The sequence below is a fragment of the Nymphaea colorata genome, chromosome 11 (assembly GCF_008831285.2).
Source record: "Nymphaea colorata isolate Beijing-Zhang1983 chromosome 11, ASM883128v2, whole genome shotgun sequence".
Classification (NCBI taxonomy): Eukaryota; Viridiplantae; Streptophyta; class Magnoliopsida; order Nymphaeales; family Nymphaeaceae; genus Nymphaea; species Nymphaea colorata.
This window is the reverse complement of record NC_045148.1, coordinates 4530513-4602601: the sequence shown is the minus strand read 5'-3', so window position 1 is coordinate 4602601 and position 72089 is coordinate 4530513. Positions and strand designations below refer to the sequence as shown.

General features: G+C 36.5%; 2 protein-coding genes across 2 annotated transcripts; both read left to right on the top strand.

The window, feature by feature from the left end:
• The first annotated feature begins 22873 nt into the window (after positions 1–22873).
• Positions 22874–28640, top strand: LOC116264821 (coproporphyrinogen-III oxidase 1, chloroplastic). Its single transcript, XM_031645230.2, has 8 exons — positions 22874–23753; positions 23858–23933; positions 24343–24437; positions 24590–24673; positions 25641–25728; positions 28014–28138; positions 28251–28349; positions 28451–28640. The coding sequence occupies exons 1-8, from the start codon at positions 23202–23204 to the stop codon at positions 28517–28519; spliced, it is 1188 nt and encodes a 395-aa protein (XP_031501090.1). The 5' UTR covers positions 22874–23201; the 3' UTR covers positions 28520–28640.
• Positions 28641–39323: 10683 nt separating this feature from the next.
• LOC116264045 (AP-1 complex subunit gamma-2-like) lies at positions 39324–71339 on the top strand. The gene is made up of 18 exons (XM_031643961.2): positions 39324–39762; positions 41948–42250; positions 42407–42548; positions 43198–43371; positions 43505–43681; positions 44396–44550; positions 49048–49138; positions 50588–50751; positions 50887–50941; positions 52255–52377; positions 52460–52555; positions 53038–53165; positions 55723–55827; positions 55929–56206; positions 61255–61518; positions 61617–61792; positions 70389–70487; positions 70729–71339. Exons 1-18 carry the CDS (start codon positions 39731–39733, stop codon positions 70822–70824), a joined length of 2658 nt encoding a protein of 885 aa, XP_031499821.1. The 5' UTR covers positions 39324–39730; the 3' UTR covers positions 70825–71339.
• The last annotated feature ends 750 nt before the right edge of the window (positions 71340–72089 follow it).

Below are 72089 nucleotides of genomic sequence, written 5' to 3'. Positions count from 1 at the left end.
GCAGGCATTACATCTCTAAACCCTCTAAGAAATTTCATGTCCAAAATTTCCTCATGATGATCAATTAATTGTGGATTTATGTGTATTCAATACTCTAGTTTTATTTATTCATATATTGTATTAGTTTTTTTTATACTTTTCATTTTCAAAAAGATAATATTTATTAAATAAGTAACCATTAACCAATTTTAAGAATTTAAGATTGTTAGGTTATCTTACCAATTGTTATGCTTACGTATGTATAACACAACCCTGAGTTCTTAATCTTATTCTTATAATGACACAAAGAACATCGTATGTAAACCTTAGTCCTACTAATTTATATCATTTTTTCTACCATTTGTTATTTATCATGTTAAGAATTTGTGTCTATTTGAAATGGGTTCCTGGCTTGCTACTATGAGTTTAAGTGTCTTTATAATGCATGTTTCTAGTTGGTTCCTATTTATTTCAAGTTAAGAAATTCTCTCCCTGCAGGTTCTTATTTCCTGCCATAGCATCTAAATTCTTCAAATGAGGTTATTTTAAATATGTGCATGAACATCCAAAGGGGCTTATTTTTAGTGGTTTTAAATTTATCACCCATATTAATTTTAATGATACCTATACATAATTAATTGTTGCATGATGTATGCTTTATCTAAGGAGAATTGTAAACTTTATTTACAGCAAAAAATAAGCCATGTTCTAGTCAGTCATTTAAGAACTTATTATGAAAATTAAGGGACACTAGTGGTTGAAGGCTATGACTAGGACATGTGCCTATAAAGTACAAATGATCCTAGAATAAGATACAATAAGTCAAGTATTAAGGTGGTGATACATGAACTCTCTTAAAGAGCTCAATATGATAATATGATTTTTGCTTTTCTAGTTCATACTTTATGCACATTTCTCATTCCTAATTTTAACAATGGTTTCTTATGTCTTTAAGATTGCATTGTTATTCCTCCATATCACTTCTCTGTATCTATGCACTATGGTTAATCTTCTTGGAGCATTAATATTTTATCTACCAAAGTAGGTTAAATCTCAACATAATTTGATTACAATAATCTACCACTCTTATTACCTATTAACTTACATTCTAAACTGAGGTTTACACAATGTCTATCCATGTTCAAGGCAGCCTAAATAGGACTAACACCATCTAATTAGCTTGCCACATACAATCCTCCATATGTCTTATTCAAATAAACCTCTCTACTAGTCCTTGAAGGTGTTCATTCATTCATGTTGCAATAGTTTATATATGTACAATTTCCTACCACAAAGTTGGACATTATATTATACATTTATAATTTTGCATTGCTATTGCTATCAAACAAACTTTTTCAATTTAAATAGACATGTTACTAATTAAATGCCTAAATTCAATATATATGTACTCATTTAATAGGAATGCTCTAATACCAGCTAATGTGGTGACACCACAAATATATATTCACCACATTAGTTGGTATTCGAGTGCCCCATAAAAGATTACTTTTAGACTTGGAATCGATGACATGATAATCATAGTAAACACTCTTATTTAATGTTTTCATGTGTCATTTATAAAGATCTCAATTCAAATCCCTAATTTGAATACCAGCTAACTTATGTCTCACTTGACATGAGTCAAACCCCAAAGCGTCACTCATAATAGTTAAACTCGTGATTGACTTAATCATGTCTTATATACAACATTCAAATTAAGGGAATACAATCAAAACTAGAGAACATTTTGATATGATGTCCCACTCAGAAAATTTTTTCTCCTATCTAAAAAATAATAATTGTAATTAGCCAAGAAGAACAAACATACTGGACTTAGGGGCCTTCAACCCTTACATGTAGCCTTGTTTATCCTCCTTTGTTCTTACTCCACTTCTTCTCTTCTCATCTCCTCTCCTTTTCCTTTCCTTCTCTCCGTCTTTCTCTCTCTCTCTCTCTCTCTCTTTTCTCTCTCTCCTCCTCCAACCCTCAGGAGAGGGGGATGAATTTGGCTTGTGCCCCTTCATTGACTATTTTCCCTAATAATTTGAGTACATAGGTGTAGGGTGGGTCCCACACCCAAGGTGTCTCCTTCTGTTGACATACAAATAACATGAAAATATAATTAGTTAACTAAATTGTTGTCTAGCCAGTTGTGTAATTACCTTAATCAATGATAAATTAAGTGATTAAGTATCCTAATCCTATGATCAACTTTAATCATGTTAATTAACAATAATCTACCTTTAACTTTTGTCACAGTTCTCTTTCATGTCCCAGTCTAAAGATACTTTTCCCCTACCTTTCCAAGTATTTTCTTCTATGTCCCTTAGACACAATTGGACTCTCTGTGCTTCTAAACCCAACTAATGGTTAGTTGAAATCTGACTCACTTTGTGGGCTCTAGCCACACATATTACTGTATAAAGGAAAATTACTGTGTTTAAGTCAGATAGAAAAAAGTCAACTTGTAAGGGTGCAGTTAAGGTCTGAATTGGATGACACAGTGAAGGTTGGGCATTACATTCTCCTTTACTCACACTTTCATTCAAAATAATCAAGATTGTTAAAAAAGTTGGTAGTTAGTTAATCATGTGTCACATTGATTGTAACTGAATAGCAAAGATCATCTATCGGTGGGGATGTACTCTCATTTTCATTATGACTTGTTATCATTTAACTTTTAGCAGCTTGACATTTATAAAGCAAAGTACCTATTTCATGATCCATATACTAAAGACTTGCATTGTTTAGGGTCGGTTTGGTAGGGTGTTATTACCAACACGTGCTAGGTTGGGTAAGAGACATTCGCCCAAACATCACTAATACTATTTATCGATGCAATTTCAAGCTTTGGTGAAATTTGTTAATTTTTTTCCTAATCCACGAATGACATAATTAGTTTCAAAAATCAGAAATATATGTACTTCTTATAGTTGCATGCATCAAACTAAGCAATTACATGTTCATAAACAAAACAAATACATATAATAAATGTTCAAAGTTGTATCACACCACAATTGAATAACTAAAGCTCAAAGTTACAAAAACATGAACAAAAATTGTTTCCATAGTAATGTCATCGTTGAGATGGAAATCATGCATTTAGCGATGCCGGCATGCCTATAATGAACATCAAGAGAACACATTAGGACAATCAAAAATGAAGTTTAACAAATAAAACTCATTACATAAATTTAGACCTTATGTAACTAATACCGCTAAGTTATTGTGCCTTAAACTAGGACTCGAGCATAGAAACTTTATCATTTATAATGTTTTTTTTCTTTTAGGGCATGTATGTAACACCCCAGAAGTTTAGTTCCGTATCGAAGATTGTGAGAGATCTTCAAGGGCTCATAAAGGGAGGCTTTAATGAGAAGATTGTCCTGGTTCCTAGCCTTTTTAGGATTTGAACCGAAACTGCTAGGGGGCGGGTTGGGATCCATCAAACCAGAGGCCCGAGCCCAGGAATGGGTCGGGTTGTTACAGTGGTATCAGAGCCGGTTTCAACACATGGACCTGGGGTCTCACACGCGCAGATGTGTGTGCCTTAAGGAGGGTGGATTGTAACACCCCAGAAGTTTAGTGCCGTATCGAAGATTGTGAGGGATCTTCAATGACTTATAAAGGGAGGCTTTAATGAGAAGATTGTCCTGGCTCCTAGCCTTTTTAGGATTGGAATCAACACTGCTAGGAGGTGGGTTGAGATCCGTCGAACTAGAGGCCCGAGCCCAGGAATGGGTCGGGTTGTTACAATGTATGACACTCAGGGTTAGTGGATGAACCAAACTAAGAATGACTAACACCAAGCCCCATCATCCATACTCTACCATGTCTCTTTTGTTCCATCACTCAGGAGTAGTTGTCATTACTTTCCTGTGTATCTTGTTTCCCTTCAAGTAACGTTTGGAGTTGCTCCTTTAGTTGATCTTACAAAATGTAATAACATATATCATGAACAATGTAATTATTCGTAGTTGTGAGATAGAAGAATGTAATTATGCGAGTAAGACTTACAATGACAACATTGGTTTTAGGGTTTGAGTAGTTTAGGTTCCTACTAGTCTTTGTAGCAATGAACAACTCAGCACATGATTGCTGCAATGAACTTTCCCTAGATTATACGTTGAAACACAAGTTATCAGTTAACATGTTTAGCCATATCCTATATAACATTTACCTCATTCTCTTTGAAACATGCAAAACACATCATGCCTATTGTATGCAAATGCTTCTGTTTAACACGTGCCTATACAATTTCTTCATTGATTTTCTTTAACACGAAAGCACACAAATTTTGTAATGATGTCTTTACGTTGCAAACCCATTTTATACAAAAATATATACATACCTTAGATTTATCTTCAACAAAGTAGTTTGTAATGGACTCCCAATGATCTTGCAAAATATCGTATTTGTTTGATGAATTTTGCTACTTTGCATCAGTGCGAGGACATATAGGTAGTTTGAATAATTTTCTACACGCATGCCTCAAATATTTATACAGATGTGCATATTCATGCATAGCCTAATTCTAGATGTGTTTTTTCTTTTAGTAGAAATTCATACTTCTCTTGTTTTCATATAATAAAGTGGATGACAGTATAACACTTCAAAATGCACAAATTCTACGAAAATATTGCACACATGTGCATGCGATCATAGATCTGTCTTGAATGATGATGGTAGCTCAAAAACATTACGACATAGAAGTGATGTGGCAATAAGATTGCATGTTTGTGTACCGATGTAAGTCGTCAAATATTGTGTCTCTCATCCAATAGGTTGGCCCAATGGGTTGATTGTTATCATGTGCTCTGAGCCATTTCTTAAATTCGTCGTAGCTAAAGCTTGAGTGATTCCACGTGTATTCCTACTTGGAGGGCCTACAAGTAAATCAGATAAGGTTAATACATATTAACAACCATGTGTTGATAAACTAATCAATTACAAATATATGCATATTTATTACCAGAAAGACGTGCATCACTTGTTTACTCTTCACTAATGCATCTTTGCTCCCTATGATTTTGTATTTTTCATCTGTCTATAAGTTAGTCTTATATGTTAAAGGAATTGCATGTCTTCATCTGTAATCAGTTTCAACTATTCAGATAATATAACAACAACAAATAAATATATACATAATGGATTTGTATAATACAACGACATAGAAAGGTATAATCATACCAGTTATTAACCAATACTGCATGTTCATCATCCCTAACCCAATAGATATCATCATCATCGTTGTTAGCTTGATTACTTGATGAGTTTTGTATATCTATATTGCATTCTGTCATATGTCACAATATGTCATACAAGTCTCTTGGTATTGTTTTAATGACAACATGTCAATTTTTTTATATTGGATCTTCTACATAAAAAACTTGTTGACAATGGGGTACTAAGACAAATGGTTTGTCCTTCATACATATGTAGTTTATGTTAACAACCATAAACCCTAATTCATCAACTTTATTGCCCCTCTGACATGTACTCAAGACATCGCATTTGAATAATACATGCTTTAGTCTGAACCCATTTGATATGAACACTTTATATCTGAATGCATTTTTGTTAGGAAATTGAGACAACAAAATAATGTATTTTGGTATGCATTGATTTCTTTGATCACATTTTTTTTCTAATATGTAACAATGCAGATACATATATAAATATCATAAATAATATAAATCTAAAGACATGTGTAACTCTCTGATAATCTTCTTTACCTCATAAACTGGCTTCACCAACTCTACCCTGTTAGGAAATGCATCTTCTAACAGCTCAAGCAACAAGCCAAAGCTTTTGTAAATCCATCCATATAGATTTTTTATATGAAACCAAATGTATTTTAAAACTCATCTTCATAAATCTGTTCCACCCTGGATACCATGGATGTTCAGAATCTTTAATTAATCTTTCATAGTAATCATTGGTTTGACCGTCTTCAATACTACTTTCCCTTTAAGAAGATGATGCATCCAGTTGTATATGGAACACATTCAATAGTAAACCCTGAATGTTTTCAACAATTGTTTCTAATGCCGATTTATGTGAAATTCTTTTATCCCCATAATATTTTAACAAATATATGTGCAAATCAATTACATATGATGTGATCGAGGACATCTTTACACAACAACAAATTAATACTTCAATGATGCGATTTCAATGGCAAGGATGAATAATGCCTCTACTCAAGGTTTGCATTTGGGGGATATGTACTATGCCACTTGACGATGTTGTGGTCAAGGAGCACTAGTGATGACATACTATGGAGCACTAGCGAGCCATCCTGTAGCGACAAAAGCTCCTCTTTCATGCCACCCCCTCTTTCTTTTGGCAAGACCTTTATTTCCATTCATGCCCTAGTTTTCTCTCTTTTGGAGTAGTGGAATCTTCTCATTCGCAAGAAGATATCTCCTGCGCAACCTGGTTTTTGTTCAAAAGCTTACTACTGCACTAGTGAGTTTCCTTAAGACTCTATATGCTTTCTCTTACTCTCACCCTCTCTCTCTCTCTCTCTCCTTCTTCAAATTTCATGGTTGTAGTGGTGATTGTGTTTCAGACTGCGTTACTCATCAATCCATTGGTTCTAATCATTAGGAATCTCATTTTAGTTTCATCCAATAACTTGATTTGTCTTATTTTAGGGCATTTAGATTCCTTTTCTAATAATCAAAAGTCATTTCAGTTTGATATGGAAATTCAATTTGTGCAGTTTTACCTCAATTTATTTTTTTGACTCTTTGCTCATCACTTACTTTACACTGGTTTTGTGTTGCTTCATATCTAAGTAGTGTGTAATGTGCAGTGGAAGGAAGAAACCCATGGTGTATTTATATTAACAATTCACTTGCTTAATATTTTCAAATGTTCAATATCAATGAAGAATCTTCTTGGTTGAAAATAAGAAGTGTGCAATGAACCGAGATAAGGCTTGCATTTTAGTAGCACATTTTTAGTTTCAGTGCAAATGAACTATGCACCATTGCCAGATTCAGATTAAGTCAAAAGGCTTATTATCACAAGCATTCACATTTCTATTATTAATTGTGGCCTATTGCAAACTTTGGAAAGGGTGAAATTATGGACTACTGCAAAAGGTACAAAAAAAGAAAGTAGACGATCTGAGGGACATATCCCTTGCCACTAGCCATTGGCTAGGTTTGATTTCAACAAGCTGGGGTTGAACGGATTCTTGCCCATCTATGAGACATACCAAAAAAATATGTGCACAAGAATGTTAAGGCAGCACACTTTAGATAGCTTCTCCTTCCAAAAAGGGGATCTTACTATACAAGTCTAGTCAAACAGCATGTAAGCTACACTATTACAAAAGAATGAAACAGAAACTATTTACTATTTCTGTAATCTGTACAAGGAGTCAACAATTACCACTGCCCTTTTCATGCCTTCTACCACAACTGCCAAATCCCGTCAAGAGATTTCTAGGAATAACCTGTTGCAGTTATCCATGTTCTACCAAATTCTGGCCACAATCTCCATTCCTTCCTCTCCTTTCTTTTACCACCCTTATGAAAAGAACCACCAAGTTTATTCTAGAGTTCATGGAATCAGCCAGACCAGGGATGAATTATTTTTGTTTCTACCAAGCCGATCTAAAGCCTCTAGGTACTCCAATATTATTTTTGCTGTCATATTTGGTAAGTTAGTATCACAAATAGATCTCGCCAAATGAGCAATAACCCCAACCCATTCCTCTATCCAAAAGTTAACAAGATCGTCCATTTCCAATACTCCATCTCACCAAGTGGCCGATTTCCTCCCAGGCCCAGCAAAGCCCTTTCTAACACCAAGAGAGTTCGGAGCTAGATTTATAAGTCCATAAGCTTTAGAGCAGATGCCATCTGTGGCTTTATGCATTTAGAGTCTCATTGTCTTTTTACTGGAATGAAACAAACTATACAATTGTTAACAGAAATTTGCCTCACTAAGTTTGGGTCTCAAGTATTATCTGGTTATTTCGTGCAAGCCAAGGGAACATCACACAGCCAGAGGGTCAGTCTTCTTCTTCTTCTTCTTTTTTGTCCTGCCTTCCTCTTTGAATAGATTGGAAATGATGCACTCGGAGTTTAAAGGAACTCATCTTGAATGGCCAAGAATTTAATCTACACCTCTATTTTGAATGGCCAAGAATGATCTACAAAATGTAAGTGCCAACAACGGTTGCAGCACCAGAGGTATGATGGGTTTGATGTACATGGAGATAAGCTGAACATAAATCTCTCACACCATTAACATGAGAAGAATTGCAATAACATACTTATGGTAGGAAACAAAACCAACAAGATCATAGTAGCTTTAAAGGCTACTAATAAAGGACTGACTTAGGTGAGAACTGTGGCCTCCTTATCAACATTCGTGTGTTTTTACAATAGACATTATAACAAAACAATTGATATCATGTAGTGGTGCTGATCAGATCCAAACAAATGACATGATAGATGGTGCCATTACCTCAAATGGTGGATGAGCCTCTGCCTCCTGAATTTTTAGAAAGCAACTAATCTTGTTGCTACATACATAATGAAATCAATCAACCATGAGAGAGAGAGAGAGAGAGAGAGAGAGAGAGAGAAAGAGCATGCTTGTGTGTGTATGTGTGTGTGAGGGTAGAGAGATAGAGGGAGAGATATCTTACCAGCGTTGATCAATGCTAAAGTTTTATACCATGATCAATATGTTGTTAATATTTACATTATATGAACTTTTGTCCTGCATAAGTCAAAATCATATGTAGGTGTACTTTACCAATATTAGTTTATTCATTCTTTGTGTGTGTGTGTTTATATATATATATTAGTTACATGTTTCTGCTTTTATACTGAAAGATTGACCTTTGGAGTTGTAGGTCTAAGACCTCACAACTTAAGGAGGTGGATCATTTGTGTAATCTGTGCAGCCTAAAACCTGCTTTACGTTATCCCAAGGCTAATGTTGATGCTGCTCTAATATTTAAGAATGAGACTAACTCTAGACTGTTATGGGACTTGCATTCTGATGTACATTGCAAGATGTCAAGAATGGACCACAATTGCATGAAATATTCACTTCATGCAGCTTGTTTTCTTCTGCAGCCTGGTTCTTGTAGCGCTAGTTGAGTACCACCGAAGATATTCAACAACACTATTTTAGTGCCAAAAATAATGAAAAATGTTATTGTGTTAACTGCATTAGTAAGAACATTATTGCATCGCACATAAGGACATCTTATCATTTGTAATCAACCCAATTTTTTCAAAATTCTATATTTAGCATTTTTCAAACATTTCGTGATAACTTTATGACAGCCTTCAAGGATTTTCGGTTTCAAACACTTCAATTTTTCTTAATTATGGTCAATTTCTTCTTTTATTTGTCTATCAACGATATTTGAGACTTATTTGGATCTAATTTCAGACTTTGGACACAAAGCCCAATTTCAATTTAGACGTATTCTATAATTCAAATTGAGATCCGGTTCAAAAACTCATATAGAAGCCTAAAATAAATCCCTAGATCCAAATCCGGATCCGAAGCCCAGCTCCATATCCAAAACAGAGCCTAGATCCAAATCTAGATCCAATTACTAATCCAGATCCAAAACAGATCCCTAGATCCAAACCACATACAAAATGAATCCATGTCCCAATACAAATTCTAAAACTGGATCCACAACATAACTTTAGATGTAGACCTTGATCCAGATCTCAATTCTAGACTCATTTGATCCTAATTTGTGTCTTTGTATCAATTCAAACCCGATCCGAACCCAAGATCCAAAGTCTACATCCATATCCTTGTTCGGTTCCAAATTATTAACCTGGACCCAAATTTAGATCCAATTACATGTTTTTACCTCAATCCAGATCTAAATCTGAGATTCAGAACAAAATATGAGTTTTAGATCTAAATTCAAGATCCATATCCAAATATATTATTTTGATCCATTATAAGCTTTTGATCCAGATCTAGCTCCAAATCAAAGAGCCAGTTCCAATTTCAGATCATAATACAAGTCAGGGATCATTCCTAGGCCAAGTATAGAGACATTATGATCATTTTCCAAATACCAATCATTTCTAATTCAAGATTCCCAAGATAACCTTGATTTTATGAAAATATCATTGAATTTCTCAAAATGCCCTTGGTTTTCTTGAAATATTTTTTTTTCAAAAATAACCTTATTTTTTATCAAAATACCAAAATACCCTCTGTGGGTCCCACAACCAACATGGCAGGCTGACTTAGATGGTCTGGTCGTGTGCACAGCCTTGGCCTGGCCAATCCTGGCCTGTGTGGCTTGACCCAGCCCTGGCATAGCCCGCTACGGCATGGCGCAGCCAGATACGGCCTTGGCTCGCCAATCCTGGCCTAGCGCGGCCATGCAAGGCCTTGGCCGGCCAGTTCTGGCCTTGCCTGTGGCTGGCCAGAATCCCGGGCTGGCGTGGCCTGGCCGGCCAGTTCTGGCCTTGCCTGTGGCTGGCCAGAATCCCGGGCTGGCGTGGCCTGGCCGGCTAGTTCTGGCAAGGCCTTGCCAGGCTTGTGGTGGGCCAGAATCCCAAATGGACAAACACTAGGCTCAAATGCAATGAGACCTATGATGAGGATTAAAATCGTGAGGAGAGCATAGAGCTTATATAGATTAGTTGCAGACAACTCTTAAATTGACAAAGGGTTGCATGTGACCCAGGTCTAGGTAAGTATGAATGTTCTTCCTAAATTCATCCTAAGTACGAAAGCAAATAACAAGTAATCAAACCATGCATAGATCTATATCAGTTGCCAACTGGATTCAAATCTAAGGCTCTTGCGTTGCATGCAATGGTTGGCATTCATTAGGACATCTGACCTGCCTATTGGCACAAAGTTCGGCCATTCTTGATGCCTTTAGTAGGGATAATAACCAAACCAAGATTGAATCATGATTTTTTATTACTAAATGATATTACCTTAGAAGATACGTTGATGAAAGGAAATAAATTAGGTTTAGAAAATGTAGTTGTAAAAACCATAATTGGACCTTTAAAGTTTTTCAATAATATTATTCTTTAATACCATTGTATCGTTAGGTTCTCATGTAGAACCTAAGCTACATGATGCACAATTTTGATAATAAAGTTTGAACATTATGGTTAAAATTAGACTCTGAAAATCAGGTTTGATACATGATTTTGAAATAAAGCCTTTGAAAAATGAAACTTAGGGTTTGAGGGTGAACTTTAAAAATCAAGATTTTGGGGCACGATTTTGAAATCTATGGCTTTGAGAACTTTGAAAATCAAGATTTTGGAAGACCTTTGAAAGTTAGGATTTTGAAGGGTGATTTTGAATATCAGGGTTTTTGAATTTACGAATTAGGATTTTGAAAAAATATGAATGGTTTCTGAAAGTGTGATGATGCATAAAATACACCATTTTTTATTATATTTTTCATATATTCATCATTGAATTTATTGCTTAATTTCATGTGTTACTTTGTTTTAGTGTTAAGAATTGATGTTTATAATTGTATAACTTTCAAGAATAAAATGGACAAAATATCACGATTTTAGTTTTCTTAAACGAATTCACTGCAAAAAATGGATCGCGATCCACATCCAAGAGCCAAAACCGGTCAACCCATGGACCAAAGTTGAACCAAGGTCCAAACACATCTTTGTGAATACTTTATAATCGTAATATAGCTCAAAACAGTGTCCTATATAATATACAAGTATCTATAGTCTTTCTAAGGGTTTTGAGAAATTCTGGGAATTGTATGAGGTGCTTTAGAGAGAGAATTCAATTCTGAATTTTCCCTTTTCATGTATAGATTGTTCCCAATAGGAGAATCTTGTCCTTGGTTCCATACCCTTGAAGTCTCTACCTTCTCCACATCCAAGATAGACTCCATTAGGGATTCTCACGAGGTTTGGTGTTGATCAACAGTTGTGATCAAGGATTCTCATGGCCAAGTAACATTGTTCCACCTTCCTCATCTCTCCATCTTTGCATTCTTGTGCCTTTCGTTTCTTGCCTTTTAGTTTGAAAATTCGAACCATGGAATGGGATGATTCATAGGTGCATGGAGATTCTCATGCCCTTCCAACCCTTGGTGTGATCCAGTGGCGGAGCCACATGGTGGCTGGCGTGCGCTGTGGCCCACATCAGCTTCACAAAATTAGTTTAAAATATATGCCAATGTTTTGATAATTTTTTTATTGATATATATATATAAGTGCCCCAAACAAATTAAAGGTATTGAATGAGTGCCACCACCAGAAAAAAATTCTGGTTCCGCTAGTGATGCGATTGGGCATTCTCACAACTAAGGCCATGTTTCACCCCTCCATTTTCTCCCTCTTCCCCGGGTTAAGAACAACCCCAAAAATGGTAATAAAATGGATAGGCAAGCGATAAAACAGGATTCTTGAGAGATGAAAATTTTTGGGTGTCTGCATAAGGAATACTATTATGATTAAATTATTCATTGTCATATCTGTGCATATGCATTCCTGAATATTACTTGATATTATTAATTGTTCTCTATCAACCATGTGTATATTTAGTGTTTAAGTTGTGCATTTGAATTTTTTGACTTTTAGTGAGGCCCTAATTTGTTTAGTAGAAACTGCAGTAAAACAAAAATGGACATCATATTGAGAAATTTCTCAAGTTCTCACCTCCATTTCCATTTTTAGATGATCAGAAATAGAAAGGTTATGTGATGATATTATTGTGGCCATATGATAACATGATGCTGCCCAACTGATCTATGTCATGACTTTGACTGTACGAGTTAATAATTTTTAATGTTATAAACTTATGCAGTCATTTACTTTTTTTATGAAACGTTGACTTGGATGCTTTGATACAACTCATTATTTAAGTGTTCACAGTTTGAAGTTAACCAGTGGCGATGCCTAATAGTTGAAGTTTTGATGATTGAAAAGATATTTCTGTGCACTTTGCTTGGAAAAAATGCCCCAAAAAATTAGGGTTGTTACAGTTAATTGGTATAAAGCTATGACATACAATGCATATCGTTCATGTATATACTTATGACATACAATTAAAGGCATTTATTTGTCATAAGTTTGCTAGCACCGTTGATGCGTGGTTTGTGCATACCACATTTATTTTTGGTGTGATAATGTCATTTGGAGATACCACCTCATCACACATGTACTTACCAAATTTTCTGATAAAGATTTGTATTTTTGAGGTTTGCCTAACTTGATTCAACTCAAAGCAACAGATGCTTAGCCACTACCTATAGCTAAACCATATCATATCTTATTTAAGCCCATTTTAGGGATGATCAAATTTGGTTCATTATTATCTTATTTTGAATGCCTAACATAAAAAAATGTCTATGAAGTCCAACTAGGTTTTGATGTTATTTTTTGGGATTGAGATTTCACTGTTCTTTCATCAGTTGCCGCTATTTTGCAAACTGCCATTGACAAGAACTTTGTTCTAAAAAGAACTATATTTTTAAATATATGCTGTTAGAAGAGATATGAGTCTGATTTTGTTTTAAAGATATCCCTGTCCGTTAACAACGATTTTTCCTTTAAGGGAGTACAGTACAGGGAATGCACAGCAATGAAAGCATCTGAGGACGTTGAAATTACCCATAAATGCATGTCAGCTTAGAGACTTTCACTAGGAAGAAGAAAATGCATCAAATGGATTACTTAGCACATGACCGTTAGAAGATAACTTTGAAGTACAATATATTATATATGTACATATGTATGTTCATCTATACACGTATGTCACATGTGTATATATATATATATATATAATATTTTAATTGTTACACAAAAAATGCATATAAAACGTGATAAATAAGTCAGCCGTTTAAAACTTTAAAAAACACCATTTGTATGTTTTTATCTTATTCATTTGTTCACATTTTTAATGTCAAACTGCTTGTCTTTATTTTCTAGTTTTTATTTGTTGTCTATTTTTTTAATGTTTATGTTTATTAATTTGTCACTTATTTTATTTTTCTCTACCCTTTTATTTTTTATTTAAAAAATTACTCTTTTTTCTTCTTTTTTTTCAAGCTCACCATATTATATCCAAGAAAAACCTTGCAATTTCAAATGTGAGAATGTTTCTATATATATATATATATATATAGCAAAGCTGAAAAATAAATAAAATGCAGAAAAACCAAAAAATTACATGATACTACTGTATACAAGTGTATATGTATTGTAATATTAACATAGGCATTGGGGTATCTGTTGCTTCATTGGTGTTGAGCTGCATGCAGTGGGGCCTTCAAGCCTCTCTTTCTGCGCCTGTTATAAGAGAAAGTAGGAGAAATTCTTGCATATGTAGGGGTGAACATCAGAAAGAAAAGGTGGAAATAAGCAAAACAAAACAAATAGATAAACATTAAAAAATAAAATACATACATGTGAACGACTTTGGGTTTGCTGCTGGCTGACCACTACAGTTCAAACACTAAGGTTGCGTTTGATTTTCCACGGATTTCAGATCCAAGGAAATCTCAAATCCATGATAGCTGAAATCCATAGTTATATCAAATTATGGATTTCAGCATCTATTCTTAACATGAATTTCAAATTCACACTTTAATGTAGAAAACGTGAATTCAAAATCGGATTTGGGAGAGGGTCAAACTTAAAAACCACGGATCTCAATGGAACCCAACCTAAAGGAAAAGAAAAGTAAATAAGAGGTCGTTTGATAACCATCCTACAGGACGGAACGGACTGCTTGCGTTCTGATTTTACCATGATGACTCAAACAACGGACGTGGAACAGGCAAGACAGATGGGACTCGGAACAGAAGATATAAATATTTGTTCTGTTCCTTAGCGTTCCGTGGTTTACCATGGAACGCCGTCGCCCGACCTCATTGCAGCTCCCCCGATTTCACCCCTGCTCCCTCCATCTCACCCTCTCGCTGCTTCCCCTCTCATTGTCTGTTGCTCTCTTCTCTTTCTCTCTTCCTCTTCCTACCTCCTTCTTCCTCCCCCTCTTCCTCTTCTTCCTCTGTTGGCCCCTTTTTCTGCAGTTGTTAGCCTACGGTTCAACTATGAATGGGATGTGCTCAATTCTGTACAGTTTTGTAGTTGCAAGTGAGTCTCCATCCCTCTGTCTTGTTCGCTTCATTTTTTGTCATCCAGTCCAACTTGTAGGGCTTATCGGTGGGGTTTTTTTTTTTTCATTTCATTGAAACGAGCCTCTTTTTTAGTTGGTGCATTTCTTTAATGCTTTTCTCTTTGTTTCTCTCTCTTTTGGTCAATTGGATGTACATAAAGTGTTTGTGCATTTTACTGAATGAGTTAGTGTTTGCTTTTATTTGTATTTATGTGTAATCATAATTGTTTGTAATCACATTAACTGTTCTATTAATAGATATTATTTCCAAATTCTAACAAATCAAAACATCTTCTTTAATTTCAATTTCATGTTCATCCACTTCTTCTGATGTTATTAATCAGAGGGACGTGGATAACTTTTATCCCTCGAAAAGTAAGGGAGAAAGAGGGGAGGAGGATGACTTCCATTGATGCAGATAAACATGTCACTAGAGAGCCAGGGAGGCCCAGGACTTCCCTCTATCCATGTGACTGTCCTTTATAGAGAGCAAGGCACAAAGTTGGCTTTTGGACCTTTTGATTTTGGTTCCAGCCGGGCTATAGGAGACTTTTTAAGTGACCTTTGAAATCTGAAAAAACAATTCCGGCCAGCCAACGCCCCAAATCCACGCCGACATTCTCTACCACGGCCATGGCTGCAAGAGATCACGGTCTCCCTTATTCCTTATTTATCTTCTGTCTCGCTCAATCCCTCTCAAGCCTTCCCCCTCTGATTCTCCCTTCCCCCTTTACCCACTGACACTTTCCCCTTCCCCCTCTGAGTCGTCCCGGTCGACAGCCCCCCTTCCCCCTTCCCCTCCGCTTCTCCCTTCCCCCTTCCCCCTTCCGGTCGACAGCCCCCCTTCCCCCTTCCCCTCTGCTTCTCCCTTCCCCCTTCCCCCTTCCCCTCTGCTTCTCCCTTCCCCTTCCCCTCCGCTTCTCCCTTCCCCCTTCCCCCTCTTCTCCCCTCCGCTTCTCCCTTCCCCTTCCCCTCTTCTCCCCTCCGCTTCTCCCTTCCCCCTCTCCGTCCTCCCATTCCCCTCTTCTCCCTCCCCTCTTATTCCTTCTCCGATTTCACTCGTCGCCCTCCGCTTCTCCCTTCCCCCTCTTATTCCTTCTCCGATTTCACTCGTCGCCCTCCGCTTCGGCCCTTGCAGGTCGTCGACGGGTAAGGGCGACGACGGGTGAACTTTCACCCGAAAAAACTTCGGCCCTTGCAGGTCGTCGACGGGTAAGGGCGACGACGGGTGAACTTTCACCCGAAAAAACTTCGGCCCTTGCAGGTCGTCGACGGGTAAGGGCGACGACGGGTGAACTTTCACCCGAAAAAACTTCGGCCCTTGCAGGTCGTCGACGGGTAAGGGCGACGACGGGTGAACTTTCACCCGAAAAAAAGTCGGCCCTGGCAGGGCCGACTTTTTTTTACGTGAAATTTCACTCGATCCTCGAGTGAAATTTCACAATGTTTGTTGCGTCGTCGGGCGGGCGAGTGAAATTTCACTCGCCCGTACACATTTCAACCGATGCACAGGATTTTTCCTGTTCAGTGAGTGCAGCTTATAGAAAGCATTTTAGTGCGGACTGATGACCCTGTCAAAGGAATTTCTCTGAGGATAGGCCCGCCTCATTGGAGACGAAGGTTTACCAATTGGTGTTCGCAATCTGAGGGGAGCTGTCGTGAGGAATGTTACTCTTTCCTGTTGTAGAAATTTCATCCAAGTTTCAACTTTCAAGTTGTAATCCTGCACGGCTATTACTTACATCTCCTTTTGCTTTTGTGTATAGACTTGTGTGTATCTATACAACATTGTCATGGTGTACGGGTATTATACAACAACTTATTTCTCGGGTATAATACGGCAAAATTATATATTTCAGGAAAATCTCGAGAAATTTTTAATAAATTAAAAAAATTCTAAAAATTAGGTAAAAGTAAAATAAATAAAAAAAACTAATAATAAGACTCTGAAAAATTATTAGATAAAATCATAAACATATCATGTGGGTGAAAAATAGCCATATGTGATTTATGAAATAATAAATTTGGATGGTGTCCATGTTTGACCCAATTTACTCAGCCCCACGATGGCTGAGTTAATGAAGGAGTTATTGCTATGGAGGGTTTTGTAGGAACAGTTGGGCTCTCTCTCCCTCTCTTCTTTATTGCATCTAATTTTCTAGAAATCATCTCTTTCTTCTCCTCATTACATAATTAATCTTTATTACTACATGCACCTTTCAGCGCTCTCTCTTCTTCATTATGCCTAATTTTGTGGTTAATCACATCTATCTTTTGTTTAATACATTTTAAAGATAGAAACTCACAGTTTGGCTCTGAACACTTAAAAAACATCTAACATCCAGGCAAAAAAGATGCAGAAAAAATGAGTATTTTTTGCGTTTTTTATTTTCTGATGTCTTTTTGGAAAGGACGTGTTTTATTGATGGTTTATACGGCTAACTTATATATTTATCACATTTTTTTAATAAAACACGATATTTGTGACATTGGTCCAAGCACACCTAATTGAAAGTATACAGTCATTCTTTTGAAATAAAAATTTGGGGGTTTTCTGCGGGCAGGTCTTGCAGCAGACCTATGACAGCTATATATGTTTATTCGCTCATTATTCAACGGTCAATGAAAATACTTAGTGAAAATATATAGAATAAGAAACCACAATCTTTATCTTGTTCCAAGGGGCATAGCTCAAACAGTCGGGTGAGGGGCATGTGTGTGACAGATCAATTTGACTTGTGGAGTACTATGCAACCCTAGAAGCAAGGAGAAGATGGAAGGTTTGGCTCCCATTTGGGTGGTGGGGTAACCTCCCACCTAGAAAACTACAATCTTTGATTTATTAAGAGTATATATATATATATATATATATATATATATATATATATATATATATATATATATATATATATATATAGCCTCATGTTATGAATTTTATACTTGTTTTGTATATATATATATATATATATATATATATATATATATATATATATATATATATATATGGCCTCATGTTATGAATTTTATACTTGTTTTGATATAACATGTTCAAAAAAGAAGATATTTTTGTCATCATATAGCAGACAAAACAAATATAATAGTCAAAACGGATCATAGAATACACAAACACCTGATAGAACATATAGAACATAAACAAACACTAGACATGACAGACGGAACAGACCATAGAAAACACAAGCATCAAATAGAACGAATAGATCAAACAGAACAAACAAAACATACATATGAAACAAATGCCGGATAAGAGGAACATAATGTTTTGTTCTTAAAATCATCAAACGATAAACAAAAAACACCATTGTCAATAAGGATAGAACAGTAATGTGATGGACAGGACGTCTTGTCTGTCCTGTTTCAATGAACAGCAATCAAACGACCTATAAGTGTATAAGCGTCAGTGTGTTGTTGTGCTGGTGTTATTGCCGAAGAGGGCACTAGCAGCCCTCGCCGGAGGTTGCGGTGGGTGGTTGGGGTGGGTGGAACCACCCATGGTTGAGAGCGAGACTGAGAGTGAAAAGAAAATAGGGGAAATCCCACGACTCGTGGGCTTTTTACCATGTTAGAAAAAATTTAAAAGAGCTCACAATTTTTTAAATATTTTCAGAAACACTGTTATAATTTTAAAATTCTTGTCCCACTTGTATATTCATACACATAATTTTAGAAAGGGACTCACGACCTTTTCTTCACTTAAGAACTATATACGTCTATAAACTCTGAAAAAGGCTATAGGATCCATAAAATTCGTTTCACCCCGTTTGAAGTTCCTAAAAACTCTAAAGAGAGGTCATTGGACTGGTTTTTCACAAAACATAAATTGTAATTCTCGTGTTATTTCCGCCGAGTTATTTCCAAAACAAGGTTCGGTTACCAGGTCCCAATTTGCTTTTTTTGTTGCCTAACCATCTATGTTTCGATTAAAGGGTCTTATGTTGGGGTCAACTTGTTTGCCGTTATTTAATAGGGAGAAGGAAGAGTGAAAGGAGCCTCCCTTCTTATGATACGCAGCCTAAGTAAATATATATTTTTAAACTTAATCGGGTTAGGCCTGCACCGGTTTGGGCTCAGGTTTTTCGAGTCGGGCTAGCCCGGGCCTGACTCGTTATCGGGCCGGGCCAACCCGATGCCCAGGCTTAATTGTTGGGCTTTCATTCCCCGGTTCAGCTTGGATTAGGCTCAAAGTGGTTCGATAAAAATATTATTATTAATTTTTTAAATATATTTTTACATATTTTTTATATTTATATATATAACATAAATACTTTAATTGTTTTATCAAAATTAAATCAAACAGGGTTAAACCGGGTGGAACCGTACTCGGGCTACGCCAAGCCAAATCCTAAGCTGTCAAGATGGGGCCTGAGCTGATACTCAACCCTATTAACAGTGGACCTCCTAAAGGGGGTAAGGCGCCTTTCACGGCTTCCACAATTTTACCCATGTTCGTATTTACCTCAGATATATTCCAGCTTAATCTTTAATTTAGTCAATTATAAAAGAGAATTCCGGGTTAGAAGTTGTCTCACTTTCAATTGAACTTACATCGGATCCAAACTTACATTTATTTTGACTAGTTCCACTAAGCGGAATAAGTCATAAGTGAAGAATTATTCATAAGTGAAGAATCATTGTTTTAATCCAACTTTCTATTAAAATATTCTTTTAAATATCTTTCAGTTGCAATTTGTCTTCTGTAAATGTAATTTTATGAAAAGCAGTTATAGAACAAATTATACTAAATATATTAGAGTCATATTCGACCCAAAGCCGATCAAAATCGAGTTTTGTTTCTTTCGAATTCCAAACTTGAGTGCATTTTCAAAGTCCATTTCCTATCAAAACTGACTTCATTTGGTAGGAAGGACTAATCGGTTCTTTCTTTCATGGTTTGATTAAAGATTATTTGATCCGATGTAATTATTTTAAATATTGAATATGGCTTTTTGAGTTATTGGTCTCAAATTGGTGCTCAAGGAGTCAGTTGTTTGGTACAAATTTAATTGTGAATTTAATACCATTTTTGGGTTTGTCTAAAGATTATTTGTTCGGAACTATTTATTTTGAATATTGAATGTGGTTTTCATGGGTTATTGGTCTCGACTTGGAGCTCAAGGAGTCACTTGTTTGGTACAAATTTGGATTTGTCTTCAACATGTTTTAAAATATTCTCGAGGGGTTGGCACGGTGGATAGTACATGAGCTAATAGGCGGTCAGCTTTTGTTTTGAATTCTTGGAGTGTCAATTCTTTGTTTTGTAAAAAGGAGTCCATGACATGTAAATTGAAATGTAAGGGGAGGGAGCACATCAAAAATAGGCTTTATATCCTGCAATGAGAAGGAATTGAGTGGAAGCTTCAGCTTTAAGCGCCATGCTCTTCAAAAACTTGTTTTAAAAATATATATTCTAGTTGTAGTAAGTGTTTCGAAATGGATCCAATTGTTTTAAAAATAAATATGTTTTAGTTGTTGCATTGGATTCGAGTATTGGTTCAACATGTTTCCAAAACATCTATTAGATCTTACCATTCAATCTCAATGTCAATCAAGGTTGTTTTAAAAGAATATGTCTTTAGTTGTTGGGAGCATATTAAGATTTAGATCCAACTTGTTTTGAAAACAACTATTTTGTTGCGGTGAATGGATTTGATCTATTTATATTTTACATACATTGGTTATTGTAAATATATTATATTTAAATTTAACAAGATTGACAAAATTATATGTATTATATATATATATATATATTCATTTATCTTTGTGGCGTGATTTTTTATTATATCATTAAAACCATCGTAAAAGATGCATTGATGATGACCAGTTGTTTGGCCATGCTTTTTAATGATAAAGTGAATGTTTTGGAGACAGTTTTTAACAATATATATATATATATATTCCCTGAAAACAAACTGTAAAGATGTATTGGTGCTGTGTGACTCAACGAAAAGCACTTCAACTTTTTAATCTAAGGAATTACATGATATTTTTTCGTGTAAATATTTATGGAAGTTTTATATGTTGGTTTTCGAATCTCTATAATTAAAATTTGCATGTGCATTACGTGGAAAATTATATAAAGTTATCGCCAAATCTCAGAAGCCATATGCGGTTAAGTAATTTAAGGTGCCTACGGTGTAAAATATTTTGACGATTCATGGTATTGCAAATAAATTAACAGGTTTACGTAGTCGTACATGGGTCTCTACCCCTGACTTTCACCTCATTAGGTCCAATGGAATTGTTGTTTTATTCATGTTCTGTAAAGGTAAGGGCGAGCAACCACTAATGTTTACGAAGATAATATTACAAAAAAAATCAAGAAAAAAAATCACAAACTTTTAATTTTTTGTTAGGGAAAACAGCCTGGTCATACGCTTTTAAGATTTCAATTTGCTTTGCAGTTTGGATAGACTACATTACACCGTTTAACTTGAGTGTCGCACTTGTCATTGTTTACAGCTTAGAGTAATAATACACTAAAATATGACAGCAAATACAAAATTTAAACTTTGAACCTCTTAAATGTGTACTACTAAGTTAGGCTGCTTGAGGCCATAAGATCAAATTTTTCTTCCAAAATTTTTAAACTTAACACCCTCAGTATTCTCTTCTAACTTCTACTAGCCACTCAACAGCGTCTAACTAAAATTGCTTGTTAATGAAGAGCACGAAAGTCAAAGAAGCATATAACTTGTATACATAGAGAAATTGAAATCAACATGTTACTTCTATAATCGAATGTTTTTTTTTTTTCTTAAGTTTGCATCATTAAAAACCGTCAAAAAATGTGCATTAACAACTACCAATTGAAAGATGCATTGGTACTGTATGTCTTATGGAAAGGCACTTCAACTTTTTATTAAGGAATTTACATGATAAATTTTTAGTCTAAATATTTATGGAAGTTGTAATATGTTGGTTTTTGAATTTTGTAATTAAAATTTTGTAAGTGCATTCTAGGCAACCCTACATATCAACTGTAAATACAGTTGCCTTACGTCAAAAATTATGCAAAAATGATCCCCAAATCTCATATGCCATGTTGACTTAAGTAATTTAAGGTGCCCACCGTGCAGAAAAATTTGGCGATGACATTAACCAATAAATTAACACGTTTATGTAGTTGTACGTAGGTCAGTCCGTGACTGTCACCTCATTAGTTTCAAGTGCAACTATTTTTTATATTTTTGCTAAAGATAATGTGAATAACCACCAAGGTTTTGGAAGATAATAGCATGAAAATTTTCAAGTTAAAAAAATTACTAGATGGAAACTTTTAACTGGAAGGTCATAAGGTTCTGGTTTGTTTTGTGGTATAAGTGGACCTACAATATACCACGAGATTTGAACCTCAAACCTTTTAAATGTGAACCACATTATCGCCCAATTGCTCTAGCCCCTTTAAAGCCATAACATTGAAACTTTCTTACATAATATTTAAACCTAACGCCCTCAGTATTCGCTTCTAACTTCTACTTGCCACTCATGACCACTCAACAGCCTGTAACTAAAATTGCTTGTTAATGACGAGCTCGAAAGTCAGAGAAGCATTTATAAGGTATCGAATTCATTTCTCAAAAGCCAAAGTCAAATAAGTTTCATTTGTTCACAGGTTCTCTTCTCCTGTGGGAACCTTGGTTACCAAACCTACGCCATTAAAATATTGACAAAGCCCCGAAACAAGCTAACGTGATACACGGAAAGAAGTGGGAAAGCTATAAAAATAAGGAAAGGTGGTTTCCTTGATGCTGGTGGGGGTGAAACTGGTGGGGGAGATTACCAGGGGCTGCCCATCGTCAGCACCTTGGACCTGACCGCCTCCCCAAAACCGACGGCTATCCCAATCCACTTTGGATCTCTCTGTAATCTCTGTCTATAAAGATTTCAGTGTTGACGCCCTTTCTTCTCACTGGCTGCTCTTCTATCTCCCCACTCCTCGGCAGCCTGTCCCTGTCTCTCTCTCCGTAATCTTTATCTATAAAGATTTCTACCTTGCCACTTCTCTTTTCACTGGTTGGTTGCCTCTCTCTCGCTCTCCCTCCCTATCTCCCTCCCTCCCTCCCTTTGTCATGGCTAGTTCTACCACCTTGTCTTCTCCTTCCTCCTTCCTTGGGTTTTCCTCGTATTCGTCTTCATCCTCTAACAGCGCGTCTGTAGGCTTCTTCAGACCATCACCACTAAAACCCAACAAAATTTCCATCTCATTTCCGAGGAAGAGAGTGTACTTCCGGCCTTCGAGCTCAATATCCGGCCCTGCAATCGAGAAGGAGGTGCCGCAGAGTGAGCGGCCGGACAGCTTCTTGAGAGATGGAGAGGCCCCAGCTTCTGATTCGTCCTCCGTTAGGGGCCGATTTGAGAAGATGATCAGGGAAGTGCAGGATAAGGTCTGCGCAGCTATCGAGGCGGTTGATGGGTGTCGGTTCAAGGAGGATGTGTGGTCAAGGCCCGGGGGCGGAGGCGGAATAAGCCGCGTTCTGCAGGACGGGAATGTGTGGGAGAAGGCCGGAGTCAACGTTTCTGTGGTCTACGGGATGATGCCCCCGGACGCGTACCGGGCTGCCACGGCAGGGACCGTCGTCAATGCCGGCCCCGTCCCCTTCTTCGCCGCTGGAATTAGCTCTGTTAGTTCATCTTTCGATCTCTGATATTCTCGTTTAGTTTTCAGTAATTCGGTTGATTAGTTGAACCGGAAAAGTTATGGTTCTTTGGTCCTTCTCGTTTGTAGGTTTTGCATCCAAAGAACCCATTTGCACCTACATTGCATTTCAATTATCGGTACTTCGAGACAGACGCTCCAGAAGGTATCTCATTCTCTTCGTTTTACAGTTTTTCTTTTTAATTGGTGATGGTTATCTTCTCTCCCTCTGATGCAACATACCTTGCATTTCAGTTGCTTTTGGCTTTTGCTTTGTTTGGTCTATTATCCTTTCGGCTGACTAGAATTACACTGTTTGACTGCAAATCTGGTAGCTTAGTTTCATTCACTAAATGAGATCTTGATCATTGTTTAGAACTATTGATGGCCGCATGTGTTATTGCAAAACAGAGCAAGGTAGTTTAACTCTTTGAAAATCATAAAACTAATTTAAAAGCTTGTCTAGAATATGTTGAGAATTAATGATTTGCACGGCCTATTCTTCCATCTCTAAATGAAACTTTAGGTAAAATCCATTGCATGTCTGATGAAATTGGTATATGCTTTGCGTTCAGATGCTGCTGGAGCACCACGAAAATGGTGGTTTGGCGGGGGTACGGATTTAACCCCTTCCTATATATTTGAGGAGGATGTTAAACATTTCCATTCGGTAAAGTTCATCGTCCTGAGGCCATTGTGACGCTTGTCCAACTTTCTTATAGATCTATTGACATTATTTGCACATTACCATATTCTGCAAAGTGAGTTCTGAATTTATCCTTTAAAATGACTTAATGAAAAACATTGCTTTTGATTTTGTAGATTCAAAAGAAGGCCTGCGACAAGTTTGATCCTACTTTCTATCCGCGGTTCAAGAAATGGTGTGATGACTATTTCTGTATCAAGGTATTCCCATTAAATCTTGTAATCCTTGTCCTTCTAACTTCTTATATGAAAACCAAGAGAATAACTTGTAGAAGATGATTGAAAGAGCAGGAAACGAATGGGCTGGAAGCATTGGAGCAGATTGTGAATCTCTGTGGCCAAAACTTTGAGCTTTAGCTGGATATAAATGCTTATATCCAATCAAACCAATGGCCCATATAATGGTCGATTCCAACTTGAACTGAAGTCGCTAAACAAGCCTAAAGGATGTCCTTTTGAATTTAATCAATCTGTTAGATATAAAATGACCGTTCAAATATAAAAGTGTGACTTCTCTCTGGTTTCCAGTACGGGGTAAGATTCTATTCTTTCAAAGAATGGATAGCTGATCAAAATGTGACCAATCATAATGCCTAAGTGATTCTCCACTAAGTGGTGAAACTACAAATCAGGGTGTTACTTTTATTCTACGCTTGTGCATTTATTTGATTGTTTTCTGATCATGAATGGCATCTCTGAAAGCGAACCCATTTCTGTCCTTTCCCATATTTTTATATTTGTCCTATTTGAGCAATAAGGACCTTGCGAACATAGCTGAAAAGCTCCTGCCTTATGTTGGTTCCTTGGATAGTGCGTGTGATGAAGAAAAGTTTCAAACTGACATATAAAATCAATTAGTCATACCGTGCTTTTTTCTTTGGATATATAACTTCAAAGAGAGATCCAGGCTTGAACCATCTTGAGACCAGTGATAGAACCCTTGAGTGTACTTTTCTACTTGCGGATCCCTAGTTGTGTACCTGTAGAATCAGCTTGCCCTGGGAGTGGCACCCTTGGGATCTGAATCATGACTGCCTCCATTACTGCCAAGGCCAGCCTCACTGTGACAAGCATTCGGGTCTCTGTACTGCTATTGTTTAGGAAATAAATTTTCACTTTAAATTGTAGACAGTAAATATTCCTTTTGTACTGTTTATTCTGTCTACAGCACCGGGAGGAGCGGCGTGGGCTTGGTGGAATCTTTTTCGATGACCTAAATGATTATGACCAGGAGTTCCTTCTTGGTTTTACAACAGGTATATTTATGTCTTTCTGTTTTTAGTTTTTAATTCGTGTCCACTATATTGTACTAATCAAGCTTATGGTTTATATATTTTGTAGAGTAATACTATAGTTTCCGACTGAACTAAATTGAATTTCTTTATTATTCCTTCTTCTTTCTTAAAGTTGTTGAGCTAGTTATTGATCTATATTATAGTCCTTCCTTTTTGTTTGAATAACATGAATGTCGGCACTGCTTTACTTGTTATATGGGTGCCAGTTGAAGCTGGGAGCATTTGCAAGTTGGTCCTAACCCTGCTTTATGTGCGTAGGATACTTTTTAAGAGGCATGTTCATTTAACATCATTTGTGTGGGGTGCATGTGAATGTGCTTTCATGTGTATATGCATGTGCATGTGTTGGAGGCATGTGAAATGTGTTTCCCTGTGTCTATCCATGTTTGCATGCTTGCACGTGCATGACCTTGTATGCATGCTGTTCCAAATTTCCAATGGCTTCAATTCTGTCCTTGAGCATAGACTTGACAGAAAACCATAATGATAGAAGTCCAAGAAAGAATGTCTAGAATAAAAGAAACAATATTTCATCACTAGAAAACCCAAAAATGATAAGTTCCATGGCCCTAATGCATACTGCACAACACAAACAGATGGCCCAGCTTTCGGGTACTTGGAAATTGGAATAACCCAGTGAATTGTAATAGGGTCAGATGCTGATTCTTCCAAAACTCGTACTTAAGGGGAAAAGTTTCAGATTCTACAACCATATCTATCTTGCCCAAGTAACTGAGGGTATTCATATTGTTAATTCTGAAGTGACACTCGGTGAACATTGGAGTAACTGAGGCTTATTTGTTCTTAAATGGATACATCTTTTGAGAAGATTTGGAGGATAATTTCACATTCAGAATTCAGATAGGAAGTATTGTATGCACTTATCTTTTTTTTTTTTTTGTTATTTTTCTGCAAAAAGGTTATGCACATGAGATAATATAGGATATGATTGATCTCTCACTTACGGTGTAATCTTTGTAAAAACTGCATGTATTTGGACATAAAACCAAAATAGAAAATGGACTATCAATGTGATAACTTGAGAGAGGCCCATTTGTTGCACCAAGCCTTAAAAATGGGGTTACTTATCTCAGACTTGCATATGATCAGAGGACAGCATGTTACCTTGGTTGGCAAATATTCATGCCATTACTTTTACTTGAATTTGAGATAACCTTAACAGTTTGTGCCAAAAGGAACAATTACCACTGTCATTGCACCATCTTTTCCAGTCTGATGTATTTGTTTTCTTTCCATTTGCTTCCTGGAGGTGTTTTCACCTCCTTGGAGATCCATTTGAATGAAAGCTTGCTATCCATGTTAAACCCAGTTTTTGCAGAATGATCCGAATATATTGGTTCAATCTTCCTTGCCATTACGAAGCTTATATGAATAAAACCTAGTCACATGGACTCTTCCTCTATCTGAGTGTTGTACGCATGTTAATACAGCTGGACACGAGTGTGGTCTTGGCATGGCTTGGATACAGAAAAAGAACTGTCAGCAGTCAAGGCACCAGTGCCTCTTCCTTCCACACACCCCACCCCCACCAACCCAAAAAAAAAAAAGAAAAAACACCGAGTCAAAGTTGACCAAGTTTAGTTTGGTCCAGAAATGGCAACAAAATTTTTTTTTAAAGCCATTCTGTCTGCATTGTTAGCTTATAAATGTAATTTTTATGCAAGTAATTAGAGCCTCACTAGTATATTTTGACTTGCTTATTTTTTCACTGCTATTATTTGTAAACCTGTTGTAGTTGTGGACTGTGAATAGTAGCAACTTTTATTACATTTAATGCATTTATTATCCTATTCATATTGATTAATAACTATTCAAAGCCAATTCGCAGCTTTTATGACCTATTTTGACCTTTTGCTGGCAATTTTTCCTACGATCTTCTTTCATATACACATATATTTCTGTAGCTTGACGTGCGAGCTTTTTAGAAGCTACTCTTCACATGCACCTGTACCCATGTAACATGGGTAAAAAGTGGGCAAAGTTCTCTAGACCCAGATGTCTGCACTGAGAGAACCATTAACATTGCTTATGTCAACTCTACCCCTTACTAGCCTCGAAGAAAAACATAAGGCTGAATTCTGAAACTAAATTTCAATTTAATCTGATGTTTGTGGAGATTGCCGACAAGAGTTTTCTACCCCTATCTCTCTCTCTCTCGTTATATATATATATATATATATATTAACTCGGTAGTTCTCTTCCACTGAATCTGTATTATGTTGCAGAATGTGCAAACTCTGTTGTTCCAGCCTACATACCACTGATAGAAAAGCGGAAGGATACACCTTTTACAGAACAACACAAGGCATGGCAGCAGTTAAGGAGGGGGCGCTATGTGGAATTCAACTTGGTACAATAATTATCAATTTTCAATTATCCTAAGTTAATTGTAGATTTTGTTATTGTCACCAATCCTCAACGTGTGACTTCCTTGGAGAAACTGATCCTGTCAATATTTCAAGGTTTATGATCGTGGCACCACGTTCGGGCTGAAGACAGGGGGCAGGATTGAGAGTATTCTAGTTTCTCTACCTTTGACGGCCCGATGGGAATATGACCATGTGAGTTCCTTTCCTTGTTTCTGGGCTCTGTTTTTCTTTAGAAAGCGCAAGGGTGCTAATTCTTGGTGATTTCTTTTTTTTTTTCTTTTTTTTTTTTACAGAAACCAGAAGAGGGAACTGAAGAATGGAAGCTCCTTGATGCATGTGTTAACCCCAAGGAGTGGATCTGACGCCTCCCATTTCACCTGTTTGCTCTTTTCATATGTCCTGTGGTTTTTGTCACATTTTTGTGCTTAGAGAATCTTGTAGTATGCTTTGAGATGTATAATAAGAGGAAATTTATTTTTTGGATTTGCTCCTCCGTTTATGTTTCTTGAAGAGGGGGATACCTCTTTGGGATAACTGCAATGTTTCATTATTAACTACACAAAAATTTTATATATCACAAAAGTTAATAGGCAAAAGTTTAAAGTCTTCTACAATATTTAATTGTTCAAACGGCAGGGTTTAATAACAAGTTCGTCTCAGGTACGCCTTGTTCTTTCATTAGAGGGTAGGATTAATCAAATATTTGAGTGGTGAACTGCTTTCTTCACCTAGGTGCTATGCCAATGTCTTGATTTACGCAGTTTGGGGCTCTGATTGTCATCGTTCAATGGTAGTACCTGCATTCAAGTGTTCATGTTGCATCTTCAACTTGGTGCTTTTCAGTGACAGAGCTATGATTTCATCTTTAGGTGGGCTGAACAGTCCTACAACCAGTAATTTTTTTTGGAAAATCTTTAATAGGTCCAATTATTTTTTCAAAAGTTTTACAGGGGCTGCACTAAAATTTTTGAAAATATAAAATTTACTTGAGCGGGGAGGCCATCGCCTTTGCGGGGCCCACTTCCCTCCACCCCTGTGCTGGTTCTCTTAGAAAGCCACAGTCACACGGGCTTACAAGCGCTTGTGCCTGCAAAAAATCCAGGTCCCCGGTTAGTGGTAAAAACCAAACAGACATTATGGCTTGACTTATAAATCTTTCAATGTGGAGGCTGTTTGGGAGAATGGAAATTGAGGTGGTATTTGTGCATTAGATTAAGTCACTGAGACCGATTGCCTTATATTCACATGATAAACTAGATTTGGGACAAAGAAAATGACTATTGCATCTCAAACAAGAAAGCCCTCAACAAAAGATAAGCTTTAATTCGAATATGATGACAAAAAGATTGAAAACAAACTTTTACAGCGAATTCTAGTAGAGCTCCTAAAGGCAGCATCAAGGAGATAATGGCAGCATTCTGCCAGAAAAAAACAACATCCACTTTGAGGCGGCCAATGAAAGTCAGTTCTGCATGTAGGCAATGTCAATGAAAGACAAAACTAAGGAAATATTGTCATTTATAGAAAACATTTCAAACAAATAGCACAAAGAAAGCCGATAAACTTTCATAAGGCTTATTTTCGGAAACATATAGTTCTCCTAGTACTTACTCACTAATGTCAAAAAACGAAAGAAAATGTCAGAAAACAATAAAAAATGGATTTTCTTGTTTATTTTCACATTGTTTATTCCTATTTTTTTTGCATTTGTTAAATTTTATTTTTAGGATTTCTTTTTTTTTTTTAAACTTGCCCAGCTTTTCAACTTTGCCGTATTATACCAATATATTTATGATAACAATGCTGTAAAGTTAGAATCCTTGGTTTTATTTGTAGCCATGAGTGGCCCATGACCACCGTGGAAAGGAAGCAGAAGACCAAAGCGAACAGTACAAAGATAAGCACAAAACAACAGCCCACCTTGCTATGCATCCATCTTCTAGATAGCAGAACCTACCACGATGGATTGAAAATCTAAGGAAAGAGCACAAAGCTTTGAATCTGATGAGCAACTATGAAAGAACGACCATAAAAATTCATTACTAATAAAAAATGAGGAAAAGAATGTAAAGGAAAGTCAATCGAGCGAAGCCTTAATGCTCAAAGGCCAATCAGAAAAGTTTATAAGCCTTAATGCTCAAAGCCCATTCATCCTTCTCTTAATATGAATTAAACCTTTTGTAAGAGTTCAAGGTTCAATTCTCAGAATTAAAATCCATGGACCAAAACAATAGTCGCTTCCCTACACAGTAAGTTAAAATCAAAGACAGTGGTTACCCGACTCTGTACATCATCTAAATTGAAAATTTCTTTCAAAAGTTAATATGCCAACAAAGTAACAATAATCATCATAACAATAACAATTCACAGCATGGTGAAGCTGAGCTCTCATTTTCAAACATCTTATACACACATTTAGCATCTCATATTATTCAAAAATTGGAGGCAAACTACAAAAACATGATGTTGCGTCGTCTAATGGAGAATCTGGACCAACGGGTGGCAGTTTGCCACAATCTTGGCCACCAAAACTCCAGGCCGCAGACCTACCATCATCCCCATCTGCCGGCCAAGCTCTTGCAAGTTGGCATGCCAACGGGTGGCAGACAGCTTCTTTGGAAAACAAGCTCTGCCTTCTAGACACCAACACATCCATTTCAACCATTCTCTGCTATTAGAGATGAAAATAATCTTCTGCAGATCTTTAAATATCTAACGCACGCTAGCTCAAGTATTTCTTTCTTTGGGATAGAATGACCAACCATGAATCTTCAATCTTTTTGCTGGTAGATTTGATTCAGCAACTATTTTTAAATGTTGCCCTTAACTGCATGTTTTTATGTTTTACACATTATTATTAATGAAAACTAACTTGTCAAATTAATACTGAACAAAAAAGGGGATATGGTGTGCTTGCTCATGTTCCCACATCCTGAATTGTTCATTTGGCCATGTCCACGGATCATAAAATAAAGTGGGGCCAAGCTGTTGAAATCAACAGCACAAAAAGGGAGATGGCGTGTTGATAGCTGCTGCGGATCTGAACAACTACCCATTTTCACTAATGTTTGAAATTTGCCATAGTGAAGAAATCACCACTCACACCAACAAAAAAGCCATCAGCAGGCCGTTGCATCATCCGATAGAAAAAATGCAGCCAAAAAAGAAGAGAAAAAGAGGGGAAAACAAAAACAGAAAAAAACATGCAGACAGAAAGGGGACGCGAGGCAAGGAGATAGTTATGTACATCAAACAGTAAAATTCCTTGCAATCAAACATGCCCTTAAGCTCTGATGGTAAAAAACCGTCTAAGATTTAAATCCTGACAGGATGAAAACGTCACAGAGACCGTCGCTTCTGGTCCAGTCACAGCTTGGTTCCGCCATGTTTGAACCCATCGTCAGTGCTGCCTTCCAACAGTGACTTTTCCGACCATATAGTTAAAACAAACATTACTGATAATTTACTTACCATCAGGTAGTATTACTTAGGATAAAATGACGTGTACATGGACATTGTGCTGAATCATCTTTCATTACAAGGTATATGATTTAATGTGGCAGCTCCATAGAAGTGCATTCTTCAGTGGTGTGGCATCAATAGTACACCACTGAATGCCATAAACCTTGCAGTGCTTAGGGTTTGGCTGCTGCATGTTCGTCAATGTTTGCATGGCTGAAGTTAATATGTCGTCAGTGATTACATTATTTCATCAATTGAAATTTTTGGCCGAAAAACGGTTAGAAAATTTATACTTCACACTCCATATTTTTTGTCATTTAAAGAATGTCACGTTTCTATAAAAGAAAAAATGGCATTTTCCTTCATAGAAATTTGTTGCTAAAGAAACAAACATCACTGTACTCTTCACATTTCCATCACTGCATTTTGTTTCTATGTAAAAACAAATATTTGTATTAATTTATCTAAAATATATACATTGATACAATGCTTCTAAACCAAAGAAAAAAAAAACAAGTTACATAACTGCATTTATTCTAACAAAGAATTATGCTGGAGGGCTAGACGAAACTGCAAAAACATAAGTACATATTTGAGATGAAAGGATCATGTCAATAGGCAAGCATGATGCAACGGTAGAGAGGATCGTCTCCTCCAAATCCCAAATCAACGAACGCTCAAGTATATTGATCAAGAAACTTGACAAAGTTGTAACCAAAATGATAAGCCTAAGCAACAAAGGGAAAAAACTCAAAAAGGGAAAAAACTCAAATCAAATTCACATTGGCAAATTTCTCTCTTCAACTAAAAAAAAAAACCTAACCTCTACGTGAGTTATTTATACCTCAATTTAACTGAAAATTAGGAAATGGATCTATAAAGGGTCAAAACACTATGACTGGATCCAAAACGTCCAACTAAACCCAAGAAGTAAGGGTGGGCATCGGGCTGGCCCGATCCGGCCCATTTAAAATTTAAAAATAATTTTTAATTATAAAATAAATTTTTAAATATAAAATAGATTTATTAATAATAAATATATATTATTAAAACAAAAAAAAATTAAAAAACATTTTTTTTAATCTAAATGGGCCAGCCGGGCTGACCAGGGCCGGGCCGGGCCAGCCCGACGCCAAGGCTTAACAAGAAGGGCTGAATTTGTGCCACTTTTGCCCCTTCATTGTATGCAGGGGCCTCCTCTGGTTTGGAGCTTCAAACTATGCATGGATTCTCATTGGACCTTTTGAAGGGTGCGCTCATCAGGAATGGATCCCTAGACGCATCAAGTGACTCTAGATCTACTGGCTTCCTTTGGTTTTGCCCTAAGTCCAATACCAAGGTGATGCACTGATAGGGAGGATCGTCTCCCCTAAATCCCAAATCAATGAACTATCAATTTTATTCATCAAGAAACTTGACAAAGTTGTAATCAAAATGACAAGCGTAAGAAACAAAGGAAAAAAAAAAAACTCAAGCAAACTCACATTGAAAATATGGAAAGGAGTCATACCAGTGGACTAATTAACAAAACTATCATAGGCAAGCTCGTGACAACATAACTCATGATTTGACATGAGATATAAGTGCAAAGAAACAAGTTATTGATGAAAAACAACTAACTTTGCCATTTGGAGTTAGTGAATTTGGTACAACTTCTTTATGCCTATATAAATTTGTTATGGTGATTATAAAAAAATGTATGGCCAAGTATACAATAATGCATGCACTTTTTTTTTCAGCATTGCAAAAATATGAATATCATAACGATCTTCTAAAAGATTGTAATTCAAGGTTTATTCCATTTTCTAGAAAAACACTTACAGAAAAGGTTTAGTCAATATTTAAGACTGAAAAAAATGATATATCAAGGAGTTATAAATAATCTTGTGCATCGAGTTTCATTAACATTTGATATGTGGTCCTCACAACAGACATTAAGATACTTGTGTGTAATAGTACAATATATTGATAGAGATTGACAATTGCACTCTCATATACTAGATTTTATACATGTGCCTCCACTACATAATGTAAGTTGTATATGTGACGTTTTATCAGAGTGCATTACTATTAAATGAAAAATTTAATTGAAGATGTATCCCATTACTGCTGATAAATGTTTAACAAATGATAGTGGAATAAGTTTACTGAAAATGACCATAAAAAAAAAAAATATTTCATTTTCATTGGGAGGGAAACAATTTCATGTTTGTTGTGGTGCAAATATTATAAATTTCATGGTTAAAAGTAGTATGAATGATATAGATGTTACAATTTCAAAAATTTGTGACAATGTCAAATATATAAAGGGATCACCAAAACGACTAAATGCTTTGAAGTAATGTGTAAAGGTCATGAGTTTGAATGAGAAAAAAGGTTTAAACTAAGATGTTCTTACTCAATGGAACTCTACATTTATAATATTGACAGATAGATTGCTATTTAAATATGTTTTTCAACATTTAGTTTCATGTGATATTGAAAATGAGTGGTCTCATGCATCTGATTTATGTCAATTTTTGAAGTATTCTACAACACAACAAATCTATTCTCTACCATTAAGTAGGTAACAACTGATCTTGTTTTTTAAATAACCTGCATTGGCTTCGCCCCTTCATTGTATGTGTGGACCTCCTCAAGTGCACTTTCTATGGTTCAGAGCTTTGACATATGCATGGATTTAGGGGCTCTCAACCAACATGCTCGTTGGGCATGGATCCCTAGATGCATCAAGAAAGTCTTGATCTACCAGATCCTTGGATGCATAAGAAAAGTCTTGATCTACCGGATCCCTCTAGTTTTGCCATGCACAAAGCAACTCTCCATCTTCTATAAGCAGCTTTGAAGAGTCTACAAATGAGCCACCTTTGTGACAGTAATGTGCAACTACAAATGCATGATCTCCTAATGGCCTATCACCATGATGTGTACTACGAAACTCAATAAACCTATAATTAGAAAAGTATACATATTGAAAAGCCAGATTTTTTTAATTGAGAAATAGATCAAAATGTTCCACCATAGAATGAACATAGTGCAATTACAAGGATCACCAACATTTTAATAGTGCAATTACAAGGATCACCAACATTTTAAAATCTAACAACCTAGACAAATAGTAGGAATCACATTGTAAAAATTTTCAAACAAATATCCCCTCCTATTTTGCATCCTATCTTAATAGATTTTTTAATAAACACATACCTCTACATGACTCTTTGACACACTTAAAAAATGACTATGTCTCTGCCCTTTGTACACATTGCTCGTCGCTCTTACCGAATGAATGGTCTAGTGAAGTGTCAAGATCATGGTGATAGAGGAGGTTTGCTACCTACAACACCACAAAAAGTTCATCGGACCCTATCATTTAGAGGAAAGAAAAGTTGTAAGTGAGAATCAGATTAAGGGAAAGCATTTGATTTAGTTTGAAGCCCTTGCCCACATGTTTAACCCTTTAATGGCTTTATCTAGTGTTTGGTAAAATTTCACAAACTCTTTAATGGTTGTGACTTCTGCAATGCATATGAATTTATACATTGAATGCAATATTTTCACCATTCATCTTGTGGTGAAAGATGTGCATTAGTAATAGAAACTATGGAAATCAAATTTGGATTGTTATAGTGGAACCTAGTAAGAGATGACACATAGTTACATATATCATTTCATATCTGATCAGGCATCCAAAGAACTCTTTGGTTGTATATCCAATTCTATTACCTAGGGCATTTTACAACTTTTAACTATATATCTTGGACAGTACAATGGATACATTTCTAACTGTTAGACTAGCAAGTGACTAGATTATACCAAAAACAAAGTAAGTAAATAAACTCGTAACAAAGCACAAATAGTATTAACAAAAAAATAAAAACCATGCAAAGATAAAAATAGATAAAACCACTTATAGGATATGTCCATCAGTTGGCTTGTATCCAGTCACACACAAAGGCATGATAAGATCCAACAATGAGCTGCACTAGAGGAACAGCTTCCCATTTGGCACATGAGGAATTAAAATGTAGGTATGCCGCAAATATTGCTTAAACATGCAGAAAGCCATTATTCATCGCCTAATATTTCACGGTATCTGGAATATGGAAGAAGGAAGTAACAAAAAATTCAGATGATAGCTGAAATTAGGCACTTTGCTTCTGCACATACATGCACTTCACCCTGCAGCCAAGTTCTGAGCTTGTGATTGACCTATTCTTATTTTGAGGTTCTCTCTCTCCCACGCCTATATATATATATGGAGAGAGAGAGAGTCTAATGTATAATTAAAAGAACATTCATAGATTTAAGTTAAATGACAGTCCAAAAGAAGTAACAAAAAGTAAACAATCCATGAACAAAAGAAACAAATAGAACAAGGGTCACAAAACTTGAACCCCCATAGCAACAAAAACTGAAGAAACTAAGTTTGAGCAGTCCGTTCACAAGACATATCCAATGACAATTGTAAATAAACTTCATTTGCAAAAAGTGAGAAATCTTTCATCCCTTCATTATTTCCTATCACCATCATACCTAGCAATAACAAAGTTGACACACATTCATAAATTAAGCAACACAAGTATGTACAGTAAGAATTAAACTTACAACACCTTGTAAAGTAAATATTACTAGTGAACTAGTTTGTGCATTGGGTTGTGACATTTCCATTAGCTAACTAAGGTTGTTGTCATGTTTTATCGGCATTTTGATTTGCACCTCTAATTCATTCATCTTATTTTGCAACCCACTGACCACATCATTCATACAATTTATGTACTCCGTAAGGGCAGCATTATGCTATTAGGAGCTCATTTTGAGTTGGCCTTTTGCCAAATATATCACAGGCTTTTACAGCTTGCCTATATACGTAAACACACTCATTCTTGTCTTCACTAATTGCTTGATATAAGACAACACCTAGCTATGTACTACCCCTAGAATCCTTTGGTAATTGAGCTTCCATTTGCAACTTCTTGATATTTTTTTTATGCCTTTAACCAATTTTTGTCAAACTCAACTTTCCACTTCTCATTTTGAATGTAGCCTTGAGGTTATATTGGGTTTTTGAAGCAAAAAAGAGGCATATAATTAGGTTTCTGCAAATGAAGCCCTAGAGGGTGACTTGGTGACTATAGCAATGTCTTTCGATTGGGAGTGTCTGAAAAGAAAATTTTACAAAAACAGGTTGAATCTTAACTAGAACTTGTTTAAGTACCTATTTCTTTCATTCTACTCTTTGAATTACATTTAAAAAATTAAATAAGATAAATTTAAGTGTTTCTTAGCTTATTTCACCAAAAGTTGAATGTCCCTTTATAAAATATTTGGAAAAAACATCCCAAAAAACCACAGCTTTATAAGTCTCAACCAACATGCTAGAGATAGTATCAGGAAAAAAATGTGCATAATGTGCTCGTGATTCTAATAGCATGAAGCCCCACCATCGACCTTACTTTTCCTCTTCCCTCTAAAATCTGAACAGTAGAGAAACAACGTATATAAACTAAGAGGAGCAAGTCCAATAAGAGGGAAAGAATAAGTTATTGCAAAGCAAAAAATAAGCCGTAATGTTGACCCACATCTCCCAAGTTCATAATGCATCAAAGTCAATGATAGATGCAATAACAAGCACAAAGGAAAAGGAAAAGGAAATAAAACACCCATCTTCCGCAACTCCATTACGTTTTATAATTACAGAGGTCATATCATGAGCTACATAAATATCACAAACGAAACCAAAGGAGGTAGATGAAGTGCCATGTATAATTCTGTAAGTCAAGCGTCACCATAGCATCAGAAGCTCATGCATCTCCCTAGAAAGCATCTCGATGGGTGTACACCCCATCTACCCACAGATTGAATATCAAAAACAAGATCGAAGCTAAACTAAAAAAATCAATAGAATTGTATCACTAATTAAAAAACAAGATCACATTCTCACATGCACATGCTTCATGTCCATCCAATTTCAGTTTAGTTTAAGGGTGGGCAACGGGCCGGGCCGGTGAGCCTGGCCCGGGCCCGGCCCGATAGCCCGGGTCTCGGCCCGGGCCCGGGCCCGGCCCGATAGCCCGGGTCTCGGCCCGGGCCCGGGCCTGCCCATTTGAAATTAAAAAATATTTTTTAATTATAAAACAAAATTTTAAAATATAAAATGTATTTAATAATAATATATATATATATATTTTAAAAAAATAAAAAAAAATAAAATTTTAATCTAAACGGGCCGAGCCGGCCTATCGGGCCCGGGCCGGGAAATTCCCGGCCCAATCGGGCCGGGCGGCCCGGCCCGTTGCCCAGGCCTAGTTTAGTTAATAGCATAGAATGACATCATCATCGATAAATCCCCAAAATTCGTCTATCTAGCTAGCTGCCCTACTAGCTAAGAGGAATGAAAACAATCACCAAAGAAAGAGGCATATCAAAGGATGCAAAACAAGGAAAGGTGGAAGAGTCAGTTGAATTAAAATACCTTGTTGGAGAAGATTTCGACGTTGGAGAGAGCAATGTGGCTGAGGAGGTAGAGGCACGTGAGATTCCACTGCTTGATTCCTACTTCTCCGTTTTTCTCCATCTACTGCTGCCGATGATGAACCAACCAACAATTGGATCTAAGTAACAATAGGGACCATTTGGAGGGAAGTATGAATAAGTCAAACGATCACACGACTTCAAGTGAAAAATTAAAAGCATGTTGCCTAATTTTTTAACAAATGGCTTCAATTTCCCTTATGCCAGAGATTTTACCATTGACAATACCTTCATTCCATCAGATTTTGGTCAACAGCAAAGAACAAAACTTTGGCATCACTGATGTTTGTTGAACGGATGATAAATGCTTTGATAGTGAGAATTTTCCCATTCCCCATCTACAACCCTAGTTATCACTTGCATTTCACCAACTATGGAGGCGACAAAATGTCAGTATCTCAAACATGTTTAATGAAGGGGAAAAGCCACCATCATAGTGCAATCCTCACTAATCCTTGCCCCTTCTCCAATAGTGAAGCAGTTCGTCGTTGAACAAGGTTCAAGAACACGGGTATTCAAGAATGAGGTCTTGGTTCCATTAGAGACCATACGCATAGAAGAAAAGGGGCATTTCTAATTCTCACTGGCAATCAACATTTTGAATCACATCAAAGTTTAATGGAAGTAATAGGGGAAGAGTATCGATTTTATTTCTCATGAATGACAATCGTTATTGCATCAGAAATCAACACAACATCCATGAGAACCACTGCTTCATGACAATGTGATCATTGCTCTCATAAGATGATAAAGTCAAAGCTTATGTTTTTTCACTATCAACATAATTGACATGGGGCAGCAATCGATCATCAACAAGGTTGTAGCTACCAACATCAAAGACTTGTCTGTGCACCAACAATGAGGAGAGTTGTCAACCATTTCTCTCATGCAGTTGTGTAAACTTACAAGAAAATTGTTGCATTGTGTTCATAGGCATTTGGTTAAAGCACACGTTTTCAAGCTTGATCCGCTTTCGTTCATGTGCATTTATGGAAACATAACCCGCTGGCGCTTGTTATGGGCATAACACGTAAACAGGTCCCGATCGTTTCGTCCCGGTATGGGCGGTCAATTGTAATATGCCATGAATCCAGCCGCGTTTTCGTGAATAAACATTCCTGGACCTCCTTAGGCTGCCGGCCGATGGTCATTTTTTCTCTAATTCATTGTTCGCTCGCGTATAACTCAAAATTTTACATACTGGAGCGAAAGAATTTCCCAGATCCCTTGTGCTCTCTGGCGCGGAGAGAGGAGCGGTGGGAAGCTCAGAAGGGGAGAAGCCGAATTTCGTCCTCCTCTCGACGAAATCCCGAAATTCTCTTCTTCTCATTTGCTTTTCTCCAGTTTTGTTTTTTCTTTTCGTAACTGTAAAACTTAAGGGAGATATCGGCTGGCTTCCCGTCTTCCTCCGTGTATTGTTTCGTTCGTCGCTCAGATCCGCGGCAGACAGAGCGATCGATTTGCTGCCGCCGTGACATCTCCGTCTGGTTGCTGGAGGGTGAATAGTCGCAATCACAACTCGGAGAAAAGTAGGAAGAAGAAGAAGTGCAGGAGGATCTTCTTCAACGGAGGGTTCCATCATGAATCCGTTTTCTTCTGGCACCCGGCTGCGGTATTTCCCTTCTCATTTCCATTTCCTAGTTGGCTAGTTTTACGGTCTCAGATACGATGGGATCCGTCCACTTCTTGTGAAACCTTTTGCTCGTGATGTTGCTTGTGTGGAATTCAGTTCATTACTTTGGTTGTCAAATTGATTATTTTAGCTTCTTTAATTGTTCGATTTGGGTTTTGATCTGGTGCCGCTGTTGGGGAAACCTGTAAGGAAGTTTTGATGCATTGCGTTGGTTATGTGAGGGAGGAAAGTGAGGATAACTAGGCTTCAGGTCCGAGATCAGGGCTGTATTTGAGAAGAATATGAATTTTTTCATGGAATTGGGCTTCACTCCTTCCCCACAGGTTCTAAAATGACCATATGAGCTTCCAAATGGACACCCACCCTAGTGCATCCCTGATACCATGTTGGTTTATAGCCGCTTTTTCTTAGAGCCATTTATTGTTTGGTGGATTGCAGTAGTTGTACTGATGGTTTTTCAGAATCTCCGGCAATGTGGTTCTCAGGTCAGAGTAGAGCAAATGGAGGGTGGCCCAAGCTTTGCTATAGAAAAACCAAATGTAGGTCTTCTGGTTGGACTCTGAAACATGAGGTCTAATGAGCCATTATCTATGGGTCAAGGTCGGTATCAGTTTGAGGGAAACAGGTTTGATAATATCTTGGTTGTTCTGTATTTAAACAGTTAAGGTTGTGTTCTTCTGGTGAACCTTAACAAACGAAACACCAATTATCACTTAAATATGTTGTCGGTGCATGTCATGTATGACTGTCTACATTCATGTTTACAATTTGTAAGTTCTAGCAATTCGCATAAGCTGGTAATGCAATTCCTCCAGTTTAGACTGATTTAGTTTGAGCAAGTCGTGAAAAAGCATGGAAGAGCTTTGGCGGGAGCGAGATTTGCTGAGATTTTTCTGAAGATGTAAAGTAGTGGCTCTGAAACAATTTGGAAAGATCAGTGAGAAAGAAATGACGAGATGAATGAAAGTTTGCTTATTCAGGAGTCACCAGGATGAGTTTGATATAGCTCATGGCATGTGTCGCCAAATGACCTTCCTACATAATTAAAGCACATGTAGTCTTGGTAGTTTCATCTTTTTCGTAGAAGAAGAATGACTTAAATAACATACCACTTGCAATATTCTCACTAATCATTGGTTTGTGCGCACAACATCATCTTACCGTAGAAGAATGACTTCCAGAACATATCACTTTCATCATTTTCAATTTTTACTTAATTGGTTTATGGCTTTATGCACATTGATTTATTTTGATTTCTCATTCTTTTGCTTCAAAGAGATGAAAATTACATGGGCATAAAAAACCATTGTCTGCACAAGCCAATACTGACTTTTATCATCAAATCATCCAGTACTATAATTTTACACTCAACATTGCAGCTTGCTCTGACTTAATGTTAGATTCCTATCTGAACACTTCACACTTTGGCTAGATGTAAAGCAAATGGTATGTTCACTATTCCGGAGACAGTTGCAAGAATAACTGATATCTGATAGGAAAATTTGACCTGTGAACGTAATAAATGCACAAGAACAAACACAACTTGTTTCAGGCTGTGCTTGGCTGATTCCTTGATCCCACACTCATGTATCAAAAATGTTCAGAAGAGCAATTCCTTATCTGGTTTGGCTTGACAATCTCAATATAATGAGGTTAACTGTCTTCTTTTTTTTTTTTTCCAAAAAGCCAGGGTTATGAAAAATCAATTAAAAATGAAAGACGCTAAGAGAAAAAGGAATATATTAGGTTGTTACCATATTGTCAGCATCCAAATACCATACTTCAGGAAAAAATTCTCCGTATAAGAGGATAGAGAGTTTCTTCTGCTTTTAATATCTCTTTCTCATCTTTCTCTTCTCATCATTTTTCTCTGACTCTGATCCCAACTTCACTTTTCAGAAAAAATAACTGACATGAGAATTTGCAGATTGCTCAGACTCATTCCATTATCTGGTTTTCCCGTTTCCTTCTGCTTCTGCTTTTACATTAATTATGAATATCTAGGATCTGTAGTTGTTATTGCTAGCATAATAAGACTTCCTAAGTGGTTCTCCATGGGGAAATTTTAAGGTTAGATGCTTATGGCCAGAGTATGTTCCTGGTGCCTAAATTCTGTAGCAGCTGAGTTTCAGTTATATTTGATGACTTTATTCTGACATTACAGGGATATGATTCGGTCTATACGGGCATGTAAAACTGCTGCTGAAGAGCGTGCTGTTGTACGAAAAGAATGTGCTGCCATACGTGCTGCTATTAGTGAAAATGATCAGGATTATCGCCATAGAAATCTTGCAAAACTCATGTTTATTCATATGCTTGGTTATCCAACACATTTTGGCCAAATGGAGTGCCTTAAGTTGATTGCATCTTCTGGATTTCCTGAGAAGCGGATTGGATATTTGGGATTGATGCTACTGCTTGATGAACGGCAAGAAGTTTTGATGCTTGTTACAAACTCCTTGAAGCAGTATCCTACTATAAAAGAGATATTCTCCTGCGTTGTTTAGCTAGCATATTTAACTTGATATGTTTTCAATATTTTGCTAGGTAGGTTAGCAATTATACTTGATTTAACAGAATGTTCTAGTCAAAATTAACTGAAAATTCCTTGACTCATGTGTAGAGATCTGAATCATTCAAACCAGTATATTGCAGGGCTTGCTCTTTGCGCACTTGGAAATATTTGTTCTGCTGAAATGGCTCGAGACCTTTCTCCTGAAGTGGAGAAGCTACTCCAGAGTAGCAATTCAAATATCCGCAAGAAGGTTTTTCTTCTACTAGTTTTGAATCTTCAAACTTGAAAGTTTCTCTGTCTGCGAAACTTTCATTGATGGGATTGCTAGTTTCCGTGCTTCCTACAGGTTGTTCACACTCTAATTTAAGGACCCAAGGGCTTGTTTGATGCCCTGAAAAATTTTCAAGAGTGTGTGTATGTACAGCCGTGTCCCTGTACCCAAATTTTTTGAAAGTGCTCTGCACTGTATCCATACCTGTACCAGCACCTGTACCTGCATCTGTGTGACTTAGTTGGTGACTCTTGGGATTTTGTTTGGAAAGGCATAGGGCTTTTCTGTTACTAGAAAATGTAGGAAGTGGGATTTTCCTTTGATCGCACGTTCATAACCTTTCTTGCTGTCAAATTTTGTTTCACCTAATTTGTTTTTATTTGGCAATTTTAATGGATTGAACCACCAAAAGGCCACCATTTGAGCCAACAATTTCCCATATGAAAACCATCAAAGTCAAAGGAAAAGACGAAAAAAAAAACACCCCAAAAAAACATGATTCATGTCCACCTGGAAATTTTTGGGAGAAGCACCTCTCTTTGCTTTACCCTTGTCACAGTTGGGGCTTGCCAAGTTATTAGGTCATTGTAGATTACTAAAGTTTCATTTTTCCATATCTTCCCTTCAGGCGGCTTTATGCTCTATCAGAATCATCAGAAAAGCACCAGATCTTGCTGAAAACTTTATGAAACCTGCTGGTGGCTTGCTTGGTGAAAAGCATCATGGAGTTCTAATCACTGGGGTTCAGCTGTGCACTGAGATATGCAAAGCCAGTACTGAGGCACTTGATTATTTAAGAAAGGTATATTATATTCTGCGAGCTTTGATGTAAAGATATATCATTTTTAAGACACAGTATTCCCTCAAGGATAACAACAAAATGTCACTGAAACTGCTATATTTGAATTTCTTTGTTATGGCCTGCATAAGTGCAGTACACAAAGGACTTGATTCGGGTACTGAAAAATGTGGTGGCAAGTGGCTATGCTCCAGAATATGATATTTCTGGGATCACAGATCCCTTTCTACAGATCAGGGTAATGCGACTACTCCGAGTATTAGGCCAGGGTGACGCTGATGCAAGTGATGCAATGAGTGATATTCTAGCTCAGGTATATGCTATGATATCCAAGTGATGCTACTAATTTATCAATTTTTTCTATTTTCTCATGCTTGACTGAATTCTCAAATAGCTTTAGATTGTCGTATTATCAGTTATCTATTTTTCTTTGTTTTCCTCATTCTGCACTGAAGTTCGAGTGCTCTTTGGCAAATGTATGCCATTGCTTTTTCTTGTTGAGCACGAAAATGGACTATTGGCATAGCAAGGGCTTGTATGTTATGGCAGCTTTTAGGTATCCTTCATTAACCTCTCTCAGGATGCTTTTGAGCCTTTTGGATTATCATCAAATTCTAATTCTGTCTACTTAAGATTATTTGGGTCTAAAAATGCTGGGTGCAACAGTAGTCAATGAGTTAACAACATATATGATGCTGCTGTGCTTGTCAACGTTGAACTAAAACATGGTGCCATCCAGTTCCCAATATGTACTGTCCTGTCCTTCAACATTCAACCATTTTCTCCTTCCTCGCCAACATGAAAATAGGTGCATAATTTCTATTTTGAGTAATTTGCAAGGTCTTCATGATTTTTCTCATCTTTCTACTTCCACAGTTTTTCAGAAAACCATGTAAGATCCTCATATTAAGAAAATAATAGCTGCATTATATACTACTGTTATCTGTTTGTAGCTTTCATAATGTTGTTTCACATGTTCGACAACTCATCAATTGGTTCAGTATGATTAATTTGTTTCTCCTTATAGGTTGCCACTAGTACAGAATCTAACAAAAATGCTGGAAATGCCATACTATATGAGTGTGTTGAAACGATTATGGGGATCGAAGCTATTGGTGGGCTCCGTGTTCTTGCTATTAACATTCTGGGAAGATTTTTGTCAAATCGTGACAACAATATCAGGTTTTTCTTCTTTCTATACCAGTTTGTTGCTTTGAATGAGCAGTCAATGTGATAGAATGTGGCACACTTTTATAACTATATAATCTAGTGCCCTGGTTTATTTGCTGTTTTTTTCTTGGATTGTACATAATATGTTTTTTTTTTTTAATTTCATGCTTAAAATTGAATATAGTATGATTTTTGGATCACTTCTGAAACATGCTCATATTCGTGAGCCTTTAAAGGATATGTACTGAATAGCATAGTTGGAGGAACTAATTCAAAAGTTAGCTTTCCCATTGGTGTTGAAAACAATGTGAGCTAAGAGTTGGCTCTCACATTACATTTTTGAGCAAGGAATCATGACATATAATTCAGTTAAAGGGAAAGAGTGCATGTTTTCCAGATATAGAGCATAGTCAAGTCGAAGATAGCCAATATTTCCAGTATGTGTGCGTGAGAGAGAGATAAAAACACTATAATAATTAATACATGTATTTACATACACGTGCATCTATGTTTCCTATATATATATACACACACACACACTTACACACACACTTACACACACATATTAGGTGTTATACACGTTAGCATGGTTGTGTTGTATATTATGTATTGTTTTTTTTTGTATGTCGTAGTTGTTTGATTAGCATGTCTGTGTGTTTGTGCATGAGTCCGTACGTATGCATGCTTGAGTTTGTGTGTTTGCTTCTGTGGTCAATCTTTGTTTGAGGCATTTTGTTGAGTTGATGTGCCCAGTCTTTACAGACCTTGACCACCGTTTGGCGGACAGCGGATTAGGTGACAGCCTGAGAGTTAGGGGAAACACAAATGGGAACCTTGCTAGTATCTTCTAACATGTAGATTGTAGGTGTATTTGATCTCAGCAGTCTGTCTTGATCTAGTTTATTATGAGAAAGTATGTAGTTCTTTTACACATTCACTGAATTATTTGTGTCATCATGCAGTGATATACAGGTTTCTTGACATATTGCAATCTTGTCCATTATTATTGCATCGTTTTGTTTACTGTTCATATTGCATCAAACTACCACCACCAAAATGTGTGTTTACTGATGAATCAAGTATCTAAATATGCATCACCATCATGAAGGATATAATTAGGTTACATCGATGGATGATGGGACACAAAAATTTTTGGCTGCAGATTGGGCACACGACCCTGTCTCAGTAGACAAATCAAGAAACTGGTGGCCTGGCATATCAGATTTCATGGTGCATGAGAAATGTTCTAATGCCAAGTCATATACAGGACTATGATGGAAAACAATAATGGACCAATGAATAACAGCATAAACAGCACATGTCACCTATAACTTGAGAATGAAGGATTAGGTTTGGTGCTTATGGTATTCTTACATAAAAGTGAGCTTTGTGCTTACCAGTAAAGTGCTGTTTCTACATATTTGAATGCATTCTTGCTCAACAAGATCAAACCTATTGACCCAGGGGTGGAGCTAGATTACCTTTTTGCAGGGGTGCTTTGGAATACGTACATACATATATATATATATATATATATGTAGAATGAGATAAAGTAAGCACAAATATGGACAGACACAATATATATACTTGTGTGTGCCTCTGTGTGTGTGTGTGTGTATATATACATACATATATAGAATGAGATAAAGTAAGCATAAGTATGTGCACAGACACACAATATATGCACTTGTGTGCGCCTGTGTGTGTGTGTGTGTATACATGTGAATAATTGAATCTCTCTCCTCAGGAAATTTACAGAAAAATAAACTTCCTTTCATAACTTCAATAATTTTTTGGAGGTGAAAACAATTGGGTCTTTATCTTTAGAAAACCTACATATCCTTAATTTGAAAGAAACATTTATAACTCTGCAAATAAATATATTTTTTGGACATGCTCAATTATGGATCCAATTGGTTAGATCTCATCTCATGGGGCTCCATGGTTTATTTGATTAGGCTCTACTTAATTATTGTTTTCTCTTGGAGAAAAATCAATTGTCTCCATATCTTTACTCAATTTTAAAGGTACAAAATATAGGTAGAGCCACATATAACAACAGGGAATCATCACATGAAAATAAAGCAACATATGAACAGAAATGCTGGATTCTGTCATCTGTATTTAGAACACAAAAATGGTGAATTTATCAGAATTCACTTGTGAAAACTGTTATTACACTTTTACAAACATTGAATTTTTGTGCATTTTAAATTTTCTTTGGCCATTGTTGAAACTCTGTTTCTCAGATGTAAACAATAATTGCTAAACCTAGTGTTTGTGTTTAAAAACACAAACTTAGAAAAGGAAGTAAAGCAAAAAAAGAGAGAGATGAGCCTTTCTTTGCTTGTATACCATGCAGGCAGATTCTAGTGGCTGTTTGGTGTTGCTTACTCAATATATTGTTTGGCTAATGTCAGGGACGAGTCTTGGCTTGGGAAGAAGAGAGGGAAAGAGAGAAAAACTCTTCAAAGCGGATATAGATAGGCCATTATTTTGTTTCTCTACAAAACCCCAAATGTTTTAATTTCTAAAAGGGGTATTTCTTTGTTTTAATTGAACATATTGGCCGTGAAGAAAATTTTCATTTAAGTAAGTCTACATTTTTATTTTAAAGTGCTAATCTAAATTTTTTCAAAAGGCTTTAAGCATTGCATGTACATCGCTGATTTTTTCCAAAAAAGTTTGAAAAAAAGGAAAACAAACAAGTGCAAAGAAAAAGGGAAAAAATTATGGTAATTTAAAAAAATGCCAAGAAAAAATCACATTTTTATTGCATTTTCTCGTTATTTCAGAAAAATGTTTTAAATAGATTTGATTTTTGACGTCCATTTGAATATTTTAATAATTATTATGGATTTGATCGATATTTTTTTGGCAGAGAATTGGTATACAACTCAAACTTTCATAAATTATATTTCTTTAGGTTTTTAATTTTTTGCTTCTTGAGATTCTCCTGAGAAAAAGAAAATTTCCATTGAATACCTGAGAAAAATCTTTCCTGGTGAAAATTAGAGAACAACATTTGTGACAATGATTTTATGGCTCCATGATACTTTTTTTGAAGTATCAAGGTGACCAGCTTGGTTTTCTAAATTTCGAGGAGACCGTAAGTCTGTATTTATTAAAAAGCTTACATGTAAATACTCTCAGAGTCAGGACACCAAAATTTTGTCACCATCTTGACCTATACCAGTTTGCCCTCAAGATGATTGAGTCGTAAGGCTTAGAGACCAATGTTGTAAAAGGTGTAGTGTAACGCGTATCGGTCGGGCCAACCTATATGCCGTATTGTTAACGTATCGCATGTAGCGTAGCGTATCGTAAAATTATTTTTTTTAATTTTAAGAAATCAGAAAAAATAAAAAAAATAATTAAAAATCTGAAAAAATAAAAAAAATCAGAAATCGAGAAAAATGTATTCAAATATAAAAAAGATCATCATACATAAGGAACATTCATGTGTATCAACAACACATTTAAAATAAGAAATCATATATTCAAAATAACATAATAAGCATCCATCACAATTTTAAACTTGAAAATTTTATAGAATTTAGGACTTAGAGTCTTATGACTTAGATTACATCACAATTTCATAAGTTCAGAACATTTAGTTATCATCTTTCATGATTCAACGGTAATATCTCCCCAAATCGATGGATCCTCGGTTATTTTTGATGAAAATGGGCAAAATTTCTCCCTCCCACGTCTCTTGGAATCTTTAAATACAAGAAGAGAGAGAGGGAGGAGTGTTTAAACTTTAAAAAATAAAGAATTTTGTGTTTTTCCTCGTATCGTACGATACGGGGGGTGTATTGCCCGTATCGTACGATACGGGCTATACGCTTACAATACACAAGCGTATCGTGTATCGTAAGCGTACTGTATAGGTTTTCTAAACCTATACAGTATGTATCGTACGATACGAATAACATTGTTAGAGACACAACTCATCTATCGGAAAAGCAGGTGGTTAATCTGATAATGAAGGTTCTAACGGATTTTTGAGGTATTGAGAAGGACTAGGAACATGTTATATGGAGTCTGCTTGTAAAACCATGTAACGTGCTCGTATTTGAGTCACTAGCAATTATATAGATTACAAGGTTCAAATATCTAATTTATCACAATTTTCATTAACTGTGTGTAACATAATGTAACCTTTTGCCCTGCTTTTGTTGCAACCTTCAATTTCTCTTTGTTGTTGATACTTTATAGTATTGTATTGTTTTTGGTAGCTTGTAGATTCTGCATGCCATGTATGATTGCACTCATAGGGTTCTTCCAAGTCCAACTTTCTCTAGTCAATCCAGTGTTTGTCATAGAAAACACTATTCTTAGATATCATTTGGAGCAAAGTGTAGTAAGCACTAAAGCATCACAGATCAGTTCACGATGCAAGACCAACAACTTTTCCTTTTTTAATCCTAATTGCAAATGTAAAGAAATTACTTAGTATTATATGCTGCTTTAATTTATGTAACAAGTGTTTTTGTTTTAAACCAGATATGTTGCTCTAAACATGTTGATGAAGGCTGTGACAATGGATACTCAGGCAGTGCAACGACATCGGAACACAATAGTAGAATGTGTGAAGGTAATGGATGACTGTCATAATTTTGCTTTTGAAATGAGGCATTATACGGACACACATGCACACATGTTGTGTGTTTGTTCAGGTGCAAAGTACTGAACATTCATTCTGGGACCATGTTTTGATTTACTTGTTTGCTCTGTGCTTCATATGCAACAATCAGTGGTCCCCTGTTGTCTAATTATGTCTTAATGTGGTCACGATTAAATAGAGAACTTGTAAATCATGACCATGTTACTTATCTTTATTAAGCTTATATTCCTTATTTGTATTTCTCCTATATAGAATGGCTTGTACTACTTTATTCACATCAATACCATAGCTACAAATGTCGCGATATTTTTGAAAATATCACGATGTTAACAAAAAAAAAAAAATGAAAGCGATAAAAAGGAAAATATCGCGACGTATTGAAAAAAGGTTAAAAATGAATTTATCACAATTTTTTTGCGATTTTTCATTTATTTTTTATTTTATTTTCTGTTTTTATTTTTTCAACTTTTGTTTCATTGTTTTATTTCCTCTTGTGTTAGGTATTCAACATGACCGCCTAATTGCAATACAATACTTATTAGTTTTTCATTTCTTGTATGTTACATAACGTTTTGATTTTTTATTTTTTTAAAAAACTCTGAGATTTTCCAAAAAAAAGAAAAGAAAAAACAACTTTGCTGATAAATACTCGAGATAAACCTTGCTGATAAAACCCAAGAACGATATTTATGGCTTTGATTCGCAGTCAGAATGCCATTCCATCATATCAAGTGTCCATTCTATTTTGCAGCTTCGCACTTTTCTCCTTTGAGTATCATAAAATGGAGGCCTTTGTCGGAGCTTATCTTTGTCATAATGGTACGTGGGATATGCCCAAGTACCAGTACGACGGTATGCCAGTGGTACGTTTGGATCACTTTCGGGTCGGAACTGATCTAAACCATTTTTTTTTTCATTTTTCTTACATTTTTAACCATATTTTTGTTAGTTTATTGATGTTTAATGAGATTACATGTAGAAATTTTGAAAGAAACTATTAAAAATGGTCTTAATAATGTGTTGTGTATATATATATATATATATATATATATATATATATATATATATATATAGAGAGAGAGAGAGAGAGAGAGAGAGAGTTTTTTTTTTTGCCGTACTCCTATACCAATATTTTCTAAAGTTGTCGTACCCACACCCACTTCCCCATTGCCGAACCCATACCCATACCTATGTGACATAGGAGCATATTTTTCTGATTTATGCAATAGTTCTCCACATTAGATTATTTATCTCCATTATAGCAGTCTCCAAATATTGAGTAAGCATGGTTAAATACCCACTCACATTCAATCTATATGAAGTAACTTGTTAATCATATTAATTCTTACAAAATTGTCAGTTTATTATTCATCATATCATTCTTGTTTGTCTCAAAAGTTTCTTATCTGAAAAATGTAGGATTCAGATGCTTCAATCAGGAAAAGAGCACTTGAGCTGGTCTTTCTTTTGGTGAATGACAGCAATGTAAAACAACTGACAAAAGAGCTTATTGATTATCTGGAAGTTAGTGACCCAGAGTTCAAAGATGACCTTACAGCCAAAATTTGCTTAATTGTTGAGAAGTGAGATTCCTTTTTTTTTTTTTTTTTTTTTCTGGTTGTGGCTTTGGACTTGCTTCTGTGATTTTGTACTCTTTCTTTCTCTGTCTCTCTCTCTCACACACAAATATTCTGTCTTTTGCTTTTACCTTGTGGCAGGTTTTCACCAAATAAACTGTGGTACATTGATCAGATGCTGAAGGTCTTATCAGAGGTATGAGTTGCAACGTCATTATTTGTTCAGAAAACAGAAACTTTTTTTTTGGCAGTATTCAAAACTTATTGATGTCTCACGTTACTTGTATAACTTCTTAGTCTTTCATGTTTCTAATGTGCTAATATCTTGGATTTCCTGCTTTCTGGATGTATTTTTAGGAACAAAGATTGTTTGATGCAAGGTATAAACAATAATTTACTTAGAAGATAACTAGAAGAAACTTATTAAGTTGGTAAAATTTTAGTTGCATCTTCGAGTATAACCTTCCTAACCTATCTGATGGAGGGGCTGAAGTTGTGACAAATCACACATCTCTGGTTATTCAGAAGGGACAGCTGGCTGACGATCTGCCATGATGTTGTGGTGTTGCACTAGCTAGCAACCTATTCAATCAATAAATCTGGTACTGGCTGTTCCAGCTTATCATTGTTTCTCATGTGGAATGCTCACCCACCAGTTCAGTTGTTGTTCTTTCTGAATTATTGTAGGAGCTTTTGCTCATGAGCCATTTACATTTTGCTGTTATCTATAGTGACTTCAGTTTTGATGCACTATGAACTACACTTCTTAGCCAAGTAAAATCTTATTCTGGATATTTTATTTAGCTGTTATTCCAGATGATGGTCATTTACATCATGTTTAAATGTTGCAACCAAACTATGAGGCCTGGTATATCCATTTATAGTTTCATTCTTGCTGGGGTTTGTATTGGAGACCAAGATGTAATCAAAACTGCTGTCTGTGTGCCCTTAAAAGTCCTAGTCTGTGGTTTAGGCATCTTACATAAAAGCCAGTCTGTCCTAGCTGGTACAAATAAAACGGAAAAAGAAAAAAAAAGCCGAGAGAAAAGGAGGAGGTGGAAGGGTTCCCAACTCCCCCAGCATTCCAGTACACCAAAGTTAAAATTATGTTTTCTACTGTAGTGTTTTTTTTTTTTTCCTTTGGCATTTTCCTGGATGGTTTATCTAGGTGCTTAGACCTCTGCTTGCCTGTTGAGGCTACTCAGCTATGTTATACGAATGGAGGGGTGGATAATGTTTAGCGAGTTTATGATCTCCCCTATATTCAGATAGGAAGATCCTTGTGAAATGGCCACCTAATTGGTGTCTAGATTCACTTTAACTACATGACTGCTATGTCAATCTTAAGAATGAAGAACATGTTAAAATAAAGTTCATCATGCTTAAGAGTCCTCTAGAATGTGTATAATAGTAGGGTGATTAGTGTTAGCATATCATTGGCATCCCTCTTACTAATATGTTATTTTCATTTATTCATTAATAAGCCTGTTCTATTATTGCATCGCACAGGCTGGAAATTATGTTAAAGATGAAGTGTGGCATGCTCTTATAGTTGTTATAAGCAACGCACAGGAACTTCACGGCTATACTGCTCGCTCCCTTTACAAGGCACTTCAAGCTTCAACTGATCAGGTTTTGTGCACTTCATAGCTCTAATGACCAATGATATCTTATTTCATTATGGCACTTATTCATGGACCTGTCTATTGACCAGGAAAGTCTTGTTCGGGTTGGAGTTTGGTGTATTGGAGAATATGGGGAAATGTTGGTCAATCATGCTGGAGAACTTGAAGGAGAGGAACCAATAACTGTATGTATATCTGTTTGCCTTTATTTCTTTCCTTTTTGTTTTAGTTATTGTCTCTTCTGGGTGTGACGTATGTGGAAAAGGTATTACCAGTCTATGGGCAGTGGTAGTTCCTCACCTTATTTGACCTTGCAAAATGTCTTGTAAATTTTTCTTCAGTTGTCTGCTACAAAATATGTTAGGATGATTTGATTTACCTATGTGAATTTCCGTAAGCCATAAAATAAATATGTATCAGCATGTGGCATTAGCCCTTTTCATATTACAAAATATCGTATTGTCTGTGTGTACATGCTGGAGCAATCTGTATTGTAGGTTTTATTCCATTGTTAATAACAAGTGATTAATTCTGTTCCAAAAACTATTATTAATTTTGTGTCACCTGTTATTTTCTTTGGTACTGCTAGTGTGATTCATTTCCTTTCCTCTACTGGTTTACAGTTTTGCTATTTGCTCAATGTAACTGAGGCAGTTCTCTGTTGCAGGTGACCGAATTTGATGTGGTGGATATGCTTGATAATGTACTGAAACGTTCTACATCAGATGTCACAACTAAGGCAATGACTTTGATTGCACTTTTGAAGCTTTCTGCACGTTTCCCGTCTTGTTCCTCGTAAGTTGCTTGAAGCATATTATTTATCCTAGCATTCCATTGATTGTCAGTATTTTTCTTGTTGATTTGATGTTTTGAGAGCTTGAATGATTTATTGTTTTCAACTAAGTCATGCCAGTGCTTTAAACATGCACCTGTCCCCTTGCATCGACGCAATGCGTGTGCTAGTGTAGACACGTATGCAGTCTTGTTGATTTGATGTTTGGAGAGCTTGAATAATTTATTGTTTTCAACTAAGTCACACCGGTGCTTTAAAATGCACCCATCCCCTGCATCGACCCATCCCCTTGAATGATTTATTGTTTCTCTCCTATTTTTCCTTTTCTCTCTCGCCCCAGCAAAAGGACCAGCAGTCTGTCGTCCTTTTTAAAGGGCCACCAGTCTGTTGTCTTTGAAAAGGACGACCAGACTGCCTATACTTTTAAAAAAGCTTTATTTTATCAATTTTAAAATTTTAAAAATAAACTACATTATATTTGCATGTGCCCTTAAATGCACCAGCACCCACATCCATTTAAATTAAAGCCAGCAGGCAAAATGAGCATTGAAAAAAATTTAATTTTCAATAGAAAAATATGAACATATAGCATTATTCACATTATTCTACCGCCACACCCCTGCAGCCAAATCGCTATGCCGGCACCCGCATTCGCACCAGCACCGCACTGACCTATGTGACGTAGGTTTTCAAATTTAATCCAAAACATGTTTACTGTTGTCGAGCATTGTACATTCTATTCACAAAATACAGGTAGACGAATCTTGAAGGAGGTGGAGTAGACTCCTTGACCTCCATTTCTCATGTCTAATCTCAATTAGCACATAATAATTGTATTGTACATGAGTTGTGTGGAGGAACTTCATCTATCTATGTAGAATTATTTTTTCAATGATTCTGTTTGAGCAGAAGCACTTGTGTCAGAATTTTATTTTCTAAATGTGGGTTGATTTCATAATTTTGTATTTCTGACAAAAGAAGGCCCCACTTTTTATGCCACAATCTTTTTGAACCGTTTTGACATTGAGCATTTTTTCCAAATTGTTGGTGATCTTACTAAATCATATCATACTATAGACTTGTCCAGATTAGTGTTCTGATCTGATTGATTAACCTGTCTGCATTTGAGTCTATGTCAGATTTACACGCCTTGAAGGGTGCCACATCCATGTGGACACAGGTGCACATGGGGAACATAACAAGATGATATTTTGTGTTTTTAGTCTATTTTGGTATTCTGTTTAGTAATCTACATTTTATGAATATTGGTAATGCATATATGTGTTTGTTTGTTTGATCTTGTTCTCGATGTTGTAAATGCTGGAACCAGGGCTGTTTGAGCACAGATGCATCATATCAGCGGTTTTTTTTCATTTTTTTGAAGTGAAAATCATTTCAAACATTTTGAAAATTGTTTCTGAAAACAAACAAATAAAATAGGATATAAACCCATATTACCCCTGCATCATATCAGTGATATGGGTTGCTATAGGCCTTTATTAGCAACACTACTTATTATTGCTATTTATGTTGCATTGGTGTGGGTACGGGTGCTAATACATGTGCTGACGTGGACATCTGTGCAAGGCATTTTCAAAAAACTTGGGTGTGGGCCGACATGGCCGTGTGTGTGTGTGTGTGTGTATATATATATATATATATGTATGCATCTTCATGCCGCAATGGAGATGTCCTTGGCTGCTGTAGATGGTCTGATCGAACAGCCCGCATCACATCATATTATTAAAAAAAAATTTCTCTTGAGAGGGAGGCCCCATCCCTCCGAATGTTAAAAAAAATAGGGTGGAGGCCTGTCCTCAAAGAGAGCTTGCCAGCGAGGGAGAGGGATCAGCCTCAGATGGGAAGCTGCTGCCTCCTGTCAATTGAATTTTTGTTTTTAGCAGCCCTCAATAGCCAAGGACCTCTTCGTTGTGAGGCCTACATGAGGAAGTACACCTCCTCTCTCTCTCTCTCTATTTATATATATATATATATACCCAACTTTTTTTTTAAAAAAATGAATATTCTATGGTAGTTATACACACAACTGTATGTCCTCTTTATCAGTTAAAAGATTTTCCCCCTAAATCCAACCTTACAGATGTGATTTTGAGAGTTTTTGTTGTTGAGATTGACTTTTGGACCACCTGAATCCAGCATGTGTCAAGGTTTTGTGGCCATCCAAAGATCAATATCTGGGAAACATAAAATTTTCTAGACCTAGGAACAATTTTTTTTGGGTAACAACATGCATGCATGTTTGATTTATAAATTTTTGATCATGCTTAGTACATTAACAGCGTCAAGTCAAAAGGTTCAACATGGATTATGGAATCAAAACTAGATTATATAACAAGCAGTTCTAGATATATACATATATCTATGTATATTTATGTGATTGATGTACTTGTTTAATTTACATTCTTTAAGTTTCAGATAGTTGGTCTTTGTGTTTGAAGTTTTTAAAATGTATTTTCTTTATGTGCTCAATAGTTCTTTCTTTAATTTAGCATGTTGAATATGAATATTTACTTGAAATGTTTTATGGTTTTTATGCAGGAGGATAGAAGAGATTGTTGTTCAGCAGAAAAGGAACCTTGTGTTGGAGTTACAACAAAGATCTATTGAGTTCAGCTCTATAATTCACAAGCACCCAAACATCAAGTTTGTCCTTCCTCCTGTTATGTCTATATGCTAGATTCTGCAGCTCTTGGGTTGCATTGATACTTGGTTCTTGGCTGAAGGGTGTGGTTCATGTACTGCAGGCCCACTTTGGTAGAAAAGATGCCTGTTCTTGATGAGACTATTTTCAGTGGAAAAAGAAAAGGTTCATCAGTCGCAGCAGCATTGGACAATGTTAGCAAAGCACCATCTTCAGTGGCATCATTGAACCTTCCTAATGGTCTTAGCAAGCCTCCTGCAGCACCTCTTGTTGATCTACTTGATCTGGACTCTGATGTTTCTCTTGCACCTAGTGCACCTGCAGGAGACTTTCTCTCTGACCTCCTCGGTGTTGATTTATCAAGTAGTTCAATGTCATCAGGTTTTTGCTACTCTCTTCTCCTTAGCCCAGATGCTTCATATATTCTCATCTGTGACTTGAAATTTGTTACTTGTGCTGCTCAAGTTAATCAATCAGTAAATTAGTTCCTGCTACCACACTCATACTATCATTACATTTATTTTCCCCTATTGAGGTTTAATTGAAACTCTGTATTTAGATGGCATTTCCTGTTGCTTCTGCCAATGATGGCATGTTATGTGATGGGAATACATGTTCTCAACTAGTGCCCTGTTTGTATGTACTAGAAGAGCTCAGTTTCCATGTGTTTTAATGAAATATTCTCAAGGGCATCTGGTGTTTTGGAGCAGTATTTTAAAACTCGCTGAGTCAACCTGTTGACTAAGTTTACTCAGATTAACTTGGTCCACTACTGGGTCAACCTAGTACGAGGACTTGTTGTTGTGAAAACTCCACTTTGATTTGGCCGTGACTCAGCTTGATTCAGGTGGAACTCGGTTTGGCTCGGCTGAAGCTCTGTTTGACTCGGCCAAAACTTGTTTGACTTGACAATGTACTTGGTTACTTGATTTTTGGCATGAATCTTCTAACTTATTTGGTCATAAGATTTTAGAATTATAGCTTATTTATAAATTTGCAAATTGCAAATGAAAAACTAAAGTTGACTAGGCTTAACCTCATCTATGGTTATCTATTTACTTCATTTTTTAGATCATTGGACTCTTTTGGAATTCTAGTTTTAGATAATACATACGTGCATGCTTAGTTTTTTAACTATTGGATAGTTGTCGATGTTGAATGTATTGATTTTACTTTTTAGTGTTTGTTTCTTGTCAAGTTTTTTTTTCACTGATAAATTGATACTGGCAACTCAATTATGTTGAAAGATGCAACGACAAAAGTAGCATCAGCTTTTTAACTGTCCAGTACTCCAGTTTCTTGTTATCACATAAGTAAATATGACTTAGTTATTACTTGATATTAAGTTAACTTATTTATGAGTTACACATGTAATCAAGTCATTTTACAAATTTTTTATATTTAAATGACAAGTTATATATTGTTTTCTTTCAAAAACAGTAGTTAACAAAATCTGGCACGACTTACCAAGTTGAATTGCGGACTCACAAGTCAAGGGTGGACGAGTCAAGTCCCGAGTTACTGGGTTTTAGAACATTGTTGTGGAGTAGCCTTTCATAATTATATATCATCTTGCTATGAAACTCTATTTTTTTTTTTTAAGTTTCATTAGTCTCTCTGACACATATGTTATTCATTCTCTCTTGGCAAATAGTTGGCATTATTCTATAAATAATATGATCAATAGTCATGACAGCTAGAACTGAACAGTAAAAATAATGTAACTATATATCCTGGTTGACAGTTGGCAAGTGTCCTAAAGGGGTGAGTTACCAAACTGTGAAAAGTTGGGTATTCATATCCTTTATTTCGCTTTAAAGCATGTTTTGGCTGATTAAAGGCATGACCGGAAAGGATTTCCTTTTTCAAAATTTTGGTTGAAGGTTAATTGATAGATAAATTATTTGTTTTCTTGGTCAGTTTTGGTATTCTTAAAATTTTTATTTGTTCTTGAATATGCTGATACGTTTTGCTGTGCATGGCCGAATTTTCCTGTATCCTGAGAGATTCTTTGTGTTTGGGTGGAGGATTTCTTCCTAGTTCTCATTATGGTTTAGCAAGGCGGTCTATCCAGTACCATGTGGCCATTGAAATGGCACTGATGATGGATTATGTTGGTAGGAAAATCTACTTCTTTTAAGGTTTTCATGGTTGCAAACTTGCAATGGTTATGGCTGCTGGAGGCTGGGGAAATAGATCAAATGTCAGATAGTCTAAAAACTCCTATAGTCAATATAGTCAGTTATCTGCAAGTTCAAGGTTTTGGATTTTTTTTGGGGGGAGGGTGTTGGGGAAGAGGGAGAGTCAGTTAATTGGTGGTGGATCATGCAGATGGTTCGAAAAGGAGTAGGTATACTTTCCATAGACCCAATTCACTTATAATACACATTCACACACACAAACACATCCCACTGTCACAATATCAGCATTTTTATAAAAAAAAGAACATGAAATTGGTGGAAATGAAGGAAATAAGAAGGGAATAAACGTAATATTTTAAAAAATGTGGAAACGAAAATATTATGCCTGTTTCTTGTTATCCAGAAAAAGATATGATTTTTAATGTAGCTTAAATCTTTTCAGGTTTATTTATTATTAAATTTTTTGAACTTTTATTTGTGTTTCTGTAAGAAAATTAATAGAAATTCAAATTTTCATATTTTTCATCACTCGGATGGGTAGAGGGGTTGTGATGACAGCCCTTTGCTGTTGCCCTTACTCTTGAGGGGCCAAGCAAGCTTGCTCATGGGATTGAAATGAGGACTTTTCAACAACCGAACCCATCTTTCTCTTGCTAGTCATATGGGGGTTGTGGTTCAACTGAAGCAATTGGAGTACAGCTTCTACTTCATTAGGTTTTCTCATTTTTCTTTTGGGTGCCAGTTAATTTATGCCTAGGGGGTTTAGATGCTTGGTGTTCATAAGCCCGTGTTTTTGGTGTACAAGGAATCAGCTTTAACCATCATCGTTAATACTATATCTGCAAATCTCGTTCTGGGGTTTTTATAGGTGAGGTTATCTCATACATTTTTTGGCAAAGTTGTTTTTTTTTTTTGGGGAAAATCTTGGAGATTTAAAAAAATAAAAAAGTCGAAATGTTAGGTAGAAATGTAATAAGTGAGAAACACCATGTAGTTAAAATGATAAATTAATAAGCAGTGTATTGCATCTAGGTGGTCGCATTAAATACCTAAACAAAGAGGAAATAAAACAATGAAACAAAAATTGAAGAAAATGAAAGCATAACATGAAACAAAAAAAATAAGAAAAGTTCGCGATAAAATCATGATAAATTGTTTTTCAAATTTTTCTTCAAAATATCGTGATTTTTTGTTTTTATTTTTCGTTAATATCATGATATTTATGGCTATAGTTAATACTAGTCTGGATGTTTAGAGGGGAGAGAGGGAAAGAGGGGGTTGCCATTGCAGCTCCTCTGCCAGTTGAGAGATCGAGAGAGAGAGAGAGAGAGAGAGAGAGCTATTACATGCTCCTCCTTGCTCAATTCTCAATCCACATTTCCTGCAGCATGCCACCTGTGGGTGGGGAGAGGGAGATAGATAGAGGGAGGTGGAGAGAGGAATGCTCAAACACATGTTTGGAAGGCCCTATGGAAGGCAAAACAAGAACATTATATTAGACTCGTTCCACCCTTCACCAAAACCATCCATTTTGCTCCAACCGGATGGTGTGCAAGGCCCCAACTGAGTTTGGTAGCTTGTGAGTGTGTAGTTACCTGTTCTCTTATATATATATATATATATATATATAACGAGAGAGATTCATGCCTTCTAGTTTATCTTGCTTCCTAGTGTTTCTTGGCTTTCAACCACTATAAATGTTGTTTTATATAAATCTAACAGTATAGATGGGTGCAATATGTTAAATTATTGGGCTTGAGAAAATCATGTTAGTAGAGGTATAAATTGATTTATTAAACTTCTAAAATTAACGGTCTTAGATTCCTCATCTCATAACTACCAATTTATACATAAAATTTTAAAATATTTTCGTTTCTATATTTCATGTGTTTTGCATGTGCCTATAAGGCTTGATTTGGGGAAAGCAACTTAAAACACTGGGAGGCACATACCAGGGGCGTACTTGAGGAGGCAAAAATTGGGGATCTTATGTGTGCATGCTACTGCCATTTGTATTTGTAATTTACTTGTACTGCCATTGTTCTTCTTAAATCCAATCTTAAAACAGTGATATATGGGTTGGTTTTAGTGTAGATACGTTCTTGAATCGTTGGACTCCCGTATCAAGGTTTTTTTCATAGTCCGTAAATCAATGGCTGAAAATGCACCAGATTATCTAGGCTCTAAGAAGTAAGAACATATTTTTTGGTCAAAAGCTACGGAGAAATTGCTGATTTCTGTCTTTAATCATGATGAGCACATATGGATAATTGGAGCCAATAACTTGGTTAGTCAGATCCAACCTTGGGTTATATTATATGTGTGTGTGTTTGTTTTGAACTTTCGCTGGTTCCTTGTTTAGTATAAAATTTCGAATTGTGTATCTGGCCTGTTGGCCTGAAAAAATTATCTGGTCCTCTTCATAAAAATCTTGATTTAATCAGCTTCCGCGCTGAGTTGGAAGGGAACGTACTTGATCTGGTACTTGTAAGTACAAGTGAATTGCCTACTAGCAGGGGTGGAGCCATAAATTTTTCATGAAGTGGGTTGAATTAAAGTTTCTAAATTTTGATTAGGGCCGAAATATCATTTTTCAAAATTTTTATATACAACAAATGGAATTTTTTAAATTTACATGTAAATTAAATTTTTTTTTTTTTGAGGTGGGGCCAGGCCCCATGCAGGCCCTACCTTGGTTCCGCCCTTGCTTACTCGTGCTGGCTGTGTAGACTACTATCTAGGTAGGGATAGCAAGGGTTTTTCTTCTTCGTTCTTTTGAAAATTATAACATAGATTTCTTTTTTCTCAAGCTCTCGCAATATTTAACTTTTTTTAATCTTATAATATTATTTTTCCATTCTATTTGAGCTGCTTTTTTCGTGATACTAGTCTCACTTACATGGCAACTCCTTGGTGGAGAGTTGTGCTTTAACTACTTAGATTCTTAGAATGGACATAGCTGTAGGTAATGCATCCCCTTCTGTTACCATTTCCAAACTGATCAGAATTAAGAGGCATACCTAATGGGAGTTAGAGAGGACATTCATGTCATAGTGCTTTGGCTCTGAATAACTTTTTGCATTCTTAGGAAGTCTACAGTTTGTATTGTAATAATTTATCTGCTTTGCTTGATATGAGCCTTTTTTGGTGTCTGGCAAAATGATTTGTAAGACCACTTGTGCTTTTTTGCATTATAGGTTCCTATGACAGGCTATCTGTAGAGCTTCTTGGAGTGGTTAATGTAATTAACTGGCTTTTTTTTTTTTTTCCATTTTGCTTTTGACTTAGGTATGAACCACACAGAAAAAAGTGGTGCAGATATCCTGCTTGATCTGTTGTCAATTGGAACAGTTCCTCCAGACAACAGTTCATCAACTGAAAACCATGAAGGAATAATGCCTAATGCTCCGGAAGCTTCTTCTCCGCTTTCTTCCCTCTCTCTTCCTGCAAAACCACAAAGCCTGGGAACTGCCCAAGAACCAGTTGTGGATATAAAATTACAGAGTTCTCCTATGCAGGATTTGCTGGATGACTTTATTCAGTCTAAGCCTGGTATGTAGATGTGCTGGTTTCTTTTAGTTTTGTACCTTTTAGTTTTGTAACAGCTACAAGACTCTAGTCTGTTAACATTTTTCGTTCTTGTCCTACAGTGAATGCTCAGCCATCTTTCCCATCCATTGTTGCATTTCAGAGTACTTCTTTGCAGGTGCAGTTTAGCTTTAGTAAACAGTCAGATAAACCATCCACAACATCAATCTTGGCTACCTTTACAAATAATTCATCCAGTTCATTTACCGATTTTATCTTTCAGGCGGCTGTCCCAAAGGTAGAGTGGCAGAAGTAGTAAATGTTCTCATGGTTTTTGTTTTAGTAATCAATCCTGCATTTCATATTTTTTGCAGGATAAGTTGAAGCATCCTCTGGCTTTGCATGTCTAATGTGTGTGCATTTTCCTAACATTAGTGTGTTTCTCTGCATTTTTTTATATGCTTATGGAGTAGTTTTTACGTTTCTCATAGGGGGTGAGATTAAGAATGCCAATTTACTGTTATCCTTTGAGGCACTTTTGTCTCCCGAAATTTCCAATATTTAGTAAACTTTGTGATATTCCTATTTTTCACACAGAATGTGCTAGTATTGCCTTATTTAACTCAAGTAGATGATCAGCCAAGCATGTGTTATAGTGGCAGGCAGGTCTATTTCTGCAGTCATCATTGTTTATTGACATTGGAGGTGCTAGAAGTGATGAACGTCATTCCCTCTGACCATTTTATGCATTATATCATAGCGCCCTAGTTACAAAACATATCCGCCTCCTCAACTTCGACAAAATTTGTGTCATTAAGATTGTCTTTGTGCTGTCTTCGATCTTTTTTTTTGACTTAAAGCTGGCATTATATGCTCTAATAGTCAGTCTGTTGTTGCTGTTTTACAAAAGATGGCCAGCTATATGTTCTTTTTGTGCATTTGCATTTGTGGAGCTTTGTAGGTAACTTCCAATATTGATTCTAGTCTTTGGACCTACGTCATATGGGTGTAGGGTGTGGGTGCAAACAGATGGGGGTGCAGATATGATAAATTTAAAAAAAAAAAAAAAAACTTGGTTGCCGGTACGACAAAGGTATATATATATATATGCAATTATACACATGCACACAACTTTGATGAGAAACATTCACACCATTAGTTTCAATAAGATTTGATGGTGAAGATTAAATTGCAAATATAAAAGTCAGACTGTTTTTTTCAAAGGAGAAGAGAGAGAGAGAGGAAAATATATGAGTTTTGTTAAATAAAACCCCTTGTCTCCTTTGAGGTGTTTCAGGCTCTTGAAAAATAATTTATATATTTGCAACTTAATCTCCATTGTCTGAGATGAATTCCATCAAGTCTGGTATACGAGGGTTTGTGTTATATATATATATATATATATATATATATATATAAGAGAGTTCTAATATCTCAGACGGCTAAAATTTGAAGTTTTTTTGTTAAAAAACAGTCACCACAGTAGCATTAGTGACTATTTATAGTACAACAATAGTTCGTAGTACTTTTAGCAATGGTTTATAGTACTTTAGGCATTTGGCAACTATTTGACATCTGGCAGGTTTGAATCCTCCATATGTATGGGGAGTTCAAATCTGCCAGTTGTTATTGGATGGCTTAAAATAAAAAATCCATCGCTCGAAAGCGGTTACCATAGTAGCATTAGTGCCAATTTATGGTACAACCATGGTCCATAGTACTTTTAGCAATGGTTTATGCCTTTATGGTCCTTTCAACGGCATATTTTTTATTTTTAAGCATCCAACAACTATTGGCATTAGGCAGATTTTATGTGAGGAGTTCAAATCTGTTGGATGATGCCAGATGGCGAAAAGTTAAAAATCTCATAGCTAAAAATTAAGAATATGTTGCTAAAAGTAGTCACTGCAGTGTCATTAGTGACTGTTTATATGAATTCAATGGTTCTCATGGATGTGAGAACTGACAGATCTCATGAACAGCTCTGATTAAAAAAAGAAAGACACCTGAGCTCTCCAATCTCCTACTTTCTCCTCCCTCTCCCCTCCCCCCCATATGCTATTTCCCTTCTCTCTTGTGGGTTTCTCCCTAATGGGTGGCGTATGGCGATAACACTCAAATGGTGACCAGCACCTGGACAGCCAGGGAGCTCTTATGGCAACCACCATTTTCTCCCGCAAGCACCAATGGAAGAGAAAAACAAAAGAAAAGCAATAACCTAAGCAGTCGGTGGATCAATGAAATCCAACACACACAAAGAGAGAGAGAGAGAGAGAGAAAGAGAGAGAGAGAGAGAGAGAGATGAAGGGGCTGTCGAAGCAGACCCTTTTTCTGATTTGTGACACCAAGAGCAGCTTGCATCTGCCATGGACAACACAGATTGGAAAAGGGGATGCTTCTGCAACCCTTATCTTTTAATTGCAGGGAGGTAGACTATGTCACATGGATGTGGGTGCAAGTGCTGTAATATATATATATATAAAATTTGTTACATAATAATTTTTTATAGGTTTATTTGTCCAATGTTTTCTTTGACTCTTTTTTTTGTAAATAAAGTTTCATGGCAAGGTTTTTTTAGTCCAATGTCTAAAAAAAAGGGTGTTGAGCCTTTTCCAAAAAAGCTGAAACCACAAGATGACCTTTGTTGTCCTTTTAAAAGATGATGATAGAGGTTATCCTTTTTGCCCTTTTTTTAAGAAATGTGTGTGTGTGAGAGAGAGAAAGGGAGTTTTTTTTCATGAGACCGCTCTTTTTTTTTTCACGAAATTCGAGAGGGAAAATGTTGTGGGTTGCTGTTCCAAATGCTGTCGCTTTGGCTACTGTTGCTCTTCCAATTGCCGGTGCCTGCTCACATTACCAATCGTCAGTTACTACCATCGGTCATTGGAAGGAGAAAAAGGAAAAACCTCAGCCATCAGGTAAGTCTTTTTTTGTTTTTAAACTAGCGGTGCCCAGATGGACTGTTGGGTGCTGCATCGGGTGTGCACAGAAGGCTCACCTTCACTTGCACCATCACCCACGTCGCGTTGACATGTGTGTGGTGCATGGTTTTCTGCATCTGTGACATAAGAGACAAGCAACCCCTTTTTACTAATGGGCCTTAGGGTCTATATCTATATATATATATATATATATATATATATATATAGAGAGAGAGAGAGAGAGAGAGAGAGAGAGAGAGAGAATTTGTCAAGGGGAGAGTACATTGCCGGGGGTCTTATTTCTTGTGAAAGGAGAAAGGGGAGAGGGGAGAGAAAAAGGTGGCGTGGTGGATGAAAAAGAGGAGGGAGGAAAGAGAGGAGGAAAGGCAGTGGAGAGAGGGACCCCATCTTGTGTTTTTCTTTTTAGATCAAGGCCATCCAATTAAAGGCAATCAAATGACACTGATCTCATTCATGAAATCTATCAATTCTCACTTACTGAATTCTCATATTATATATATATATATATATATATATATATAATATTATACATATAATATACATGTATATATACATATGTCATATAGCACATATGTAATATATGTGTTATAATATATTATATAATGTAATATACATATAGTGTATATAATATAATATACAATGTACATATAATATGTTAATATATATGTACATACACATCATAATATACGTTATATTATGAAATATACATAAATATACAATTATGTTTGTATATAGTACTATATTAACATATTATATATTATGTATAATTGTATATAATATGCAGTATACTATATCATATGTATGTATATGTATATACATATACATGATATATACATATAGAATATACAGTATACTATATGTATATGTAATAAATATACTTGTATATACATATATACACATGTACAATGTATACAAGGCAAAATTATCATTTACCAAGTAACAAATTTGTGCCCAAGGTGACATCCTTGATTCCAAAGTCTGTAGCATGCTATTTCTTACAAGTAATATATATACCCTGGAGTCTAATTTTAGATTTTGAAATCTTACTGACAACACAAGTAGGCATTAAGCAAGCAGCTGTAATGTATCCAGTATTATAGGTTTATAAACATACAACATATATTATTTATAATATATATAAGACCGATTAACAAGTCTGGTAATATCTATGTCACATAGGTATGGGTACGGGTACGGTCTGGACCATTTTCAAAAAATTTGGGTACGGGGGTATGGCCGTACACACACGGGCATATATATATATATATATATATCAAAAAATTTCAAACAAAAAAACATATTCACACATATATATCAAAAAATTGCAAACAGAATAAAATCATTGTCCAAAACACAGTATGGAAGTAATTAACATACAATTATACAAACATGTCAGCTTTCTTGATTCTCCTCAGTCGCATCATGAGGATTAGAAGGAGCAACAGGTTCTGTAAGGTCCATGTTAAAAGCATGCAAATCATGTTCTCCTTCAAGTTCCACATCAATGTCCTCTGGATTAACATCCCAATACTTGGATGATCCTGAACTGCAAGTTGCAAGTTGCAACAATTTCTTTTACAACATGAAGAGGTTGGAGTGGACATAAACTAAATCTTCTGCTCGCTTACTAGTTAGCTTATTTCTCTTGATGTTGTGAATTTGAGAATAAGTGCTCCAATTTCTTTCACAACATGAAGAGGTTGCAGGTTGAGATAATAACTTCAGCGCAAGTTGTTGGAGATTTGGTGTCGATGCTCCAAAACACAACCACTAATTAACCGGATCTTCTTCATCTCTTGCCATTGCAGCTTGTATTGAATCATTTCTTCCACCAGAGAAGCTCGCAAACTCATTATTTATTATCTTCAACCGATGAAAATCAGAATACAGTCTTCCCAAACATATCTCCCTATTTTTTGATATTTCTGGATCTCGATTAGGAGGAACACAACCAGTACCTCCTGCCAACCATGTTTGTCCATAATATTTGGGATTTAAAGAGTGTGCCATACAATCAAAGGGTTATTGCTTTTGTTCCATCTTCTTACTAAAATTCTATGCACATGATCGAAAAACTCAGAATCATCAAGTGCAACATTCTTCTTCTCATGTCTAAAAATGATGTTTTGAATTTTTTCAATCATGTTATCCCACATATCATAAACTTTATGATGCATGGGCCCTTCTTTATCAACTTCTCTCAGCATCTGCCAAATAGGCTCTGTAAACTGTAGAAAATATGTAACTTTATCCCACCATTCATCTTCTAAAATGCATTTTTTAATTTCTTGAGCCTTCACGATGTCATCATTCCGATAAAACTCCCAATCATTGTCAGTCACCATAAGTGTTAATGCATGTTTCACCTGCTTTATTTTTTTTGTCATTACGATAATGAATGCAAAACGAGTCTCTGCTACCTTCAACAATTTCAAATCAGAATGCCTATTAAATATAGCAAGAGCATTGTTGTGGTTTACAACAAAATTTCTGATGTTTCTGACATCATGCTCAAGCTCCTCAATCCATGAACACAAGAAACCGGCATTTGGATCATCTTTTGATGGGTTGCAAATACTTTTAAGTGCTAGATTTATACTGTGTGCCACACAAGGAGTCCAGAATGTGTGACTATACTTGGGATCACTTGCCAAATTCATTCCTGCTCGTTGGCAAACTGGAGCATTATCAGTAATAAGCTGCACAACATTATCTTCACCCACTTCTTTGATGACTTCTATAAATAACCCTTTTAAATACTCAGCATCTTTATACTCTCCAGATGCATCAACACATTTCAAGAAGATTGGTCCATCAAGCGAATAAGCAATAAAATTTATTAGTGGCCGCCTTTGTATATCAGTCCACCCGTCAGAAACAATGGATACTCCATATTGTATCCACGAAAATTTCTTCTTCTCTAATAATTTTTCAATGTTTGCCTTCTCTTCTGCAAGAATTACTGTTCTTAACTTTTCTGAACTCGGGGGTACATAACCACTCAAACTGCAATTAGCCAAACCTGTAACAACATCTTTCCAATAAGGACTTCTGGCTACATTAAAAGGAAGTGAACTTGCAAAAAAGAACCTTCCGATCCTTCTATCCATCTCTGCCCTTCCCATATTATTGAATGCTTGTGCTAATGTTTTTCTTTTCTTTGAAGGATCTTCACCTCCTTCAGTAGCATAAAGAGGAACAGACACACTTGATCTGGATGAAGATTTCTTCGTCTCAGCTGCATCTTGTTCTTTTTTGAATATTTTGATCTCCTCGTTGGTAACTTTTGGGCATGGTCTAATTCCAACGCCAGAAATATGCAACAAATGTGCCTTGCAACGTGTATAAGAGCCCGTGAACATCATATCACAAAATTTGCAAGAAAACGTTACATTCCCACCACCACCTGGTCCTTTTGATAGTTTCTTCACATAGCGTGCCAAAGAGGCTGAGATGGATTATCCTTCTCTACTGTAGCGGTATTAACACTACCACTGCTGCTTTCTACATTCCCACTTCCTGTAGGAGGCAGTATTTCTTTTCCTTTATCAGCCATTACAACTTATGTCTGAACAGAACCTAGCAAATGAGCTGCAACACATAACCAATGAAAACAAGGATCATTTGAAATAGATGAATCCTATTCCTATCACAAAACGATATATCACAGATTCACAGCCATAACTAGGGAAGAGCTGCAGTCACCCAAGTGAAAGCTATACAAGCAAAGCTGCATCACTGCATGAAAAGAAGACTTTTCGCCCATACAAATTATTGCTTTGAAACTTGTTTTGAAATGTAACAGCTGCACATGCCAGAGCAACAAGAAGCACGATTTACCAGCACACAAAAGTGACCGCTAGTTAGACAATTAGTTATCTGTTGAAGGAAAAGAACTCTGAACAAGCAAATTCCAATAATGAAACACAAAAGAAAGCTTTAGCCGAAAGTGTTTCAAACAACAAAAACATAATATTCAGACACCGGATTCTATATCGATCAAAGTCTCCCACCCATATGCACATACAAATCAAAACCCAAATAAGAATAAATGAACAAATCCACCAAATGCTTCATACCATACCGACTACCAAAACATGTAAAAACAAAGAATCTCTCTCTCTCTCTCTCTCACACACACACACACATCGCCGGTCGTTGCTGGCGGCGATGGGTATTCTGCCTGTCGACGCCGGCGGCGATGGCAGGGGTGGAGCCGCTGAAATGGTTTAAAAATAAAAACAAAAAGACAAAAAATATACCTTGAGAGGTAAGACAGTCTGCCTGCCGTCGCCTCCTACCGTTTGCCGTCGTCGATCGCTGCTGCTGTCGCCGTTCCGCCCTCCGTTCGCCGCCTGTCGCCGCTGCCGCTGCCTTGGTCACCGGGCTCGAGAGAGGTAAAGAGGAACGAGAAAAGGGTTTCGAGCGAAACCCTTACGATTTTTGTTGTTTTTTAAACGTTAAAATAGATATAAAATTTAAAATGAAATAATCGTTAAAAAAAAAAGACAAATTTGGACTCGGTCAAACTTGACCATGTCCGAAAAAGGTCAGATACGGCCTCCGGTACGTTGACCGTACCCGGTACGGTCAACGCGTACCGGAGCCGTACCCAGCCCCGTACCGGTACCTGTAGGGTAGGCCTCCATAGGGTAATATATATATAGAACTTATAAACAACATATATGTGTGTGTGTCTGTATGTATCTCTGCTGTTTAAAACTTTATATACTGTATATGGTTATATATGCTGGAAAATTTAAAATCTGCCGGCTGCTGGATGGCTAGATATTTAAAGGCCGTAGCTAAAATGACATAAGCCGTTGCTAAAAACACCATAAACCATTGCTAGTGCTTCCATTATCGGCAATATCCAGCAGTCAGCTGATTTTAATTCATATATATATATATATACACACACACACAGGCATCTAGTACTAAACTGCAAAAACATGCAGTAAAATATTAAAAACAGTATAATAGATGCAGGCATGCATCAGATGATAAAAGACTGAAAAGTGCTTTAAAAGAGCATCATTTAAAAAAAGCCTGAAATGAGGACAAAAATGTTCCCAGCGCAGTTTGACCACACCTGACTCATTGGTTGATGCAAGTCGGATGCAAATAAAGGAGAGACCATGGGGGCGGTTGACTGCATCGGAAGCACATTGAATGCACCCGGTGCTGTGTCTGTGCTGCACCAGACTTCAACATGGGTGCAGTTGCTGTTTTGACGAGTCCTTGTGACATTTTTGTATTAGATTAGAATTAAATAGCATGTGATTCTTTTGACAGTACCTAATGATTCCAGATACTGTAGAGGCATGCCACTCTATTTCTGTGGCTTGATGAGATGGCTAAGAAAATACTAGTAGTATAACTTAGATTTGGTGCAGATACAGGGCTTTTGCATGAAAATTTGGAGTGGAGTTGATTTTTAGCAACTGGTGCTCGTGAACAGGACTGACTTTTTCTGTTCATGAGGTGTTCTGAAAAGACGCAATGGTGGAACATAACAAGATGATTGAAATTTGAGACTTTTTCCATAAAAATGTCCTAAAACTGTTGTTAGGATGTCCAGGGTGTTTGAAGATGCTACTGCCACAGATACCTAAACCCAAGCTTCTCTTTGTTGAATCTCTGGGTCTTAGGCGTTTAGCAGGCACCCAGGTGTTCAGATATTCATCATTCAGACGCTTGTTACTGTACTTATGTCAAATATTATAAAGAAGGCAGTGGTTCATTTTAGTTAAATTAGGTAGCTGAATTTGCTAAGAGTTGTGCTATATTAACAGAGCTAAACCACTAAGCCTTATCCTGTTTGCAAAAAGGTGGCTGTATCTCTTTTGGTTTTCATGACTTTTATTTTATTATTTCCGTTCCTTCATTTTCTATTTCTGACTTTTAGTTTAACGTATACATTTTCTGGAACTGACTCATTGTTTCTGTCAGTTTATTCAACTTCGATTAGATCCTGCTAGCAGCAATGTTCTTCCTGGAGGTGGATCCATCACACAGCGTTTGAGTGTCACAAACAGCTTACATGGGCAGGTACAGTTTGGCTTTCGCATTCATACAAATGTTGATGCTATATATAAAGGAAACATTTCCCAAGTCTTGGGTATATCTAGGCTTCATTATCTTGTCCTGGTTCTGGCTTTCCATGCATGAACCCTGAATGTCCATATTGGTTGATGCTCTTTTTTTCTTTATATGGGAGCGATTGTTGCTAAAGCATGCTTGGGTCTTTTTTATTTTTTGCACTTACTGAAAACCATTTGCGTGTGAGCAGAAGCCTCTTGCCATGCGCATAAGAATAGCATACAAAGTGAACAATCAAGAGGTGCTGGAACAGGGGCAAATCAACAATTTCCCTCCTGGTTTGTAGAATTTGCCACCTACTTGGAAGTGAACACTGTAGGTTTCCTCCTGCTGGCTACTAGGAGCTTCCGTTCTGCTGAATGAGTGCAGCGGTCAGTTTTATTTGCCACATCAAGTGAGTCATGGGCATGAATCAGGGGTCAATATTGATTATGGGTGTCCACCTCTTGTGGTACTGGCCTGTTTATCTTTTGCGATTGTAGATTGTCCATGGAACAGCAGAGGGACCACGCATGCAAATAATGAAGAAGTATGATGGTTTCTAAGTGCTTTCTATGTCTGACGCTTGAGGAATGCTTGTTGATAGTGATTTTATTCATGCGAAGGTGGAACTAATTGCCGCTACTGCTGTCACAGTTGCATTTTTCCTTCAATTTGTACAAAGTCAGGCTTGTATACTCATGACTTGCTGAGGTAGTCCTACTGTATCACATTGTTTTGCTGATTGGCTTTCCTCAGTTTTCCTCGGCAATGGCTACAGCTGTTATTTTACTCAACCGATCTAAGTTTTTGCGCCATCTACTTTGTTTTTGTTCCCTCATAGTGCAGATTCATCACGCTACCTATTTTATTTATAGTGCAAATTCCTCAGCACTCATGGGAAAGCTTCTCCTTTGGCTCAATATTTATCATATAATGTATGAAGCAGTATGGATGGATGTAATGGTTAGTCGGGTAATGCATGATAATCCGTTACCTACATCTGACAATAGTTAACCGCGCCCGAAATGGATGCAAGACAGCAGGCAAGTGACAATTGCACAAAGTTGGTAAGACTTGGAGGAGTGATGTGAAGAAAGCGCGAAGACAACTTTGAAAAGAGAAGCCAGACTCCACTTGTTTGAAAATTGGGTTCGGGGTTTAACATTTCCAATTAGTTCTGAACATATGGAAGAAACTAACATTGCTTTGCCAAGGATGCAGTCTACCTTGGCTTTCCTTAATACGTAGAAAGCAAATCCACTCGTACGAGAGGGTCAGTGCTGGCGCAGAGCCCGTTGTTAATCCTTGATAGGTCTAAAACCTTATATACCCATATTGCCACCTGACAGCGTTCTATATGTTTTAAAGGTGCAGTAATAAGCCCAATGTTGAACTTGTGGCTTTTATGTTTGAACTACCTAAGCTAATCCCTCGAGGTTGAGATGTGGGGATTTTAGCTGTTGCTTGCTTATCTAGAATACCCATCAAAAATGTGGGAACCAACTGTTCCTAACTGGACAGGCCTTGGTTTGGAGCAGCTACTGTGCATTTGAATCGGCCGTGCATAGT

Excerpts from the sequence above, each read along its gene's own strand:
- LOC116264045 (XM_031643961.2), top strand. The coding sequence starts at position 39,731 with ATGAATCCGTTTTCTTCTGGCACCCGGCTGCG. Across the intron at positions 42,251-42,406 it reads GTTACAAACTCCTTGAAGCA|AGATCTGAATCATTCAAACC; the intron begins GTATCCTACTAT and ends ACTCATGTGTAG. Across the intron at positions 52,378-52,459 it reads TTCAAGCTTCAACTGATCAG|GAAAGTCTTGTTCGGGTTGG; the intron begins GTTTTGTGCACT and ends TCTATTGACCAG.
- LOC116264821 (XM_031645230.2), top strand. The coding sequence starts at position 23,202 with ATGGCTAGTTCTACCACCTTGTCTTCTCCTTCCTCCTTCCTTGGGTTT. Across the intron at positions 23,754-23,857 it reads TCGCCGCTGGAATTAGCTCT|GTTTTGCATCCAAAGAACCC; the intron begins GTTAGTTCATCT and ends TCTCGTTTGTAG. Across the intron at positions 25,729-28,013 it reads CCTTCTTGGTTTTACAACAG|AATGTGCAAACTCTGTTGTT; the intron begins GTATATTTATGT and ends ATTATGTTGCAG.